This window comes from Erithacus rubecula (genome assembly GCF_903797595.1).
Source record: "Erithacus rubecula genome assembly, contig: scaffold_96_arrow_ctg1, whole genome shotgun sequence".
In the NCBI taxonomy this organism is placed as follows: domain Eukaryota; kingdom Metazoa; phylum Chordata; class Aves; order Passeriformes; family Muscicapidae; genus Erithacus; species Erithacus rubecula.
Genome location: NW_027635362.1, coordinates 713,648 through 775,222, shown reverse-complemented (window position 1 = coordinate 775,222; position 61,575 = coordinate 713,648). Strand labels below are relative to the sequence as shown.

At 54.6% G+C, this 61,575-nt stretch overlaps 5 protein-coding genes across 6 annotated transcripts in view; 1 reads left to right on the top strand and 4 right to left on the bottom strand.

The window, feature by feature from the left end:
- Positions 1-937: 937 nt before the first annotated feature.
- FRMPD1 (FERM and PDZ domain containing 1) lies at positions 938-22,560 on the bottom strand. Its single transcript, XM_079333355.1, has 17 exons — positions 22,439-22,560; positions 22,130-22,273; positions 21,462-21,566; positions 20,653-20,807; positions 18,934-19,036; positions 18,818-18,863; positions 17,806-17,913; positions 14,299-14,394; positions 12,580-12,705; positions 10,164-10,283; positions 9,067-9,197; positions 7,944-8,070; positions 7,656-7,751; positions 6,134-6,316; positions 5,672-5,819; positions 4,870-5,511; positions 938-3,564 (listed from the first exon to the last, which is right to left on the bottom strand). Exons 3-17 carry the CDS (start codon positions 21,560-21,562, stop codon positions 1,403-1,405), a joined length of 4,344 nt encoding a protein of 1,447 aa, XP_079189481.1. The 5' UTR covers positions 21,563-21,566; positions 22,130-22,273; positions 22,439-22,560; the 3' UTR covers positions 938-1,402.
- Positions 22,561-37,373: 14,813 nt separating this feature from the next.
- LOC306816901 (mitochondrial import receptor subunit TOM5 homolog) lies at positions 37,374-38,338 on the top strand. Its single transcript, XM_079333356.1, has 2 exons — positions 37,374-37,574; positions 38,251-38,338. The coding sequence occupies exons 1-2, from the start codon at positions 37,454-37,456 to the stop codon at positions 38,283-38,285; spliced, it is 156 nt and encodes a 51-aa protein (XP_079189482.1). The 5' UTR covers positions 37,374-37,453; the 3' UTR covers positions 38,286-38,338.
- Positions 38,339-42,083: 3,745 nt separating this feature from the next.
- On the bottom strand, positions 42,084-43,603 carry EMC4 (ER membrane protein complex subunit 4). Its single transcript, XM_079333357.1, has 5 exons — positions 43,466-43,603; positions 43,283-43,382; positions 42,818-42,971; positions 42,265-42,425; positions 42,084-42,163 (listed from the first exon to the last, which is right to left on the bottom strand). The coding sequence occupies exons 1-5, from the start codon at positions 43,537-43,539 to the stop codon at positions 42,128-42,130; spliced, it is 525 nt and encodes a 174-aa protein (XP_079189483.1). The 5' UTR covers positions 43,540-43,603; the 3' UTR covers positions 42,084-42,127.
- A 1,384-nt stretch (positions 43,604-44,987) lies between these two features.
- Positions 44,988-46,947, bottom strand: EXOSC5 (exosome component 5). Its single transcript, XM_079333358.1, has 6 exons — positions 46,790-46,947; positions 46,379-46,492; positions 45,603-45,724; positions 45,385-45,525; positions 45,229-45,318; positions 44,988-45,153 (listed from the first exon to the last, which is right to left on the bottom strand). The coding sequence occupies exons 1-6, from the start codon at positions 46,893-46,895 to the stop codon at positions 45,061-45,063; spliced, it is 666 nt and encodes a 221-aa protein (XP_079189484.1). The 5' UTR covers positions 46,896-46,947; the 3' UTR covers positions 44,988-45,060.
- A 4,995-nt stretch (positions 46,948-51,942) lies between these two features.
- Positions 51,943-61,575, bottom strand: part of RAD17 (RAD17 checkpoint clamp loader component) — a 13,819-nt gene continuing 4,186 nt past the window's right edge. Inside the window, exons 5-16 of one of the 2 annotated variants that reach the window (XM_079333335.1) lie at positions 61,227-61,363; positions 60,107-60,159; positions 59,896-60,021; positions 59,741-59,810; positions 59,017-59,128; positions 56,859-57,053; positions 56,343-56,428; positions 55,925-56,071; positions 55,353-55,499; positions 54,507-54,627; positions 53,593-53,650; positions 51,943-52,634 (exon numbers count right to left, since the gene is read on the bottom strand). In XM_079333335.1, coding sequence (XP_079189461.1) covers positions 52,445-52,634; positions 53,593-53,650; positions 54,507-54,627; positions 55,353-55,499; positions 55,925-56,071; positions 56,343-56,428; positions 56,859-57,053; positions 59,017-59,128; positions 59,741-59,810; positions 59,896-60,021; positions 60,107-60,159; positions 61,227-61,363 — 1,442 coding nt within the window. In that variant the 3' untranslated portion in view covers positions 51,943-52,444. Of the gene's footprint in view, positions 52,635-52,782; positions 52,839-53,592; positions 53,651-54,506; positions 54,628-55,352; positions 55,500-55,924; positions 56,072-56,342; positions 56,429-56,858; positions 57,054-59,016; positions 59,129-59,740; positions 59,811-59,895; positions 60,022-60,106; positions 60,160-61,226; positions 61,364-61,575 lie in introns of those variants that run through there. The other variant, XM_079333334.1, reaches the window with a different exon arrangement.

The following is a 61,575-nucleotide window of genomic DNA, read 5'->3' as shown; positions in this document are numbered from 1 at the left end:
GCTAATTGAATGCATCTAATACAAAATAAAAGGTTTAGATCCCCATTGTGTACCTACAGTTAGTTGTGAGTGGAACCTTGTCACACCTGACATACACAGGTCCCTGACCCCTGTGTCCCTGCTGGGAGGTACCTGAGCCTGGCTGTGCCCTGCTCAGAGCAGTGCCAGTGCCACAGCCACAGCAGGGAGTGTGTTTGGTGCAGCTGAGTCGATGCCTTACCTCAGCCATTGCTGCCAGAGGAGCCCTAAAACCTCATGGCCAGTGGCAGCAGGACCTGAAGGTCATCTGAGGTAAGTTTGGTTATGTGTTTTCATTCCTCCTTCACAGCAAGACCCTTCCACAGCCCTGGGGCGAGTGTCCAGGTGCATGTGGCACAGATCTGCAGGTGCAGTGGGGGCTGCTGTGGTTTAATCCAAGCTCAGGGGTGGCCCTGAGCTTAAGCTACACCAGTGGTGTCAGTGGTGGCCAGTGCCCCTTGCTGTGCCCTGGGGGCTCTTGGCAAGCTGGAGCTGATCCTCTTCAGTGTCCCAGAGCCAGGGACAGTGCTGTCCCCACAGTGCCTGGGGACAGGTGGGGCTCTCACTCCCCTCTGTGCCTCTCAGCTGCCCAGAGAAGCAGCAGCTCCTTGGGGAAAGGCAGCCAGCCCCAATATCCCCAGGCTGCTCCCCAGCCATGAGGGACTGGCCTCTGCCCCTCCATCCAAGGGGAGGCTCAGCCAAACCACTGCAGCTCACACCTGGCCAGGGTGAGCCCTGCTGGGAGGGGGACAGGGCTGGGGGAGCCCCCGACAGCCCCTGCACAGCTCTGACCGTGTGGGGGCTCACCCTGCTGGCACACACAGAGACATGAGCCGCCCCAGAGGGGGGTGGGAGCTGCCAGGGCCTGTTTGGGGTGTGGGAGGTGGCCAGGGCCAGCACGTGGCTGCAGACAAGAAGCAGCACTGCCCCTGCTGGGATGACCCTCTATGGCCAAGGAAAAGCAGCTGAACGTGGGATCACTATGTTCCCTCAGCCACAAAAGGTGGAGAAAGCCACCTGGGCTCCTCCTTTGGCCAGGGTGGGGTTTGGTGTCCCTTTAGTGCATGGCCTGCCTGGAGAGCAGGGTGAGGGACAGGCAGGCTGACGGGCTCCCACTCTTCCCCATGGGTGACCAAGGCAGCTGAGACAATCCCGTGAGACTGACACCTGCACAGCCTGGTAGCCCTGGGCAAACACACACACTGAAGGGCTGCAAGAGCACCTGGGGCACGGCTGCTCTTGGGGAGGGAGCCCAGCAGTGTGGGCACGTCCTCCCATGGCCAACCTGGGCTAAATGTCACCTGGGGGAGAGCCTGAGCTGGACAGAGGGCACACACCTGGCTTCTGTCCCCCCCAGCGCCCTGGTGTGCCCCCACCCTGCCTGTCACAGCCAGGGGGATGCCCTGAACTGCTGCAGCAGGCACAGGATGGCAGCTGCCAGGGCCGTGTGCTGGCGGGCGAGGAGCTTGGTGCCCAGCTCAGGGCACACCTGCCCGTGGAGCTGCTGGTGCACAGCCTGCACCAGCTGCTGGTAGGTGCCCACCACGTCCCCCAGCGCAGCCCCCAGCTCCTGCTGCCTCTGCCTGCACTGCCAGCAGTGTGTCACCTGGAAGCAGGTCACTGCCAGGTGAACCAGGCGGTCAAAGGTCGCTCTCAGTGCGCACTGCACCTCTGTGAGAGGCTGCTCCGTGCTCAGGAGCGCCTGGCAGCTGGACAGCAGGTCCTGGGAAGCCCAGCCCAGGGCACCCTTGCTCTCTGCACCTTGCTCCGCACACTGGTCCTGCAGGTGGGTGGCCTGGTTCCCACAGAGCTTCCCCACAACCTCCTGGAGCTGCACGGTGTAGGCCAGGAAGCGGGAGCAATCCGCAGGGCTCAGCCACGCCTGGTCCTTCAGCTGCCCCAGCTGAAGGATGTGGGGGTCCTGCCCGGGCTCCCCGGCCATGGGCACGGGGAGGCGGCTCCCAGGGCTCCTGGGCAGGCTGGAGCTGCTGGCTGGGGGGGTGGTGAGGGGCCCTGGCAGCTGGGGGGGGCTGGCCTCACTGTCCCCCTGGCCCTGGGGCTGGGGGAAGCAGCTGATGTAGGGCAGGCGGCAGCCGCAGCTGCCCGAGCCCCCAGGGGCTGGGGGGCAGCCCTGGGGCCCGGGGGGTGCAGGGCTCTGCTGCCCCTCCTCGGGGTGGAAGCACAGCAGGGAGGGCTCTGCAGCCCCGCAGGCTGCTGCTCCCTCCCCCGGGGCAGCTGGGGCTGAGGGGATGGAGACCCCCGTGCAGGGAGCCAGGCAGGAGTCCTTCCCCTGGTCCCTGGGAGGAGCAGCCTGTGCGGGCTGCGGCTGCTGCTGAGCCTCAGCTCCTGCCTCGCTGGCAGGATCTGCCCCCAGCCCCGAGCTGCTCGCCAGCTCCTGCCCCAAGCCTGCTCCAGCAGGGGCTGTTGGCATCCTCCTTCCAGCAGCACTGGCCCCCAGGCCCCTGCTGGTGGCCAGGCAGGCCAAAGGCTCAGGGGGGTCCTGCAGAATGTCCTGCAACAGGCTGTGTGACACGGGCTGTGTCCTCACCCCGAGCGAGAGCCAGGAGAGGCGGGTGAGGACCCCCGGGGCCCTGCTGCCCTCTGCCAGGAGCTGGGCAGCCTCTGGGAACCCCGAGTGGCCCTGCTGCACCTTCCTCAGGGTGTCCCCACTCAGCACCTGGGGGCTCCTGGCCCGGGGCATGGCGCCCTGGCTGCTGCTGGGGGCACAGTGCTGACCATCAGCACAGCGCTGACCATCAGGCTGGCTCTCACCACCAGCACTGCCCTGGCCACTGGCACAGCTCTGGCCACTGCTGCCCTCCTGACAGGGAGCCAGGTAAGGCTCCACACTCGCAGGGAGCAGCCCCTCCTGGGCAGGTGGCAGCAGCAGGAGCTCATCAGAGGGGCAGGCAGCAGCAGGGGGGACAGCACTGGGCTCGTGCTGGGTGGCCACCACCTGAGCCCCCTCCTCCTGAGCCCCCTGGGCCTGGCAGCCCCCGGTGGGTGCACAGCTCTGCTCGCTGGGACACCTGGGGTCTGTGTGCTCTGCAGAGCTTTCCTGGGCAGCCCCACTCTGCCCTCGGGGAAGGGGCTGCACGGGGGGCTGTTGAGGCTGGGGGCTGCTGTCCTCCTCCCCACGGTGGTCACCAGAATGGCAAACATCCAAAGTGGAGGGAAGCAGCTGTTCCATCGCTGGCTTTGTCCCCGTGGTGTCCATCAGGTCAGAGCAGGGCTCTGTGCCAGCAGTGTCCCTCTGTCCCTGGGTGGCCACAGCAATGGTGGCCATCTCCGTGTCCTTCCCTGTGTCCTCTGGGGAGGGCTGAGTGGGCAGCCAGGAGCAGCAGCGCCGTGGAGAGCCTGGGGGAGCCGCAGGGAAACTGACCTGCGAGGTGTAATCAGTTTCCAGGAAAGACCTCCTCTTCCTCAGGCTCTTGGTGCAGGCCAGCTCCTTCTCCTGCCTGTGCCTCTCCCCCAGGCTGTAGCACCTCAGCCTCTTGGGGATGCAGGAGGAGCTCTCTGAACCCTCCCAGGATGCAGTGTCATAGCCTGATGGCAAGGGAAAACATGGAAATCAGGAAGTAATCCCGGGCAGCAGAATACCCACATGCCTATACAGTGAGCCAAAAAGTTCCTGGCACAGGATTTGGAATCACAGCAGCAATGCCTGGCTCCTGAGGGCAAAAGGAAAGGTCTCTTGTGATCCAGTACCTCCCTGGGGGTGGATGTCAAGACATGGGCAGAGCCTGGTGAGTGGCTACTGAAGCCCAGGGTTAGTGACTCACCTGAAGGCAGGTGTGGCTGTAATTCCCCAGGTAAATCTGGGGACAGCATTGCCCACAGCTGCAGGCTTATCACCAAATAGAAATATGGTCAGAGGTTCCCAACTGGATGTTTAGATGATAACATTTTCCAGAGATGACAGTTTTCTGTCTGAACACAGTAGAGTGACTGCGCATTACTATAAAAGCCAAAACTGTTCTAATGGCATGAATGCAATTCTTAAGAGGTTCAGTTAATCCTGAAAGAGTTGATTACTTCAGAAACAATAATCCTTTTGTTTCTGAGGAAATACAATGGCCAGGGGCTGCCCAGCTCTGGGAATCCTTGAGCCAGCCTCTGACCTGGACAAAATCTTTGATCCTGGGGGTTCATGTAACAATGTTTTACAGATTTGGGGTCCCCCTAGCTGAGAGGAAGAGAGTAGAGATTCCAGAGTGCCACTCCTCTGAAAACTGACTTTTCCCAACACCCAGTGTTTGCACGTGGTTAGAAACCCTCCTGCAATGTCACTGTGATTGTGTGAGGAGTGGAGAATGGATGCTCAAAGGTGTGGAGGGGCTTGACAGCTGGCCTGTAAAAGCCAAACTGAGTCAGAAGAAACAGCAATTGATGAATTCTGAGTGTATCCATAGCAAGGAAGAAGGCAAGGCCATTAGCATGGAAACCGATTAGAAAAGATACATGAAGGATTTTTGCAGCTACACTACGTGCATAAGTAAAGGTGTACACGTGCCCTATTAACTTCCTGCAAAACTTTTGCAAACTATAATGATGCTAATTGCTTTGCACTAATGAATACAATAGGTTATTGTGATGCAATTAAGATCACATAAACTGGAGAACACGCAGAATAAAGAGGGAAGAGGATCCCATTGTTATCCCGCTCAAGTGTGTGTGTGTGTGTTACACCTGACCCTACGGTGACACAAAGGAGCTTCACAAGTCCTGCAGGGGCTGCTAAGGGCTGGAAGGTGAGACCCCAAGGGAGAAGGTGAGCCCCCCCAAGGAAGGTGAGCTGAGAGCAGAGGCAGCCCCCGGCAGGAATCCTGCAGCCCGCAGGTGTGCCCTTACCTGCCAGCGCGCCCGGAGGGCTGAGCCTGTCGGCAGCATCGTAGAACTCCTCCTCGGAGCTGGAGTCGCCGAAGCCCGGCGGCGGCCGCAGCACCAGCTGGCCGTGGCCCGGGCCCGGGGGGGACAGGCTGCGGCAGCCCGGGGACACTGCGGACAGCGCGGACACGGCGCCGGGCTGGGGCTCGCCCTGCCCCGCGGGGCTCGCCCCGGGCTCTGCCCCCGGCACCTGCAGCAGGCAGAAATAATCCCCGGCGCCGCCCGCCGCGCACAGCGGCACCGAGCCGCCCCCCGAGCTGCTCAGCTCCTGCACGGTGGGCGTGTAGAAGCGGAGCGGCTCCGGCCGGGAGGAAGAGCGCGCCTCCGGCTCATCCTCCTCCAGCGCATCCACGGAGTCGCTGGAGCCGCTCGTCTTGAAGCCGCGGCTCTCGGTGTTGGCCGAGTCGGACGCCTCCGAGGCGCTGTCGGTGGCGGCGTCCCGAGGGTCCCCGCGCCCCCGGGGGTCGCCGCCGCCGTGGCGGGGCTCTGCGCCGCTCGCCCCGGGGCTGCCGGGCTGGCCCGGCCGCTCCGCGCTGCTGCCGCGGCCGCGCTCCGAGCAGGACTCACAGGAATCCTCGGAGTCGCTGCAGGCTCGCGATTCGTACCCTGGGATCCAAAGGAACCTGTCAGCCCACCAGGAATGCTGGAAAAGCCCCCAGGATCAGCTCCAGCCTCGATCGCAGGCGGTGCCACCACACAGCCCCGGGCTATGCTCATCTACCCGCTCGCTCCCCACCCTTCTTCGGAAAAGGCTGTTTTTAAAAACCTTCTTCAGCTGAGACACGGTGCAGCTGCTGTTTTTTCTCTCCCCAGGTGAATATGGAGCTGTTTGCATCCACGAAGAGTCGGTAGTACCCAACGATGAGGCAGACGAGATCCTTGGCGCTGTTTGATTCCAGCAGCAGCGTGAGCACCTTTTTGTGGTTTATTTGTTGGAGGTGTGGGGGAGACAAGGGTAGAAAATATTAGAATAAACAAATACTGTTTGTACCACATTCTGCAAGAGCCGTCTTCACAAGGACAAGACACCCCCTCTGTCTGATTTCCAGGAGGCACAAAGAAGAGTAATTTATTTTTCTTGCCTTTTGAGCCTTTGGTGACTCTGGTGGAGGAAGAATCACTGTTCTCTCTATTAATTTTTTTGTTCTTCCTAGGAGCTTGCCCCAAGCCCTTTATCCTGGTGACACCCCAGCCGAGGGAGCAGCTGCTGGCTGCCCCGTGCCCTCACCTTGAGGTCCTGCAGGTAGATCTTGACGGTGCTGACGCGCTCGGACTCCTCGCTGAGCTCCACCCTGCTGATGCTGGGGAACTCGGCCAGGCTGCTGACGATGTTGAGCTTGCTGTTCACGATCTGGCTCACGCCGTGCTTGGCCCCCACCAGCAAGGCCACGTACGACTCCCTGTCCTGCAGCTGCAGAGTTTAACCTGCTCAAAGCCTGGGCAGGGACCCCCGGGCCCCCCACCCCGTGTGGGATCTCTGCACGGACTCTGCTGCAGGGATGCACCTGTGGCCACCTGGCAGCCCAGGGTGTCCCCACAGGGACCCGGTGAGACCTGCTGCTCAAACACCAATCGTAGAAAATCAGGATTTTAGTTACCTTGCTGAAAATAATTAAAAGTTAGAAGGGAGCAGTTATCTGAGACTTAAATAATTGATTGTCTGTCATTTCATGTTTGCTTAGCTGCACTTACAATGGGAAAAGACAAAACTAGTGAGCAGATCCAAAGGAACACAGACAATGCAACTAGAAACTCATTCATGGGAAAATCGGACTACACCCAGAAATCATTTATATTGTCATTGATAGAAAAGGTTGAGAGTTTAGGGTGAGGAAGACTCTCCTTACTTCCTCCTTTTAAGACCCCTCCCCATGAAAACGACCCCAGACTTAATTTCAGAAGTCAATCAATGCTGAATAGCTATTCCAGCTAATTACCATAGGAAGCGGGGGATGGGAGGGGCTGTTATTATGAATATGCATTAGTTTGAATCCTTTGCCAATAAATAGACTCTGTGATCACCTGTGATTTCACAGTATTAGAGGATCACCTCACGTTGCTGCCCAGCCCTGAATAAACACACACTTTGTAACTTTAAACTGTTAGAGAGTCTTTTGTCCATCACAGTTGAGTGTTGGACTTAGACCAATACTCTTATTTTGGTAAATCACTGCAGGGTAGAAACTTCACCAAGACATTTCTGGGGTTGAAGAAATGGCAGTGCTTTCTGTTAGGGTGAGACACTTAAAAATTTGATTAATGCAATATAATCTGGCAGACATTGTTCAATTGGCACATAGGTGTAAATTTAGCATTACTGTGACCCATGGGTGAGCCTTGCTCTGGTACAGACCCACCAGCATTGCCCAGCTCCCCGTGTGACACAGCTTGTGTTTTGCAGCTCTGCAGAGACCCAGGTGGGGACAGGCAGGAAAACCAACAACCCTTGTACAAATAGAAGAGGTTAAGTGTTTCCCGTATTTTTTTCAAGAGTTTGAAGCCTCCCCAGATTTCTCAAGTACTTTATAACACACAGAATAAAGACAGGGTTTATCTGAAGAGCAAAGGTCGCAGCTTTCAATTGGAAAAAAGTGCATAGCTATGGTGTAGGCAGTGTTGTGCACACTTCCATGGAACTATGCTGAGTTTCTCCAGCAGATCAACATCTACCACCCATGCCAGGACGGGGAGAAGCAGGGTGGGCAGCAGGAGTGCACGGCAGGAGCAATCACAAAGGAAGGAGCTCGTACCATCATGGTGGCGTTGAAGATCCTGCCGCTGTACATCTTCAGCTCTCCCAGGATCTGCAGGTAGCTGAGGCGCACCTGGGCTGCCCTGAGCGTGTGCTGCGTGGGCAGGAGGGGAAGCACGGCTCAGGAACGGCTACAGGCACACTCTGGGTGTCTGACACACCCAGCTCAGCCTGGGCAGGCAGCAGGGGAGCCCACTGGCCATCCCACATGGCACCCACAGCCAAGGGCAGAGGGGACAGTGCAGGGAGAAACCCCAGGGGACATACAGGAGGACGCTGCCACTACCTTCTGCCGAGGGTCCAGCAGCACCTGGTTCCTCTTCAGGTGGTAGCTGATGGCTTTCTTGATGTCCTTCCCTCTCATGTTTCGCAGCAAGGTGGGGGAGATGAAGTTCTCGATTCCCCAGTCCCTCCTGGCAGAAAGAGGGGAGGGAGCACAGGCAGGGCAGAGCCCCCAGGCAGCCCTGGGGGTTTTGGCACACCCAGAGCCCTCTCTGGCTCCAGTTTACTGCTGCCTGCCCCTGCCAGGCTGGGGAGCAGGGCAGAGTGCACTTTGGTGCAGAATGAACATTTTCATGAGGTTTCACAGGAGGGAACTCACAACCTTCATTAGCAGGACAGTCCCAATCTGCCCCCACCATCCAGAGGATAGGGGTTCTGTCCTTGCTTTGGTGACAGGGTTGTGACATTTCAGTTCAGTTTCCTGGACTCAGAAGTGGGCTATGTGTGCTGCTGGATTTTGCTCAGCCCGAGCATTCAACACCTGGTTGAGGTGAGAGCAGGGCAGCTGCCCCTCGCCCCCACTCCCTGCACACAGCTGGGCACATCTGGCTGCACACAATGCCTGGAAATTAACCTGGTTCACCACAGCAGTGCCTGGTAATTAGCAATGAACTCATCACCACTCCTGGGCAGGGGCTTCTCTAGGGCAGGTGCAGTCCAAGAGCACCAACATGCAGCAAGGCACACCTGCTCCTTCTGAAAGCATTGTTTGGTCCCTTCCCCACGGATCTCAGTGCTCCACAGGATCTCCCACTGCCCAAAGCAGGTGTTTCTGGCATTTCTCCATCTGGTGGATGGAGAGATGTACTGGCTGTGCAAAGCTGGTGGTTACACCCTCTCTCCCCAGGTACTGCAACCAGAACTGGCAGGAGCAGCTCGGGTCACCATCACTGTGTGAGAGCTCTGCAGCTTCAGGTCTTGGCCCTGTGACAGACCCTGGGGACGCACCCAGGTGCTCAGTGTGTGTGGCTCTCAGGTATCTCGGTGGGTCAAGGACAGAGGGCCCCCAGCCCTCCCTGCCCCGAAGGGAGGCTGCAGTGCCCTTGGACACGGGGCAAGCACAGCTCCTGCCCTTTGAGGTGTCCCTCCCGCGGGCTGCCACAGCAGAGCACAGTCGGGGCACTCACTCGATGTACTTGAGGGACACCTTGTTCGGCTGGGCGCAGGTCCTCTCCTGGATGTGCAGGGCAGCCAGGCGCAGCGCCACGCTGCACTTCATCTCCACGGCGAAGCGCTCCTGGAGCACGTCACTGCAGCTCTGCACAACAGCCCGGGGCAATTGCAATTCAAATCACCTCATTTTAAGCGCTCTGCATTTCACACCTCTGGGCGGGGGGAAACAAAGAAAAATCTCCCAAGGTAACAACCTTTGTTTTTTCTTCAAAATTAATGATTTCTATTTAGAGTTTCAGCGGTACTCCACTCCCATTCTACCTCGTACAAGCTCAGTCACAGCTGACCACATTGCTCACAGCCACCAGAGTGCCAGTCCATGCTGAAGAATCCCTTTCCTGACTCAGTTTCCTCACAAGCCATGCCAAGAAAACTTCACCTCCCTTCCTACCGGCTCCAAGATGCTCCAAAAATCTGTTCAGACATTGGGGACTCAAAGAATAGCTTGCATTTTGAGAATTGCTTTATGAATGCTTTTGATTGTTTTTGCCATTTTGTGTTCTTTAGTTACCTCAACAATTTTATTTTAAAATCCTTAAAAGAAGCCTTTTTAATTAATAAAGAAATGGGGAGCTGTGGAGACCCAGAAAGGCATTCCCAATAGGGGAACATGAAAGGCCTCTCCCACTGCCTTCCCTTGACATTCCTGCTCTGTTCCCTGGCCAGCCCCTCTCCCTGTCCCTCAGTCTCTGGTCACTCCCACCCTGATTCCCTGCTGGCCCTTTGCCCTGACCCCTCCCTTGTGCCACCCCCCTGTCCTCTGATAATTGGTCCCTGATGCTCTCCCCACCCTGCTCATCCCATGTGCTCAAACCTGGACCCTCACAAGCCCCTCTGCCTTTGTTCCCTGAACTCTGGAGCATGCACGAGCATGGCTGAAATAAACATCTCTGTAAAACCCCTGCAAAGGCCCTTCCTGCTCATTTATTTGCTATCACCCCATGCAAAACACACCCATGCAGCTGAGCCAGTCTGAGGCACGCTCTGATTTAAAGCAAAAATGAGAATGGGGCCAGAAGGGATTGCTAAGCATGGAATGCCCCAGTGTCACCTGCAGGTACAGATACTCAAAGGCCACTGGGTCTTCCTGCAGGAGGTCCAGGGGGTCCTTGGGCACAAAGCACACTCTGAAGAGGCAGCGATAGTCGTGAGAGTCCCTTTTCTGGACCACCTGAAAAGAGAGAGGCCATCACACCACAGACCCCCTCCACAAGTGCACAATGAGCTCTGCAAACACACAGGAATTGTTTAGCACCACTGGCAAGGGGATGGTGCAGATTGCCCTTAACAAACACAAGGAGACTTTGCTAGTGTTGATCATTTTATCTCTGAGTCTTCATCTGCTTTTCCTTCTCCCTGCAGTAGCTCAGAAGCCCTTTGAGAGCAACACTTCATTAAATACCCACTGATCCCATACACTTGCAGTGTGACCAGGACAGAGGCTTTGGGGCTGTGTGATAACAGCAGGGGAAGGGGCAGGCTGCTCTGCTCTGGAGTGCAGTCACAAGACACAGCAGCCCTAAACAGACCCCTGAATCATCACTGTAATGCCAATGGGATGTCAAGACTCTGGGTTATACATCAGCATATTTTATTCTGGGCAAATCCTGCCCAGCAGAAATCCTCTGACCTGTGTGCTCAGTGGTCTGACAGCATCAGCCACTGAGGAACGTGAGCTCAATGATCCCCGTGTGTGCCTCCCCATTCAGGATATTCACTGTGATTCCACAAACCCCTCTGCACTGGACTGCCAGCCAACAGACCCATCAGCACAACTCCTGCTGTCTCAGGAGCTGAGACTCTGAGCAGGCACCTGCTGACAGACCAGCAGTGTCAGAGCAGCAGGACCACACCAGCTCTCTTGTTTACAGGACACACAGCACTGACCCACAGTGCAGCCCAGGTGGCCCCTGCCTGGCTGAGTGCTCTGATTGCCCAGCTGTGCTGGGTTGCTGTGCCCAGCAGTGTGTGTTTATTGTGTCCCATCTGCTGACCCGGCTGGGGCAGTGCCCCTGATCTCCTGGCACACATTCTCTGCTCATGGGCCATCTTTAAACCAGCTGGGCAATCATCTTTATCTTCCCACAGCCCATCCTCCCTCCAGCAGATATCTCCTGTTCATGGCCACTGAGTCCCAGGGCATGGCTGAGAAAATTCCATCATCCCACTGGGAGATGCTCCAGCCAGGGCAGGAGCCAAGCCTTTCCTACCCAGAGAAAAACTGACATTTGGGACACCAAGGCACCTTCTTTCCACTGCATTCCAGAGGAAAACCAGACCCTTGCACATCATCCCTGGAGCTTCAGAGGAAACTGCCCCTTCTCCAGGAGCACTGCTCCAGCTGAGCCACATCTGCCCCTGCAGGAGGATGCAGCACCATGGAATGGGACTGTGCCACCACCCTGACTGACTGAGGGTGTCAGCTTGGATTCTGGCTCTGGCAGGGCTGGGATTGTTCTGTGTAATGCTGCATTGCTATTGGAATTGTCCTAGTGCAGAACTGTTATTCCTAATTCCCATATCTATTTGCCTGAGAGCCCCTTAATTTCAAAATTATAATAATGATTTGGAGGAAGAGGGTTTACATTCTCCATTTAAAGAGAAGCTTCTGCCTTTATTGGCAGACACCTGTCCTTAAATCAGGACACCAGGGAATGGCAAGTAGCAAGGTCAGGCACAGGTGCCTTAGAGGTGTTTAAAGGCTCAGGCAGGGGCTCACATCATGGGCTGATGTGGCATGGGGCACAAAGGATGGGCACCCACGACTGCTCCCCATGGCCCAGGCAACACCAGCCCATGGGTGCTGCTCTGTGTGTGGGCACTCAGGATGCTCCCAAAGTGCCCCTTTCCCAGGGATGTGGGGGAGAGGAATGTCGGATTTGTCTTTACAAACAAGCTGTGGGTCTGCTGGTAGATAAGGTTAGCACAGGGAGATAAAAGAAACAAAGGGAAGGATTCCACTCATTGATGAATGGAAAAGGATATTTGCCTTTACAAACAAACTGTAGGTTTGCTGATAAATGAAATTGGATATTGGAAGATGAAAGAAGCAATGGGGAAGAACCATGGATTCTCTAAGAATTAAAATTAAAGGGAGGGTTGTACATGTGAGGGGAATCTCAGGTGTCAGGTGTTTGGGCAGTCTGTGCCTCTCAAGTGCCTCAGCAATGGGGAAAGAGAGAGGGAAATTGGGATAAAAGGAGGCTGAGTCCTCCAAAAATCTGAGAGATCCCAGGGGGATGCCTCATGGCCTCTGCATTTATTGGAATAAAGAAAAAGGATTCCTCTATCTTTTTTGGACATAAACCTCTGGTGTTTGTGGGTTAATTTTCCTGACACGGGTGAACACCATGGCACAAGTGGATGGCATCACCCAGCTCACCCCTCTGGTGACTCCTGCATGTTTTGGCTCCTCTGCCCTCACTCTGCCCCTGGGGGCAGTGGGACCCCCGGGGGGCTCTGCTCACCTGTGCAATGAGCTCCTCCTCGTGCAGCAGGTGGATCTTGGCCAGGTTGTACTGCTCCTCCAGCACCAGGGCGAAGTGGGCGATGCTGCGGATGGACAGCTTCTCCTGCAGGGTCAGCACGATGTCCTGCAGGGCACAGGGTCACACAGAGCTCAGACACCCACCCCGGGGCCCTGCAGCCTGCCACACAGAGCACAGCCCAGCAGGACAGGGTGGGGAAGCTGCAGCTCTGCAAGCCCCAAGGTGTCACAGGCATCAAATCCATAGCCTGGAGCTGTCTGTCCTCAGCTGCTCACACTCAAATTCTGCACTTTTCACTGGATGGTCTTGGGCACTTCCTGCCACTCTTAACCCGTGTGTTTGCTGTGTTTGTTATTCTGGCTTTCTAGAACTGTGTAACCCTTTGCATCCATCCCTGAAGTGTCCAAGGCCAGGCTGGACAGGACTGAAGCAGGTGAGAGGCATCCCTGGCAATGGTATCTGAGATCCCTCCCAACCCAAACCAGTCTGTGATGCTGGGATTTGTGAAGAAACTAAAAAGAACTGCTGAAAAACACTTCTCTCCAGTAAACAAGAATTTGAGACCATAATTGCAAAAATCTTACCAAATCTGACTGAAACTGGTGTTCAACTTTCTTTAGAGAATTCTGTCAGTATTCTAACTGCTACAGAAGTAACAAGGTTTACTTTTGGCAAAAAGAAAATATCACCTCGGGCTTGATGCACAAATTGAAACAGAAGCCCTTGGGCTCACTCAAGCCTCTGGAGATGAACATAAATGTTTGACTCACCTCAGTTTTAAGCCAGGATGTCTCAAGACACAGAGGTGTTTCTGCAAACACCTAACTTGGGAAGCATTTTACTCTTTTAGGTGTTTCTGGAGAGCCCTCTTTGAGAGCTGCTCTCAAAAACTGGGAAAATTTTTCCATGCCAGAGCTGAAGAACTCAAGTCAAAGAGAAAGAGCTAATCCACCCTTTAGAAATTAAACCCTTGGGGACAGGCATTCAAACATCTCTTTACAACTCACCTTTCCTGTCCTTTCCACCTCCTTGCTTTATTTCACTATTTTCTTTTTCTAAACCTCTCATATCAAACAGCTTGCAGACACTTGCCTGAGAGACCACAATGGTTTTGTGAGGTTGGAATGAGCTAGACAAACTCATCCTTTTCTGAGTAAAGTTTTCACTGCATGATAAATGAAGTCTCTCTGTGTTTTCCCTTAATACACTTTGAGCCTGATAGCCAGAATGTCTGTCCATCTGAATCTCTCCCACAGCATCTGCACCCCCCTGTCCTTTAACCAATTTATGACCTCCAACCACTGGCCAAATCTTACTAAAAGTCCAACCTAAACACTGAGCAGCTACAACGACCAGGCCAGGAGAACTGGAGGTGTGTAAGGTTCTGTCCAAGCACAGCAGCCCAGGGAAGGGCTGGATCAAAGGCTCTGCAGAGCAGCACTGTGTTTTCAGGGCAATAACAGGAACCTGTCTGTGATGGCCTCAGCAGAAGTGACCTGAGACACGTCACTCTTGGTTTAGGAGGATCATTCTCTGGGACACTGCTGTTTCATCCTTAGCAGTGCAAAAATGAGGCTGGAACTCAGGAAACCCAGCGTGCCAGCACCAGCCAGCAATGCCAGCAGCTGCTCTGCCCACACCTTTGCTGATGTTTTGGACTTTGCTGGTGTTTGGAAACAGCCTGCCAAGCATCCTTACCTTCACAGTGGTGCTGCTCTCAAACCTGAACGCCTTTGTCTGTCCATTCTCCAGGTACACCTTGAGAACATTGGGCATGAACAGGAGGGAGCTCCCCTGTGGAATGAGAGCAGCAGCTGCACCCTGGGGCATTCAGCCTGCAGGCACCAGCTGCTCTGCCTGCAGCACATCCTGGCATCCAGGAAAATCCTTCTCTGCCTTGGCAACCCTCTTGCATGGCACCAAGCTCAACTCCTGATGATGCTCCTGGCAGGGAATGGCAGGAGAGCACAGCAAGTGCCTTTACTGTAACCCTCTGGGCAGCACAGCAGCTCCTATATAAGACTTTTTATTGGGGAGAATTGTTTCTTTTAACTATTTGCTCTTTGCCAGGCTTTGCTTTACTATTGCCCCTGCATTTGTCATTGCTTGTCTGTGTACTGTTGAGACCAATGTGCTCTGTGATAAGATGTGCTTTGTAATAAATCACCTTTTTAACTATTAGCTGCTTTGCTTATTTAAGATAACCTGATGAAGTAGGAGCAGGAGCTCTGGAGCTGGTGCCTGTAGAGCACTGGAGGTCCAAAGAACCTCCACAGCAAGATGAGGACAGCCCCAGTGAGCACACCTCTGCTGGGTGCTCAGCAGGGTCTGGGGGCCTGGGCTGTGTCCTGCTGGGGCAGCTGGTCACCCTCGAGCCCCTCACCTCAGCCCTGCTGAGGGGAATGCCTGTCCCTGGGCCCCACTGCTCCTCAGGCTGCTCAGAGCTGAGCAGCTTTGCTGCTCCGCTCCCACAGCTCCTATTCAGCCTGTCTTTCCATGTTCTTGGGTCAGCACTCTACCCATCACTTAAAGGCCTCATCTGCTTGTGGAGAGAGTCTCAGGGTCAACAGTGGTGTTTTAAGGTGATCTCTGCTGTGTTCCAGTTACTGCCCCACGTTACAGATCCCACAGCCTGGGTCCCTCTGGACAGAGAGCCCACACACCCTGCAGGCACTGCCAGAGCAAACACAAACCCATTGTGAATCCCCTCCTCGTCCCCTCGCACCCATCTCGTGGTCCAAGCTGCCTACAGCCACCACTGAGAAAACAAGAGAACACTGCTGCTCTCTTCTCCAGCCCAGCTCTTGGGCTCTAAGCAGCCCAAGCACGTTTTTGGCAGGAGCTGGGTCCTCCACCAGCTCCAGAAGAGTGATGGTGTTTTACAGCAGCTGCCCATCTCCCCTGGCAGCTCCCACAGCCACACTCACCCTGCGAGGGGGCCCTGCCCCGCCAGCACACAGCAGAGCTTAACACCTGCACGAATCACCGGCCCCAGTGACCCACTCAGAACAGCCGCGGAGCTTCCTCCCTCCTGCCAGGGCTGACAGAGCTGCTGCGGATTAACCCTGGAGCTTCAGCAGCCCTGCCTTCCTGCCCTTCAGGGCAGGGCTGGTTCAGCCCAGCGCCCCCAGGGACCCGCGCCTCGCATATCGCTGGGGGCTGCAGAAACGCATCCCAGCCTGCGGAAAGCGGAGGCAGGACGGCAGCGGGGCTCATGAACAATTCATGCTCCCGACCTGCCGGCTCGGGTTTCAGCTGCAGAGCGCAGCGCTGGGATCCTGCCCGTCGCCACAAGGATCACTTAGCCGCGCTCCATTAGGATGACAAGAGCAGTATATTTACTGAAACTGGAGGCTGCACGGTTTTCAGGGCCATAATACCCATTTTGGCTGCCTTAGTACGTCAGCCCGTGGAAAGGAGAGCAGCCCTAAAGCACTCAGGGCTGCTGCGGTGCATAGTGCTTTTCCAGAAAGAAATCATAAATATGCAACAAATTTATTTACTCTTCCTTTGTGCTAATGCTTTGCTGCTCAAAACAGGTTACGTGTCCAGATGGTGAAAAGGGAACCTAACACCAGTGGCACCCCAGCACCCGAATTAATTTCTCCTGCTGTCACTACATGAATAGCAATCTCAACACTGATTGTGTTCCTCCTCTGCACTGGCAGAGCTGTGATTACCTCAGCACACGGCTGACAAAGGCTTTAGGGAGGCACAGAGTGCAGCTTTCCCTCCACAAGTGCCTTCTTTAGGCTCTCAGAAGAGGTCATTTCCCAGTCCTGCTGAGCCCTGGGATCAGCCAGGGGCTGGCACAGACCTCAGGGGCTGTGACACCGTGCCCAGCTCCTGGAGCCGCCGGGCAGACACTTGAGCCAGCCCCCAGCTGCAAGAAAAGCTGAGCCTGTTGGTGATTTCGTGCCTGCCTGTGCTTCAGGGCCAGTCCTGCCCAAATCTCTGCCTGGGGGCACATCCCCAGTGCCCTGAGTGTCACATCTGCCAGCAGCAGGAGGGGTCTCTGCCTGGATGCTGCCCCAGAGAGGACAGCAGGACCCCAGACAGCTGTGTCCCCCACACCTGGGCATGTGAACTCAACCCTGCAAGGCACACCTGCCAACAGCCTGCCAGGAAGGGAAGGCTCCCAGGGTCCAGAGAGACACTGACAAACGTCTGGAGGCACAGCTGGCCTGCCCTGCAGGGAGGAGGAGAGGCTTCTCCAGGTGCATTCACACCGTGAACACCCTGTGGGCAGGTGACACCAGGGCACCTCTGGCTGCTCCTCTGCCCATGTGCAGGGGAAAGAGAGGAACCACCTGCCCTGGGAGGGCTCTGGGCTGCATCAGGAGAGTTCCAGCAGCAACAGGCAACAAAACACAGGAAGGGAAAAGGAAAGGGGCTCAGTTTGTCACTGCTGCAAAGCAGAAAGCTTTGGTCAGACCTGGACAACTGAACAGCACTAATGAGCAGGATGCCAGAGAGGGGCATTCTGACCACAAAGGTTTTTGATTCTGAAAGACAAAAAGGTCGATGCTAATACTCCCAGTTGACACCAGTTCACCCCAGTGAGCTGAGAAAATTACCCAGAAAGAAAAGGAGACATTCACAGCGTTCAGCCTTTGGCAGGACACCAGTGTCTCCCCTCTGCCACAGGCAGAGCTGTGTGCACCCAGCCCAGCTGCAGCAGCACCAGGAACCCCGATGGGTTTGCAGCACCTCCAGCAAGCTCTGACCAGCTCACCTGGCAGAGGCCAGGTACAGGGGCAGCTCTGGTGCTCTGTGCAAACCCTCTGCAGGGTTTGGGGGTCCAAGCCACCCTGAGAACACTGCCACACCTCACAGCAAAGCAAAGGGACCGGTGACAAATGCTCTGAAGGAGGTGTGACCCACAGGTACTCCAGCAGCACACGAGCCTGGCGCACACACCAGCGTTCACCTCTGCACTCCGAGCTTGTCACGGCCACACCTCGGCTGGATTAGCCCTTCCCGAGATGACAGCAGCGCTGAAGGAAGGCTCTGAGGTCAGCCGGGCAGCGCCGCTGGGTATTTTCCATCAGCCCGAATGAGCACATCAAAGACAAAGCCCTGCAGAGGTGCCGGTGCCTCCCGGCTGCCCCGATGGCCTCGGGCAGCGCTGCCCGCACCGTGCCCAGGGCAGAGGGGCTCGGCAGCCCGGACCCAGCCCCGCTCCCTCCCTCCGCGATCCCGCACCTGCGAGTGCCCGTTCAGCAGCACCTCCTCCGCAAAACGCACTTTGACGGGGTTCGTTTTCAGCCTCGCCCTCTTCTCCTCCGTGAGGAACGATGACTTGGGGCCGCCCTGGAACGACAGCGGGGATGGGTGGGGGCAGCAGCCGCGGGGGGAGCGAGCAGAGCCGCGGGCAGGGCAGGGGCGCAGCTCACCCCCGTGCTGGGGCTGCTCTCATCGAGAGCAGTTCTGGGGAGCCTCTCCGCCCCCAGCCTTCCACAGGCCCCTCGGACCTGCCTGGGCAGCTGCTGAACCAGCGCGGCTGCTCAGCCAGCGGGTGTGGCATGTGCCACACACCGTCCCCGTGTCACCAGGAGCCGGCTGCTGCTCAGGTGCGTGCCAGCCATGCAAGGCAGCCAGACCCGCACAACAGCTGGGCATGTGCCCACAGCTGGCTCCAGGGGGCTGAACTCAGCCCGGCACACGTGGAGAGCCGGGCAGCTATGGACAGGCACGGGGCAGCCCCTTCCCGCTCCTGGGCTTCCCAAAACCATTCCAAAAACAGCCCAGGGGCACAGCCCCACAGGGTGACCGCACTCACTGCTGTCCCACAGCTCGCTCCCACCATGGCAGGGCGCTCAGGAGCTCGGCACACACGCCACACAGGAATTCCCTGTAAAGTCTGATGCTCCCTGAGAACAGCAGCAGAATCCCCCAGTGTCCCCCTCCCCAGCTTCCAGGCAGAGCCAATCCTTCACCCGTCAAATTGCTCGTGTCTCCTGCCGCAGCCCCGTCCTGCCCTGAGGACACAGGGTAGGGACAGCGAACGGGATTTTGGAGGAGCCCCCAGGCACATCCAGACCTTCCAGAGCCCACCAGGGTGCGTGGAGCAGAGTGTCCCCGCAGCCCATGCAGGGGCTGTGAGGAGCCGCTGCCCACCCTTCCCCAGCCCCCTCCAAGGGTGTGTGTGACAGCAGAGGACGCTCAGGGGACCCTCGCGGCTTTGGCCAGCCCAGCCAGCCCGGGTGCCACTCACAGAGCTGCAGCGCAGGACGGTCAGGACCAGCTCGTCTCCAGCGTCCCTGCGGAGGGGACAGGCGGTGAGCCGGGGCCGGCCCCCCGGTGTCCCCGTGTCCCCTGTGCCCTGCGCACCTGATGATGCTGGCTGCCCGCTCCACGGACGCGCCGTCCACCGTGCTGGAGTTGATGGCCAGCAGCTGGTCGCCGGGCTGCAGCTTGCCGTCGGCCGTGCTCCCTGCGGGGCGGCACAGGGTCAGCCATGCCCCCTCCCACCCTGCAAACCCCTCCGGCACGCCCAGTCCGCCCCTAACGCAGCGCTGCCCGGGCCACGCTAACTCACGTCCCGGGTGCCACAGCTGCGCTGGGGATGCCCAGGGACACCCACTGTGAGCTCCTCTGTTGGGAAGGATCAATCAGGAAAACCTTATAAATGTCAGTGCTTAGCAAAAGATTTTGAGAATATGGAAACCATAAGCGAGATTGAAAGGAAAGCCATCTTAGTTACTAAATAACTAAAGACAATAGGATGGCTGGCTGACAGTAATCCCTCTTGATAGAACAATGGTCCAAAGGTCAGAGAAGACCCTGCTAGCTTGGCAGAAAGGGCTCCAAAGAGTAGTTTTTAGGGTTTAAAGTATAACACATTATGGTAATGTAAGGATTCTTACAGGCTGTATGTAAAAGCCATAGGATTTGTATCTTGGATTGGATTGGCTAGTGGAAATTAGAATGTTCAACACAGAAGATTTATTGTATTGTAAACAGGAAAAATCACACACTTACTTCCCTCTTTTACCACTCTTACTTTTTAGAACTCTTCCTACCTCCCACTCTCTGCCCTGCTCCAAGTTGTGGCTGGCAGCTCCCAGCAGAGCTCTTTTCACCCACACCCTATGCAATAAACTGCAAACTTCAAAACCAGACTATAGAGAGCACCTGAGTTTGTCCTGACCACCGTCCCCCACCAGCTCCTACAATCCTCTTCCCTCCCAGCACTGCTCCCCTCAACACCCACACGAGCATGGCAAAATAAAAGTGGTTGAGGGGTGCTGGGTGCTGACCCTGTGTCCTGATCCTCCACCTGTGCCTCCCTCTGCCCCATGGAAAACCCTCCAGCACATCCTGTCCCCTTGTCACAGCCCAGCCCACAACCCACTGGGACCCCATCCTGGGCTCCCCTCAGCAAAGGGCAGGGTCAGAAGGGCAGCTCTCTTTGTGCCTCAGCTTTAGTGAAGTGTTGATGCTTTCTGATCAGGAGAAAAGAGAGGCACAGCAGAAAAAAAACCCCCACTGCTTACACCCCACAACTCTCAGATAATTTCACCTGGGAAGGGGCATAAACAGAAGTGGGAAGGGGCAGAGGGTACAGGCCCTGGCCCAGAGCCCCAGCTGAGGGCTGCCACACTCACACCAAAGGTGAGAACCACGTGTTTTTTTGCATCCATTTAAAAAAAGAAAATATAAATAAGAAACAGAATCACAGTTTTTGAGTTGCAACCTCTCCCTCCTATGGCCAGAGAAGCTGATTTCCTGGATTTCAGCAGCAAACCTCTCTGAGTTACAGGGACTATTCAGCAACAGATCACCACGACCACAGCGGAATGAGATGAAATTCTCTGAGATAAGATTAAATTCTTCCTCTGCATTGCAGATAAAACACCAGGAAAGGCTTCACTTTGAGCAGCTCTGTGAAGAGCCCATGGGGACAGTGACACCGGGAGATGTCCTGTCCCTCTGTGTGCCCAGTCCCCGCGGCTGCGGGCAGGGCTGACACAGCAGCAGCAGCTCAGGAGCCACAGCCCCTGCCAGCAGCTGTCCCCCAGCACGCTGGCTGGCAGGCAGAGCACACACCTGCAGTGACAGAGGCAATGGTGAGGGGCAGCCCTGGGCAGATCTCGAAGCCGTAGTGCTGCAGCAGCAGGTCCTTGTACACGGTGACGGTCACCTTGGCCCGGCTGGGCTGCGCCCCGCTGTCCCCAGCGCTGTCCATGGCAGGCTCGCTGCTCCTGGGGGCACAGGGGCCCATTACACAGGACACAACACAGAGTTTGTGCAAAGGGATCCCCGCACTTCCCTGCTCCCCAGGGGCTGCACTGTGCCCCTAGGCTGGCGCTGCCTGGGTCACTGCAGGAGGCTGAGGACATCAGGCTGGGCGTGATCACAGATTCCCAGCCATGCCAGCCCAGTGGTCAGCCACAAGGAGAGGCCCAGGTGTGCCCCACCTCCATCCAGCAGCACCTTGACCCAGCGAGGCAGCGAGAGCAGCTCTCGGCCACGGATGTCCACTCTGTGTCCACTCTGTGGTCACCCCACCCATGTCAACTCTCAGACCTCAGGGAAGGAAAGCAGCCGTGGACCTGGATCCCTGCTAAATGCAACCTAGTCTTTGTGGGCCCACAAAGAGAAGCGTGACCCCACCTTCAAGAAGAGCAAGTTTCACATGGAGCAATGCTGCATTTCTTCCTCACAAAACCACAGCAGAGCAAGGCAGGAGCCTCTGCCCCTGGAAGCCAGGGGGGTTGCTTTTCCTTTTCTGTGTGCATATCTCCCAGGAACAACGGAAAGAGTGAGTAAGGAGTGCGGGCTGTGCCAGCCCTGCTCACTGGGAGCAGCCTCGTGCCTCTGATCAAAGGTGCTCCCTCCACAAAAACCACACTCACCTGGCCGTGCTGTCCCGACAGCGATGAAGCCACTTTGCTACCATTTGCTCTATTCTACATGATTTTCGTGTATGGATTAAGCTAGTCTCCAAATCTCCCATTTACCTGGAAGCAACAAAAGCAGCGTGGCAGTGGCTGAGGAATTCTGGACAGAATTCAGGGTCACCAACAGTAATTCACAGCCCATTAGTAATGCAAAGAGATCTGCTGGCACCTCATGAAGAGCTCTAGCAGAGGGTTGTGACCGGTTGTGACACTCATGGAACTACCCTGCCCACCCAGCCTCCCCTGCTCGGTGCTTTTGGTCACCTGTGTCGCCCTTCCACGGCAGACAGTGACACCTGCATTCCTTTTTCCATGGATTTCATGGGTCTCTGGCCTTCTTTTGGAGGCTGGATCAGCCCCCCACCCTCAAACTGAGCCTGCAGTCAAACCAGATAATTGGTTTGACACTTGTAATTACCAACATCAGTGGTAATTGCACAGCCTGACAGTGTGCCTGGCAAGGCAACCGTGCACCACTGCCAACACTCTGAGCTCTAGCCCTGGGAAGAACTGTGGGCTGTGACAAAACCTAACACAAAATGAGTCCAATTATGCCTGCATCTGCCCAAAGTCGTGAAGAATATCAGCTCTTTGTATTTCAACCCCAAAACTGTTATATTCACCTTTCACAGTGTGCCTTCTGACCAGCCTAGGAGCTGCACACGTTCTGACCTCCTCCCTCCTGGTTTCTGCTGGAAGTTCTGTGCCTCAGGGTCATGCTCTGTCATGCTGGGACAGCAGGCTGCTGGTCCATGGCAGAAGTGGTGCTGTAACAGAAATAGCAGTAAGTTAACCTAGGAACAGCAGAGATGGCTGGAAACTCACAGAAATGAGGCACAGAAATTTTGTCTCAACCAAAACTGGACCTGTTTCACCCAGCACCTTTTCCCCCAGCTCACATTTTCTAACCAAGAAAGAAGAGCAAGACTCACAGCTGCTGGTGAGGTCCTCACAGGGAGCCACTCCAGCCTGTTGTGCTCCCTGCCTGTTCAGCCAGGGGCAGAAAATGGAGGAAATTCAGCCCTTCAGCAGTTCTGGCACTGGTCACTCTCTGGGCTTTCTTCCTAATACAACACAATTCAGCTTGCTCCTTCAGCTCCTACATCCGCTCCTGGGAACCACCTCTGACCCACGAATGGGGACCTGCTGCTCCAGCTGTGCTCCCAGGCACCGGGGCTGATCAGAGCTTTCACTCCCTGCACGCAGCCCACGGCTGCTCCGGGCCAGGGGAAGGTGCTGCCTGCAGGGGCTGCTGCTGGTGTGCCCTGGGCAGCTCTCAGGTGCTTCCTCCCCACCTGCACCTGCAGCTCCACCCCTCACCCCCTCCCTTCACTGCTCTGCAGAAAGGACAGGCTTTTCCCTCTGGGCTCCACAAAACAGAGTTCCCACAGGAAGTCTCCTAACCTGTAGGATAAGGAGGAAAATTCTGAAGAACAACACGAACATTTGAAACTCCCAGATGGAATAGTAAGGAAAGCAAACATGTTGTCCTTTCAGGAGTCTGGAGTGTTTGGGGCAAACAGCAGGTGTCCTAGAGGAGGCAGCTCGGCAGGTATTTCCCTCAAACAATGCAGGAGCAGCCTCTCCCCTGAGCAGGGTCACCAGGGTCCCTCCCTGGCACACACAGCCAGCTCTCCCCACCCTGGCATGTCCCCCCCCTGCTCCCACCTGCCTTCCTGCAGCTGTCTGAGCCAAGCCCCTCAGCACCTCACTATGCAGCTTGAGCTGGTACACAGAGATCCTTCTGTTGGCCAGCTGTGACTCCAGAGGGATTTGCACTGCCAGCTGACCCTTCTGGAGAGCCACAGCTCAGTGTCTGGAAGGAAACACAGCTGGGTGGCTCTGGATCTTCAGACCTGATCACACCAGAATGTGCAGACACCTGGCAGCAGTGTCACAGCACAGATCTGACCAGCAAGGAAAAAAACCAAACCCACTTTCAAGGCGAGTGCTTCAGTATTTCATGGAAAGAATTAATTCATCAAATTGAAATTTTTGGATAGCCAAAAGTTTTTTTTATGGTAATTTTGCTATTACATTTTGTTTTAAGGTATTAGCTCGCAGCAGAGCATGGAGCAGGAGCAGCAGTGGGGACCAGCAGCTCTCCTGCACCCACTGGCACAGAAATGCCTGATGAGGTGTTGCCATGAGCTGCTGTAAAGCTCTGGATGCTGCCCACTGTCACCTCACTCACAGGGGCTCCTGGAAGCAACTCTGCAAGTACTTCTGGTAATGGACAGCCCTCAGGAGTGAGCTGGATGGGTCTGGCTGAGGGAGGAATGGATCAAGAGCAGCCCTAGAGAAGGACTCGTGGGTGCTGGTGGGTGACAAGTGGAGGACCCCAAAAATAACCACAGGTGGGGAACATCCCTGCTACAAGGAGAGCTGACAGAGCTGGAGTTGTTCAGCCTGGAGAAAGGGTTTTGTGGAGATCTTAGAACCCCTTCCAGTGCCTAAAGGGAACCTACCAGAAAGATGGGGACAGATTTTTAGCAAGGCTTGTAATGATAGGACAAGGGATGATGGGTTTAAAGCAAAGGAGGCCAGACTGATAATACATATAAGCAAAAAACCAATATACAATGAGGGTGGGCTGTGGCTGCCCCTGTATCCCTGGCAGTGCCCAAGCCAGGCTGGACACTGGGGACACCCTGGGACAGTGGGAGGGGTCCCTGCCATGGCAGGGGATTGTAAAGGTCCCTGCCATCCCAAGCCATGCTGTGGTTCCAGGATTGCACCTCTGGTGTCTCTGTGACCCATCCTGACAGTATGCAGCTCCCAGCTGAGGCAGGGCTGGTCCCTGCCCAGGCCCCCCCAGCTCAGCAGGGAGGGTCTGCTCCTGCCCAGAGGGTCAGCACATCCCCATCCTCCCAGGCAGGGAGCAGAAAGTTGAGCCCTTTCTTGACAAACGTGGCTCTGAGCTGCACCAGAAGCCTCTTCTGGCACGACTGAGCGTCTCTGCAGCAAAGCTTTTGAAGGTCAGCCAGGTCTGGTGAGACATGAGGACAGAGCAGTAACTCACCTGTTTTCCACAGAGCTTCTAAAGATGTTCTTGGAGATTCAGCCAGGGAGACAGCTGAGCCCAAGAACCAGGGGTAAAGCTCCCATGGCACTCTGTGCTCACACCACACTGGCTGTGCATGTACAAGGAACAGAATTCTTGCAAAAAGAAAAACTAGAAAAAGAAAATAGAAAAAAAAAAAAAAACAAACCCCAGCAGTATGGCCATCCTGTCTGATAAGCTGTGATATCTGCCTGGTTTAGAGGAGATGAGCTGCACTCCTGGGGGCTTGCCCAGACTGAGGGCCAGCCCAAAGTGCCATGCACACATTGCTGCTGCTGCACGAGGGTCACAGGCACAGCTGGGGACTCTGCTGCCCAAGGAGGGTCCAGAGCACAGTCCTGGACCATACCAGCACCTGTGTGTGCTGCACACCCAGCACAGCAGCACACAGGGAACACTCCTGCAGCACTGTGTGACACTGCCAGATTTATTATTATTTATTTATTTATTATCATTAATGGGATTGAGCTCCCTGCAGACCAGTTTATCCCCCCACCCTCAGGTCAGCGGTCATCTCATCACTTCCAGGGCCACAGCAGAACTACTTCTGCACCTCAGGGAGGCCAAGCTGCTCTCTGGCCTTCCCTGGTTCACAAAGAGAGCCTGTGCTGTGCCAGAAACCTGTGATGTCAATAATTTCTATGTAATACCAGGCAAAGAATACCCACGAGCACCACAGCCTCCCCTCAAAGAAATTTTTAAAAAGCACTGTTTCTCTTTAATACTATTTGAGACCCAGATTTCGCCCTGTAAGCAGATGTTACCTGGAAAAAAAACCAAACCAAAAAACTCAAAAGAAGAAAACAAACCCCACAAGTAAAAAAAAAAAAAAAAATATATATATATATAAAATAAAATAACTCCCACAACGACAACCACCCCCATGCTCCATACAGCTGCTGTAAATCAAGAACCCTCAGCAAGAGAATTTGGCCCTTGTCAGTGCAGGGGAGGCAGGAGAGATTCTGCACCTGCATGTCCCCACTCTCCTCTCCCAGCTGACAGCAGTGAGGTTTTACACAGACACACTCTGGCTCCCAAGGAGCAGAATTAGTTTTAAAATATGAGTTTCTGGGTATGCAAAGACTTCAGGCGCCAAACAAAAATGGTTTCAGCAAAGGCCACACACCCTGGACTGGCTGGAGCACAAGGGGAGAAGCAAGAATAGCTTTGTGCATGGTGCATTACACACAAACTGAAGGAAATTATAAACAGAACGTCCAAGGTGGAAAGGAGGAAAATCAATACTTCCCTCCTGAATAGCTTTCACTCCTAAAAATAGACTGGTGTGGAAGTGTGTGAAGACTTTCCTCCCTCCAGCTCCATCTCCCTGGACAAGAGCTGCCAGCACAGAAGGAATGATTCCTTCTGCTCCCCTGACTTACAGCCCTTTTTCACAGAGGAGGAAAGAGCTGCACGTGGATGGATCCTCCTCCCCATCCCCTGCACACACAACGCCAGAGTCAGGCAGCTCACCCTCTGAGAAGCAGTGCCATGTCACTGGGAAATTGCACAACAGGGGAAAAAATACCAAAAGAAAACCACCCCTCCCTATTAAAAAAAATAAAAATAAAAAAAAAAGGTCTGTGCTTCTGTGCAGAACTCCACATATTGTCACTGATCTCTGTGTCCTGCTGCAGGTCTGGAACCAACCAAAGTGCCACAGTGCCTTAGTTGCCAGAGTGCAAACGAGTGGAGTTCAGCACTCTGGAGTATTCCCATGGCATTCCTGGGGCTCTCCACAGAGGAAAAACTCAAGTTCATGGCAGGGACCACAGCAGGTTCCTCCACACCTGGCAGCTGAGGTGATCCTGACATGTACTGGGAAGGAACTGTGGCATGGCCTTTTGGCAAATGTCAGGAAAAGAAGAACAAGACAAAAGGAAAATGCCTGCACTTAAGAAATATTGATTCAGGAATGTCGTGCCACATACAGAGCCACATCAGAAGGGCCCAGAGCTTCTCTCCAGCTCTACAAAGTCAGGCTCTCCTCAAAGAGAACCCAGAGCACTGAACAGCATTAAGCAACTGTTTGACAGCAGATAGCTCAGCAAGAATTCAGAGGGTAATTCACTAAACCTGACATGAGAGAAACCCATGATAAATAAATTACACAGCAATACACATGGAAACCTGTGCCATCTACATGCTCCTGGGTTGAACAGGGGAGGCAGAGAGGTCACAGGCTGGGCAGAGGGTTTGCCATGTCCTCACTATCACTCACACTGCCCTTGTCTTGGCCTTCCCACTCAGACTGGCCCCAGAGGTTTCTCATCTGTCTGGCCAGGTCAATTCACAGATGGGGAAAAATGAAGCAAGTGCCTCTCTAGCCAATGTCAGCTGGAATTGAAGCAGGGAGAATTAAATGCTGCCATACAGACTTCCAGAATTCTTTTCTTCCTCAGGTTGGATTTCTCTCAGGTTGTACAACAAACATCTTCTTGCCGCAGAGAAACCCACTGGGAGCAAGAACAGAATCACAGAAAGGGATAAAGTGAAGGAAATGGTTCACCGAGGGCTTCCTATCCCACACGATTGTCATTTCCGTCTCTAAACCTGCAGAGTCTCCTGGGCCAGCAAAACTGCAGCTCTGGAACGAGAGCTCCACGCCTAATGGAGATCTAATGTTTCCCATTTCACAGCCCCTTCAGACTACTCACACTTATCTCACACATCCCACCAGCAGCTTTAGCTTCACCCAAACCTGGAAGCCTGGAAGGAGAGAGTTCAGGAATCCTGCCAGGACTGGAGCAAACACACCTGCAACAAGGAGCCACCAGAAGCTGAGAGACTGTCAGTAAAGACGCGCGGCGCTTGGGAGGCGCGGGTCAGCAAACACGGCAGGAGCAGGAGCCGTGAGAGCGCACACAAACGGAGCAAGTGGCACAAACCTCAAACACCCGCCCGGGAGCACGCACTGCCCCTTCTGCCCCGGGCTCCGAGCCCCACCTGCCCCGCGGGCACCTCCGGGGGCCGGGATGCTCACACCATGCCCCTGCCATCCACACGTTGAACTCACTCTGCCTCCTGCTCCCCCCAGCTCAGGAGAAACTCCTCTCACCTTATTTTCCCCGTTCTGCTTAAGAAGCCAGAATCACTGGGTGTGAATTCAACAGCTGAGAGCTGCGGGGAGGTTTTTCGTTCGCTTGTTTTGTTGTTAGGAGGAGTGGGGCGCACGTGTGTGGCTTCCTCGCACCGACAAGGAAACCAGCCCATGGCGTTTGGGGCAAGATCGAGCAGAAACCGCTAAATCATCACCCCAAGGCGCAGAGAGCGGGACGGAGCCCGCGGCCCCGAACCGGTGCGAGCGGAACCGGCGGCGGCACCGGCACCTCCCGCAGCCGGGACCGGCGGCGAGTCCCGGCGGGACCGGACAGAACCGGACTCGACCCGCCTGGAGACGCCCCGCGCCCATCCCGAGCGATCCCCGTTACCTGCGGCCGGGAGAGCAGCGCTGCCGCGCCGGCGGGGCACGGGCGGCACCCCAATGACAACCCGCGGGGCCCGCCCCAGCCCGCCCCCGGGAACCGCCCCCGGGAACCGCCCCTGCATCCCGCCCCCGGGAACCGCCCCCGCATCCCGCATCCTGCCCCGGCATCCCGCATCCCGCCCCCGGGAACCGCCCCCGCATCCCGCATCCTGCCCCGGCATCCCGCATCCCGCCCCCGGGAACCGCCCCCCGCATCCCGCCCCCGGGAACCGCCCCCGCATCCCGCATCCTGCCCCGGCATCCCGCATCCCGCCCCCGGGAACCGCCCCCGCATCCCGCCCCCGGGAACCGCCCCCGCATCCCGCCCCCCGCCCCCGCATCCCGCATCCCGCATCCCGCATCCCGCCCCCCGCCCCCGCATCCCGTCCCCCGCATCCCGCATCCCGCATTCCGCATCCCATATCCCGCATCCCATATCCCGCATTCCGCATCCCGCGCCCCGCATCCCGCCCCCGGGAACCTGCCCCGCATCCCGCCCCCGCATCCCGCATCCCGCATCCCGCCCCCCGCCCCCGCATCCCGCATCCCGCATCCCGCCCCCCGCCCCCGGGTGGGCTCGGCCCCGAGCCCCGCTCCCCGCACGGCCGGCTGTCCGCGGGCACGGACGGGCACGCCGCACAGGAGCGGGGCTGGTGCGGGCAGGGCAGGACAGACAGACAGACCTGACAGTCAGACCCCGCTGCCGGCCGAGCATCCCCAGCGCAGTGCTGACCCGGTGCCCTCGGCCCTTTCACCCCTGACCCCTCCATGTCCCCGCGTTCGCTCTCCCCAAGGCCCTTTGGTGCCCCAATTTCCCTGCATTCCGTTCCTCCCTGAGCTTCCTGCAAGGAGCTCTGTGCAATCCTGAGCCCTGTGCCCCACGGTTTGCCCACCCGTGGGGATGACCCAAGGGTGTGCAGGGGCTGACAATCTGTCTATTGACAGATGTCACCCTGGAACAGGAGGCTGAGTCTCCCGGGGACAGCTGCGGACGGGACTCCTTGCTCTGAGTCCCTAATTTGTGTGTCCCAGCCGGCTCTGTGCGCTCCCGGGCAGGCGGCAGCGGGCAAGACAGGGCGTTTTTTGGGTTTCCTTCCCCCTGTGCCTCCCCAAGCCCGCGGGCTCGGTCCCCGGGGCGGGCGGTGCCAAGGACACGGAGAGCCGGACACAGCCCGGCGCTGCGGACACGGAGCCCACATCCCCAGCGTCAGCAGCTCTTGCTCGGCGCCCCGGCGCTGCCCTTGCAGCGAAGGTGCCCTGCTGGGAGCTGCCCTGCCCTGCGGCCGCCGCAGCGCCGCATTTAGCACAGCACCCGCCCGCCCAGAGCCATCGATCGGCTCCGCTCCGCGCCGCCCCTCGCCCCTCCGCTCCCTCGCAGCGTCCTGAGCCTGCCCTGCTCTCTCTGCCCCTTTTCCAGGAACTGTTCCTCTCCCAAAACAGCTCGCCCACAGAAAATAGGGTTATTTTCCTCTTCTGCTGACGTGAGAACTAAGTTTGGCACTTTTCACAAACACTGCTACCCCTGTGGTCGCTGAAATTGACAAAAAAATGAGGTTGGGGCCTGACATCTGAAATTAATGTAACATTGAACAGTGTTCAGAAAAAGGCTTTGCATCAGTTGCTGATTCATGCAGCTTCCCTGGGCAACGTGCATCACATCTCCCTTCCCACGTGGGTGATGTTTCCAAAGCAATCCACACAGGAAGCTAATGCTTAATTAAAAAAGAAATAAAGCCCTGGTTGTTTATCCCAGGGGTGAATACTGGTACCCACTGGCAAGACACATCTGAAGCCCGTGCTGACCTATGAAACCTGAGATTTGGGCCTGGGTGGGGTGGGGCTGAGCACATGGTTTTATTCCCCATGAGTAGGTACAGTTCCAGAAGTGTGGGGAACAATAACTCCAAAAGTTACAGGACATTTTGTCTCCAAACAGCATTCATCACCACTCACGTTTGGATCCTGTCACAGCTGACCTGTGAAAGCCTTGTGTCCTGGGAAACATTTCAGAACTCCTTGGAAAGTTACAGCTTGTGGCTGCTGACATGCCAAGCCATGTCCATGAGGGAGGAAGCATTTGGGAGCTCTCCCATCCGTGAGCTGAGCCTGGGGACCCACCCAGATCCACGTCCTGTGATCCAGATGGCACCTCTGGAATGACATGGATTAAGGACCTGGAAAACTCTGAAGAAGTACAGCCAAGATCTTGTGAAGGAGGAAACCCCTTCACATGTCATAGCAGAACTTTCAAAGGGTCAGGCAGCCCCTCTGGGGGCTCCTCATGCAGGTGTGTCAGGGCTCCCTGGTGTGTTCAGGTGCCTCTGTGCTCAGGGTTTTGCTTGCAGGGGCCCTTCAGGAGCAGCTCCAGCTCCAGGCACTCTGCCTGCACTTCCCCAGGTGAGGCTGCAGACAGGGAACACCTTCACCATCCTCCACTCTGCCACATGCCTGAATGATTCTGGTTCTCCTCACCATGAAGATCAGCACACAGAACCTGTTGAAGACACCAGAAGTCACATTCAACCTTCTGCTGGTGCAGAAGATGCTGTGGCTATAGGTCACAGTTTTTGTGAGATCACATTTCCCCTTGTCTCTGTCCCTCTCTGTCCTGGATCACAGGTAAAGGCGTGACAAGTCTGAAATATTTCCCACAAGGCTTTGACATTGCTTTACTACACCTTTCCCTTCGAAGTTCTGGGGCTGATTTCCCCACAGCAGTGGGTGCAGCTCCACAGGTGGCAGGGCCAGGTGCACCTCTCCCAAGAGAAGAGGAAATAGGAGGAAGAGAAACTTTGCCTTGGAGTACCAGATGTGCTGAGGAGCCCTGCACCCTTATGATGACAAGTACCAAGTCCCAGACCACCAGGACCGTGTGGCAAAACCTACCTGGGGGGCTGAGAATACCCCTGGGATGCCCCAGCTGAGAACTTAGGGGTGAATTCAAACTACCTGGCCTCAGCTGAGCTGGATGGGGCACATTCCAGTGTGGCTGGTCCAATGACACGACTTCTACACCTGTCCCTCTCAGGCCAGAAAGGGCAGCAGGCACAGGTTTCTGGCACTGCTGTGTCTGTGTGAGAACCCAGGGTGCCTGTGCTGGTGTGTGTGGCCAGGTTTGGGGAGCAGGGGGGCTGCAGGCTGGCTTCTGTGAGAAGCTGCTGGAAGCTTCCTCTGTGTCCTGTGGAGCCTCTGGCTCCAAGGCAGAGCCACCACTGAGCCTAGGCTGAGCCCTCCAGTGGCAATGGCACCTTTGGGACAACAGAGTTAAGAACAATTTAATTCACAGGAACTATTGAAGCCAGAGAAGAGAGGTGTGAGAACATGTGAGACACAGCCCTGCAGATCCTCCATCAGTGCAGGAGGAGGGGAGGTCCCCCAGGTGCTGGAGCTGGGATTTGCTGGCAGCCTGTGGAAGTGCAGAGGAGGGCACAGACACACCTGCAGTCCTGGAGGATCCCACACCGGAGCACAGGGATGCCCAGAGGAGGCTGTGACCCTGATGAGTCTGTTCTGCCCACAACAGGATTTGCTGAGCAATCCCTGCCTGACCTTATCTCAACCCAGGAGGCTGTGGTTGTACTGTTATATTCCTTCTCTCTTGCCCAGCCAAGGAGGGCAGCAGCAGAGTGGCTCTGGGGACACACAGCACCCAGCCCCTGTGTGCAGGACCCCTGTGAGCTGAGGCTCTCTGGCCATCCCTGCTCAGCCTGGCTGCCCCTCCTGGGCTGGGTCCCCCATCCAGGGCAGTCCAGCAGCCTGGCAGGGGCAGTGGAGGAGGCAGAACCACTGTGACAGCCCCTCCATGCTACCCTGGGCAGCTGTGCCAGCCTCACCCAGCCGTGGGGAGCAGCTGCCACAGGGACAGTGGCCTGGGAGGGGCACTGGGGGAGCAGGTGAGCTGCTGGCAGGGGTGTGATCCTGGGGGAGCAGACTCGCCCTGCTGCCTGGACCCGGTGCAGGCAGAGGGGTCAAGGTGGGCTCCAGCCCCTGGGAGGGACAGGGCAGCAGGGCTGTCTGGGGATGGCTCTGAGGATAAAGGAGCCCCCTCCCCATGACCAGCCCGTGGTTTCCCGTGGCACACAGTGTCTGGATGTGTGGAGGGGCTGAGGGCAGAGCTGGAGCAGTGCTGTCAGTGAGCCCTGTCCTGCTGCCCCTTCTCCGCTGCCAGCCCAGGGACTGTGCTGTGCCCCACACCATCCTGGGAAGCTGGAGGCACCTGCGGGCTGGAGGAGCTGTCCCTGCTCCGGTGTGATGGGCTGGAGCCCTGGGAATGCAGGAGGACGAGCTGCACCTCGCTGTCAGACAGGGAGGAAGCTCTCTGTGGGCACAGAGCCAGCTGCTGCCATTAGTGCTGTACCCATATCGATTGTGGCAGCAGCACCACGGCTCCAGCATCACCTGCTCTGCCTCTCTGTGCTGCTGCTGCTGCCCAGGCCTCTGCAAAGCCTCTGCTCTGCACCGCTGACACACAGCCCTGTCCAGCTCAGGGGGGCAGGTCCCTGGTGCTTCGCCAGTCTCAGCAGTGGGTGCTGAGGGGCCAGGCCAGGCTGATGCTGCCTTTCCCAGGAGGAAGGCATGCTCTCCTTCCAGCCATCCCCAGGATGCAGGAGAACCTGCAGAAACACCACAGGACAGTGCCTGAAGGGCCACTCCACAGACTGCTTTTATCAAGGAGAATCAGCCCACTGTGCTGAGTTCCTTGCTCCTAGAAAAACAACTGAGGTCTCAAAAGTAATTATCAGGGTAGTTTAAACTTCTTTCTTGCTATCTGCACCAGCTGTGTCTTAGTTCCAAGACTACATGAGAGCAAGGGAACCCAGTGGGGACAGAAGCCCAGATTTCAGCTGCAGTGTCTGGGCCCTGCCAGATTGCCAGGCAGCTCTGCCCAGCCATCCCCTCTCCTCTGCATCCCACCCAGCATGCAGCCCTGCCACTGTCACCTGCCGGCTCCACCCCTTGCCTAGTGGAGCTTGTTTCCACCTGGATCCCACAGTTTTCCAGAAAGACACCCGGCAGCAATGGCAAGAAGGAGCCAGAACCAAAGCAGCCTGCTGGCTTTGCCCTTGGGGTGTGGAGACAGGCAGACTGTGCCTGTCCCCCACACATTAAACACTCCTTGACTCACGTGGACCTCCCCGGCACGTGGGGTGAGCTTGTGAGGCAGGTCTGCAAACCAATGGAAACCCATGTTCTGTGTCACCTTGTCAATCTGCTCTCAGCTGGAAAATGGTGAACCTGTTCCTAAATGATGTCAGGAAGGGACAGGGAGCTGCCAAAGTGCTCACACAAGAGATGCACCCACAGTGCCCTGCTGGGTGTTTGGCCCATTCCCCTGGGTGTCTGTGCTGGGTTGCTGTGCCCAGCAATGTGTGTTTATTGTGTCCCATCTGCTGAAACCAGCTGGGGCAGTGCCCCTGATCTCCTGGCACACATTCTCTGCTCATGGGCCATCTTTAAACCAGCTGGGCAATCATCTTGATCTTCCCACAGCCCATCCTCCCTCCAGCAGATATCTCCTGTTCATGGCCACTGAGTCCCAGGGCATGGCTGAGAAAATTCCATCATCCCACTGGGAGATGCTCCAGCCAGGGCAGGAGCCAAGCCTTTCCTACCCAGAGAAAACTGACATTTGGACACCAAGGCACCTTCTTTCCACTGGATTCCAGAGGAAAACCAGACCCTTGCACATCATCCCTGGAGCTTCAGAGGAAACTGCACCTTCTCCAGGAGCACTGCTCCAGCTGAGCCACATCTGCCCCTGCAGGAGGATGCAGCACCATGGAATGGGACTGTGCCACCACCCTGACTGACTGAGGGTGTCAGCTTGGATTCTGGCTCTGGCAGGGCTGGGATTGTTCTGTGTAATACTGCATTGCTATTGGAATTGTCCTAGTGCAGAACTGTTATTCCTATTCCCATCTCTTTGACTGAGAGTGCCTTAATTTCAAAATTACAATAGTAATTTGGAGGGAGGGGGTTTACACTCTCCATTTCAAAGAGAAGTCTCTGCCTTTACTGGCAGACACCTTAAACCAGGACAGAGCCCTCAGGGCTGCCAGGGACAGCAGTGCTCTGTGCTCCCCTCCTGTCCCCAGGGCCAGCAGGTGTGATGTGCATCATGGTGCCCCTGAAGAGCTGCTTGCACACCTGCTGGGCTCATACAATAGTTATTCTTCCAAACCCACTGTCGTATGTAACCACACAATGCTCATTCTGTGGGATCACGTCAAACATTAACCAATAGAGACGGGAGAGTCACCAGCCCAGCTACACCAGTTCAGATCCATATTTGGAAAATAACACCAAAGTGTTTCATGTGCTCAGCTGTAACTCTGGGGTCTGTGACCACCAAGAGACCCCAGAAGAGTCCACAAGGAAAGGGAAGGGAACATAAGCTAATGATTTTGGGGAAATCACTATCCTATATATGGTTATTCCAGGAAAATAAATGACTATGTCAGTAAAATACAGAAACCAAACAGGAGTTTCTCCTGTGCTCAACATGCACAGTATTTCAGAGATGTCCCCTCATGTAGCTAGGCAAATAAAGAATGGCAGGTTCTTAATGCTCCATTGTTGTTAGGGATTTGATCAACTGATCTTGGTGCCACCACGGCCAAACCAGCTGTTTAATGCACACAGGGCTGCTTGGCAGCGTGTGATCACAGCACTGCCTCAACATTTGCAGATCTCTGCAATCCCTTTTCACATTCCTTGACCCTTCTTCCAATCCCTGTACTTCCTTTGTCTGCTCAGTCTCCCCTCAGAGGAACAGCCAGCCTGTAACTGTTTTCTCCCCAGTGCTATCATGTGGGGGTTTTTTAAGATCTGTGTCTAATTTGGTATTTCTGACAGCTTTACCTTGGTACTATCTGGGCATTTTGTGCTACAGCTGGCAGAGCTGCTGAGAAGCTCCGGCCTTTCTCCTGAAGGCCAGGAATTACTTACCTCAAGAATGTTTCAGCCTTAGGAAAATAATTATTTCTGCTTTCTAAAATATGGAAATAAAATGTTGTTTGCAATTAGCAATGTGGCCCTTAATAAAAGGACTTGCTGCACTTCTTCATCTTGCTTTGGTATTCCAGCACTAGAAGCATTTTGGGCACAGCTATTTTCAGATGGTTGAATCCTTCTCCTTACAAAACCTAAGTGTTTTGCGCATTTTTGCCGCTTTGTTTCAGACCCCCGGGTAAAAGGATGGCTTCTTCTGGAGAGCTATACACCTACCTTTATCTTCTCAGGCACAGGTGGTGCCAGGCTCTGAGCAGAGGCCTCAAGGCAGCGCCCAGTCAGCAGGTGACAGTCCTTCTGCAGCTCCAGGGAATGGAGGGCAATATTCTCCTGTGATTTTGGGACTGAAGACAGGGTGTGCACTGCCCAAGCCTTGGAGCTTGCAGGCTTGGGGGAATTCTGGAAACTTGCCACAAACATTTCAAGCACTGTTCAGGACAAAATTCAAAGCCAAGGCTTCTCTGCCCTGCCAGTCCCCTCACACCTGAAGTGTCTGGCCCCTCCAGTGGGAGCATCTCCCACTGGGAATGTTTCTCATCCCTCCATCTCACAAGGGATGAGCAGAATGGGGCAGTTCCAGTGGACCAGCAACTCCCCAGTCCCCATCCTGGCAGAGCCTCACCTATCCTGCTCCTTAGCAGCAGCTGTGTCCCCTGCTTGCTCCAGTTCCTGCTCAGAGTGTTCCACTCTGCTTTGCCCAGATTTGCTCACATTCCTTCCTCTCCTCCTGAGCAACAGCCCCTCTCCCACTTTTCCAACAGAAATGGAGGCTGGGAGGAACAGCAGGCACAAAATGCACGAGGAGACTCCTTGGTCTTCTGCCAAAGTGGCCCTGGACCCTGCCAGTCTGTTCCTGCTGGCAAGCACCACCTGTCAGAGCAAATAATGAGGTTTCCTGGAGCTGGCAGAGCCACGAGCAGGTGTCAGCAGGGCACCTGGGCAGCTGTGTTTTCTGTCAGGACTCTGCTGGAAAGCTGTTGGGAGGGCAGTGCTACCCCTGCTGTGCTGGGACAGGCAGGCAGCAGCAGCGGGGTTGAACATGCTGTGAGTGGTGGCTGTGCTGTGCTTTGGGAACGCTGCTCCTCACCACCTGGCTGAGGAGCCAGGAGAGCTCAGCAGCGCTGCAGTCACTGGCACAGTGGGAGCAGCTGCCCTGTGATGGCCTTTGCCTGGGCTCACAGGCAGCTCAGTGACAGAAATCCCTTTTTCTCCTTGGCTGCTGCTCACCTGCCCCTCGCAGCACCCCTGGAGCTGTGTGCACCTGGGGCAGCATTCCTTGTGCTCCGAGTGCTGCACAGCTGGGGGGTGTCACTGCTCCCCTGGGAAGGGAAGGGGGCTGTTTGGCACCTGAGCTTTGGGCACTTTGGGCCTCAGCAGGGGAGACTGAACTCCCGAAACCGAGCAGCCAGCGAGCTGCCAGCGTGCCCAGGCCTTGGGACTGAGGGGCGTGTTTGCTACAGTTACCCAGCTCTGCCATTAGTTATTGCTCTCCCTGCTGCTGGGTAGCCGTTCCCTCGCTGCTCTGCCCCCGGGGAGTGCTGAGTGCTCGCTGGCTGCTCCATTTCAGGCTGTGACAAGTGATAAAAGACTCCTGTTAATCACAAAAGTATTGGGGTTTGTGTAAACCAGAACACTCAGGTCTGAAATGAAGCATGGCACTACAGAAAGGAACACGTATGATTAAAGCATTTTGCTGTAAATCCCCTGCTATGAATATTGTGCTGTATCTCCTGCCAGCTTGCAGCACGAGGCTTTCACACAGCCCAACACATCCTGCACAATCAGGTTTCTGCCTCTGTGTGACCAACTGCAGCCCGTCCCTGAGACCAGACTGCCTGACTTGTGTCACTATCTACCCAGAGCAGACGGTATCTGTGGGACTGCACAAACTGTCTGCAGACTCTCATTGTCCAGCCATCCCCAAAACAATAACAATTATTGATGACTGCAAGGAAACCCTGCTCTAAAAGGGAGCTGCAAACCAAAGTCTGGTGGAGCAGTGACCCCTCTTCTCCCCAGCGCTGCTTGCCCTGTCTATATAAAATAAAGCTATCTAAATTTTGCTGGATATCGAGACTTTTGTTCCTCATTTATAACAAGGGGTTAAATGTCCTTTTCTGAGGCCCAAAGCCCCAACGCCAGAGGGGACGCCGCTCAGCCCTGCCCGTGCCGCGGAGGGCTCCCCACACGCTGCGGATGGAGCTGTCGCTGTCCGTGCCGCTGTCCCTGACCCGGTTCCGCTCCCGGTTCCTCTCCCCTCACGCCCGGGCGGAAGCGGCGCCGTCCCCGTGCTCAGCGCGCATGCGCCCGCATCGGTCACGTGACAAGCGCGCATCCGGTCGCGCGTTTCCGCCGCGCGTGGCCACCAGCGGCGCCGGGGCCGTGACCGAGAGCGAGTGCGGGATGTTCCGCATCGAGGGGCTGGGGCCCAAGATGGACCCGGAGGAGCTCCGGCGGAAGATGCGCCGCGACGTCCTCTCCTCCGTCCGCAACTTCCTCATCTACGTCGCCCTGCTGCGGATCAGTGAGTGAGCGGCATGTGCCGCCCCTCGGTGCCGCGCCGGAGCCGCCGGGGCACGGCGGGCACGGCGGGGCGGTGACGCGGCCGGGACTGGGGTGTCTGATGTTATAAATGCGGAACAAAATTTAGATAGCTTTATTTTATATAGACAGGGCAAGCAGCGCTGGGGAGCAGAGGGGTCACTGCTCCACCAGACTTTGGTTTGCAGCTCCCTTTTAGAGCAGGGTTTCCTTGCAGTCATCAATAATTGCTATTGTTTTGGGGATGGCTGGACAATGAGAGTCTGCAGACAGTTTGTGCAGTCCCACAGATACCGTCTGCTCTGGGTAGATAGTGACACAAGTCAGGCAGTCTGGTCTCAGGGACGGGCTGCAGTTGGTCACACAGAGGCAGAAACCTGATTGTGCAGGATGTGTTGGGCTGTGTGAAAGCCTCGTGCTGCAAGCTGGCAGGAGATACAGCACAATATTCATAGCAGGGGATTTACGGCAAAATGCTTTAATCATACGTGTTCCTTTCTGTAGTGCCATGCTTCATTTCAGACCTGAGTGTTCTGGTTTACACAAACCCCAATACTTTTGTGGCTAACAGAATCTTTTATCAGTTACCACCCTGAGCTGCTGCACAGTCTCCCAGCCGTGTCGCCCTGGGCTCAACTCTGCCTTGTTTTGTCTCTCAGCTCCCTTCGTGCTGAAGAAGCTGGACAGTATATGACCCCTGTGGCTGAGTGGATCACTGTGGATGGAGCTGCAGCTGCTCTCCCCGGTGCTGGCCTCACCTGGTGCCAGAGCTGGACAGACTCCCCAGTCTCCTCAGCATGTGCAGCCGGGCTGGCAGCGTGGGCAGCACCCGGGGCCCTGCAGGAGATCCTGGCCCTGCACTGCTCCTCGTGACAGAACGTTCCCTGTGCTGTGAACAAAGCCCCTGCCCATGTGCTGCCCACCCCACCCCCTGTCCCCGTGCGACCCCTGGTCTGCCCTGCACCCAGCTCACAAACAGTTTGATTTGAAATAAACGGGAGAGCAGCTGTGTCTGTGCGCCCTGGTCACGGTTTGTATTTGATAATCAGTGACATGCAGTGGGCTGGCATGATGTCCCTGGGTGCTGCCTTGAACTCACCACTCCTGGCAGGGAGGGTGGGATGTGTTTCCCACAGGGAGCCAGAACACAGAGCAATGCCAGGGTGCTGCATTTTAAGGCTGTAGGAGTGCTGAGAAGGATAATACCACACCAGGGCAGCTCTGGGTGCCTCCCAGCTCTGCCTGGCCCAGGAACACCAGGATCTGTCCTTGGCTCACAGGGTGGGGCCTCAGCCCCGGGGCAGGGGGGCCTGGAAGTGCAGCTCACCTTTGGGAACAGGGTGTTAATTTGGGAGCAAATGCTGCATCCATTGAAACTACCTATCCACATGTGGCTCTGGATCCCCCTGGGAAATGAAATCCAGGCCATTCCTGAGCCAGCTGGCCTGGTGGCTGCAGGGAGGAAGATGCTTTTCCTCATCTTGTCTCAGAAGGGGAATTTTCCTTCTGTTCTGGCTCAGGGATATCCATGCCAGGTCCTGGTCCTGGGGACACTGCTGACAGCAGGGCCAGGGCTCTGAAGGTCTGGCTGTGGTGTGTGGGTACACACTGACTTTGGGGAAAGGAAGTAAAACGATACAGAGGTGTTCCCAGGTCTAGCACAAGCCCACATCCTTGTGAGATCCATGTAGGATCCCCAAGCACTCCCCAGAGCAGCTGGGGGTGCTCTCACAAATGATCCAGCCACCCCAGTTCTGAGCACCTGCCAGCAGGGAGGCTCTACATGATTTCACAGCACTAGCCAGGCATCTCTTCACAAACTGCCCCTTTGTAACCCACATTTGTGTCTTCTTGCCTTACAGGGCGCTGGTGTTGCTAACAATGGTCCCTTCCTGGGCAGGCTGTGTCACTCCCAGGGACTCTGTCACCTTCTGTGGCTGCCCCACTGCTGTGCCAGGATGATCAGTGGTGTCTGAGCTCCCACAGGAGCTTTGGGGAATGGGGCAGCCTCGGGGAAGGAGACCCTCCCACTGGCATTGGTGTGCAGTGTCCCTGGAGACACAGCTGGAGCAGCCAGCCATCACAGCTGGGAGGACAGGGAAAGCTGCCAGGAATCATCAGAGCTGTGGCTCATGGACTCCAGGTGGCCAAGAAGGCCAGTGGCCCCTGGGCTGTGTAGGGACAGTGTCCAGCAGGGCAGGGCAGGACTGTCCCTGAGCTGGCACTGCTGGGCTCCATCCCCAGGCTGTGTCCAGCTCAGCTCAGGCAGGAGCCCCAGGGGCTGCAGCGTCCAGGGAAGGGAATGGGGCTGGGAAGGGGCTGCAGAATTCCTGAGGGAGCTGGGAAGGGGCTGCAGAATTCCTGAGGGAGCTGGGAAGGGGCTGCAGAATTCCTGAGGGGGCTGGGAAGGGGCTGCAGAATTCCTGAGGGAGCTGGGAAGGGGCTGCAGAATTCCTGAGGGGGCTGGGAAGGGGCTGCAGAATTCCTGAGGGGGCTGGGAAGGGGCTGCAGAATCCCTGAGGGGGCTGGGAAGGGGCTGCAGAATCTCTGAGGGGGCTGGGAAGGGGCTGCAGAATTCCTGAGGGGGCTGGGAAGGGGCTCAGCCTGGGGAAAAGGAGGCTCAGGGGGAAATTCTGGCTCTGCACAACCCCCTGACAATGCTGCCAGATGAAGAATTGATTGCACCTGGTGGGTTAATACAATGACCATTTAGCAAAATCGTTAGACTATGCAAGTGCACAATCAAAGTGCAATAAACATTAACCAAGGAAAGGATTAAGAAACTACACTCCATTGATTGAAAGGCTCACAAATTAATGAGTTAAGCCACCTATGTGGACATGGGTTCACTGAGTGGTCAGACCCAACTGTGGGGTCACATCAGGGGCCACCAAAGACACGCCTGGGCCAGGAGAATGCAAGTGCTGGTGAGAGGGAACGTGTGTTAATGACTCCAGGGAAATAGATACCACACATGTGCTTGTTCTGGGAAAACCTGTGAGCGTGCATGTAAAACACAGCCTGGAACAGGAGCCTTTCCTGTGGTCAGCTGGCACAAAATACCAGAGACAGCCCCCCATGCCCCAGCAGGATGGGGAATGGCTGCTGCTTCCTGCTGCACTGCTCTTAGGGAGGCTTATTTTTACTGACAGGAGGGGACAGCCAGGGGATTTGGGATCTGCTCCCAACAGGGAACAGGCACAGGAGGAGAGGGAACAGCTCAGGCTGGGCAGGGCAGCTCAGGGTGGAATTTCAGCAGGAATTTCCCCATGGAAAGGGAGCTCAGGGTGGAATTTCAGCAGGAATTTCCCCATGGAAAGGGAGCTCAGGGTGGAATTTCAGCAGGAATTTCCCCATGGAAAGGGAGCTCAGGGTGGAATTTCAGCAGGAATTTCCCCATGGAAAGGGAGCTCCCTGGGGGTGGCACTCAGGGTTCTGGGCTGGGGACACAGTGGGGATCAGGCACAGCTGTCCATGGGCTGGGGGACTTTTCCCAAGTGGATGAGTCTGTGTGAGGCCATTGGGAAAGGTGTGGGGGCCTCACACGGGAGGTGTGGCCGTGGGAAATGCTGTGCTTGGGGTCTCTGTGCCCAGGGAGACCCCAGGACATGCCACAGCCAGCTCAGCTGAGGGAGCTGTGACATCCATCATGTTCCCACTGACTGCCCCAGGAGGAGGCCCTGCCCCATCCCAAACCCCAGTGCAGCTGGGGTGGTGTGAAAGGCACTGGGAGCTGTGGATACACTGGGATTGGGCTCTGGAGTCCTGGGTCACACTCAGAGTCCTCCAGAGGGCACGAGGCTGTACTGGGAGGCACTGGTCCATACTGGAGAGCAGAGGTTTGGCTCTACTGGAAGCAACAGTGGAAGAAATTACTGAAAAAGGGAAGAGTATGAAAGAACAAGGGAAGAGTGCACAAATGAGGCACAAATGGGCAAGAAATTGTGAGAAAAACAATCAGAAGGGGAAACTACCAAACTAAAATGGTGAAATGTGGCAGAAACCAGCAATGTGTTCACACCCTGCACCATCCCAGTGTGGGCCCAGTGCTCCCAGTACAATACTGGCCTTCACCACAGCTCTTGTGGCACAATCCCAGTATGTGCCCAGTGCACCATGAGCACTCCCAGTACAATGCCAGTGAGCCACAGCTCCTCCAGCAGGATCCCAATATGGCACCAGTGCTCTCAGTGTGACCTACAGTCAAATCAGGATCCTCATATGACCCCCAGAGTTCCCAGTATGAGCCCAGGGCTTCAGTACAGAGCCAGCCTCAGGCTGCAGCTCCCCACAAGTATATTCCCAGTGTTCCCAGTATGCCCCCAGTGTGGCTCTGAGTGTAGCTCCAGTGCATGCCCCACTGCAGGTCCCAAGGCTCCCAGTGCACTCCCAGTGGTTCCAGTGCAGCCCAATAAACATTTTTTGGTCCACCCCAACCCAGTGCTGCCTTGGGCTGAGTCCCCAAAGCCTGAGAATCCCCCCAGAAACGATGTCACCATCCTGCCAAAGCCTTTATTGGTGGGTGGGTGCAGGGGGTCACAAGATCAGGCCCCCCCCAGTGAATTCCATCCGCTGCCAAGAGAGGGGAGAGAGCAGGGAGTGAGTGGGGGGACCCGGGTGTGTGACACCCCAGAACCCCAGCTCTGTGGGGTGCCCCAGGACCCCGGGCTCACCTGAGGGGGGGTGACAAAGGCCAGCCAGTCGGAGGGGCGGGTGGGCAGCAGCCCCATGGCCTGGCACTTGTAGAGGGCCAGTGCCAGCCCCAGCCCGTTGCCCACCAGGAACACCAGACCCTGCAGTGCCCGCCGGCTTGAGCTCTCCAGGGCCTTCAGTGCTGGGGGGACAGAGGGCATCAGGGCCCTGCCAGTGACCCCCGAGCTGGCACAGGGGCTGTGAGAGGTGAGAGCACCACGGGGACAGTGCTGTGCAGAGGGGAATGATGTGGAGATGGCTGTGGGGCTGGAGGAGACATCTGGGTGTCCATGGGAGACCTGGGGGACTGTGGGGACACCCGGGGGCCTGTGGGATCACCTGGGCGGGGATGAGGGGGGGGTTGTGAGAACACCTAAGGGACTGTGGGGACACCCGGGGGGGCTGTGGGATCACCCGGGGGGGGGGGGGGGGGCTGGGGGGCTGTCTGGAGTCCCAGGGAGCTGTGGGAGTTCATGAGGATCCTGGGGCTGTGGGACACCCAGGGGACTGTCCCTGCCCGGGGGCTGCACTCACTGGCAGACAGGGACATGAGGGCCTGCAGCGGGCGCCAGCCCATCATGCAGACCATCATGGCCGGGAAGATGGAGATGGTGTTGCCGGCCATGTACATGATGAACAGGTTCATGGGGATCTGCTTCAGCGGCGCCAGAGCCACGTCCCAGCAGCGCTGCAACAACAGGGAGCCAGGTGTGGGGCGTGGGGACCCGGCATTCGGGGGAAACCCGGGCGGGGACCACCCCTCCTGTGTGCCCGGGGCAGGGGGAGCAGCGCGGGGACCCGGAGCAAGGACCACCCCCACGGGGAGCCGGGTGCGGGGGCACCCGGGCGCCTGAGGAAGGGTCCAGACCCTGCAGCTGTCCGGGCCAGGGACACCCCGGGACGCGGGATCTGGGGGTACCGGGGCCGGGACCACCCCCCGGGCAATGCAGAGCTGTCCGTGCCGCGCGGGGCCGCAGCGCACCCCCCGCCCCCTCACACCTTCTCCATGAGGATCTTGTCGCTCTCGTGGACGCCGCCCTCCCCCAGCTGCCGGTCAGCGAAGCCGAGCGGGCCGCGGCCCTCGGCGGCTCCGCGGGGCCTGGGGACAGCGCGGCGGGTGAGCGCGGAGCTCTCGGTGCCCCGGCCCCCCGTGCCCCGTCCCCCCGTTCCCCCGCGCCTCACCGTCCCCCCGGCGCCGCCCCCAAGTCCAACGACCACTTGAACCGCCTGCTGCGGAGCGCCGCCGCCGCCGCCATGTCCGCGCCGCGTCACGTGGGGTGTACGTGCGCGGTCACGTGGGGCACGTAAAGACCCCGCCCCCCGGTTCCGCTTGTCCCGCCTTCCTCCCACAACATCCCGGCCCCGCTTCTCTGGAGGTAATGAGGATTTTCTTAGTGCGGGAGGCATAGTTCCTGTGGGCCTTGTTTTTTTCTTTAACTAGTTTTTTAAAAAATTTTATTTGTTAGGGGTTGCCCCCGCTGTTACGACTCCATTTCACGTCTTTCACAACCTCCCCATTGCACCCTTAATTGTCCCCCCACCACGGAGCCCACAAGCCCATCGAGCCCCGCCATCCCGGTCCATATCCCCCGCTGCAGCCTCCCTTCGGAGCCGTTATTGCCCCCCAAGCCCCCCGTTAGCTCCCCCGCTCCCGCACTGCCCCTCCTCAGATTCCCCATCCTCCCCCCCGCACAACCACCGCGCATGCGCAGCGAGACGCAGCACCGCCCCACGCAGAGCGTGGCCCACCCAATACCGCCTTCCTATTGGTCGCGGAGCCGCAAGCCCCGCCCATGGAGGCATGCAGTACGTCACGGCGGGGCGCCGGAACCACTTCACCCGCTGCGCCGCCATCTTGGATGTGCTAGCAAATATGAGCCGCCATCTTGGGTGTACCGGCACGCGTGTGGCACCCCGGGGGCCGCCATGTTTGGTGCACCAGTAGAACACTAATCTTAGAATATCAGGATTTTAGTTACCTTGCTGAAAATAATTAAAAATTCGAAGGCAGTAGTTATCTGAAACTTAAATAATTGATTGTCTGTCATTTTATGTTTGCTTAGCTGCACTTAAAATGCGAATAGACAAAACTAGTGAGCAGATCCAAAGGAACACAGACAATGCAACCAGAAACCCATTGTTTGGAACTCATTTGTATTGTCATTGATAGAAAAGGTCAGGAGTTTAGGGTGAGGAAGACTCCCCTTACTTCCTCCTTTTAAGACCACCCCCCATGAAAACGACCCCAGACTTAATTTCAGAAGTCAATCAATGCTGAATAGCTATTCCAGCTAATTACCATAGGAAGCGGGGCATGGGAGGGGCTGTTATTATGAATATGCATTTGTTTGAATTCTTTGCCAATAAACAGACTCTGTGATCACCTGTGATTTCACAGGTGAAATCTCACGTTGCTGCCCAGCGCTGAATAAACACACACTTTGTAACTTTAAACTGTTAGAGAGTCTTTTGTCCGTCACAGTTGAGTGTTGGTATTAGACCAATACTCTAATTTTGGTGAATCACTGCACGTGTGTGTCACCCCAGCATGGTGGGTGTCCCACCAGCACCACGCCCCAGCCGTGTCCATGTCCCCACCCTGCAGCTCCCCGAGCCAGCAGATTCCAGGACACTGCGCCCAGGCCTGTCCCTCTGTGCCCCTCTCAGGAGGCCCCACAGCACTGGATGGAGTCAGGAGGCAGAGTGGAGGGTGAAACAGTCCTTTACTGAGCGCAGGGGGTGCAGGGCAGTCCAGCTGCCCGCAGGGAGTGCCCAGCTCAGGACTTGGAGTAGCGGCGGCGCACAGAGTCGCGGTAGAACTGGAAGATGGTGTCGGCAGCGCGCTGGGCTGCGGCCAGGCACTGCTGCATCTGCACGAGAAGGGTCCTGTGAGGCCCCCTGTGAGGGAATCCCACACCCCAAACCCCTCCTGGGGAGTCGCTCACCTCCTCCACGGAGCAGCTGCCCTTGGTGGTGGCCATCAGCACCTTCCTGTCACTGCTGGCGATGGCGAAGGTGAGGATGGCACGGGATTCCTGCGGGGACAGGGGTCAGGGGGGCCCGGAGGGCACGCCCAGAGCTGCTCACCCCCCAGGGCTCACCTGCTCCTGGCGGGCCGTGGGGTCCAGCAGGATGGTGCCGTCGGGCTGCAGGGCGCAGGTGACCCCGCAGAAGAGGGCGGCGAGCGGCAGCCCCGCGTCCAGCAGCGCCATGCAGGCGGCGTTCAGGCAGCAGGACAGCAGCTGGGGCGTGTCAAGGGACCCAACAGCCCCCAGCCCTGCCCCGGACCACCCACAGACCCCCACAAAGGGAAGGATACAGAGCCAGCGTCGCTGAGCACCTGCAGCACCAGGGAGATGGCGGTGCGCGGGTGCAGCACGCCCAGCACCACGGCCTCGCACGTCTGCCGCAGCAGCTGCTCCCTGCTGCGCTCCAGCACGCCTGCACAACGACCAGAGCCGCTCAGCTCCCTCAGGAACCCCTCTGCCCTCTGAGCTTTGGCCACTTTGGGCCCCAGCAGAGATTGAACCCCCGAAACCGAGCGAGCTGCCAGCGTGCCCAGGCCTTGGGAGCACAGATCCTGCTCGGGGGAACTGCCTCGGCCAGGGCCAGGGCTGGCCGGGCTGCACTGCCCTGGGGGGGCAGAGGGAGTCCCTGGCACTGGACACGGGCAGGGCAGGGCTGGGGGGCCACAGGGACATCGGGCACAACTCCTCAGGGCAGCTCAGCAACCGCGCTGGGATGGGCTGGGAGCAGTGACTGCAGCAGGGCAGAGCCTGGCACCGACCCTGCAACAGTGACCCACAGCAGAGACAGGCTAAGCAGGGCATTCCCCGGGGGCAGAGCAGCGAGGGAACGGCTACCCAGCAGCAGCGAGAACAATAGCTAATGACAGAGCTGGGTAACTGTAGCAAATGAACATCAATGCCTTTGTTTGCTACATGTATACATAATGGAGTTGAGTTGCACTGGATTTGTACATTTTCCACCCAGCAAAATGTAAATAAAGACTTATAAATAAACCAAATCCCTCGAATTTTGCACTCTGGGGAAAAGAACCCTTTTGGGGACAGGGCCAGAGCAGTGGGTCCCCACCTGGCAGCCCCACCTTGGGGCGCAGCAGCACCTCCAGCGCCGCCCGGTCCGGCAGCTCCTTGCTGATCTTGGCCTCCGCCGGGCCGTACAGCCCCGCCAGCACCGAGGTGTCGCCTGGGGACAGAGAGGAGAGGTCACGGTGAGGAGACCGGGAACCCTGCGGAACCCGGCAAGGGGAGAAGGGGAGCTCCGGGAAGCAGAGAATGGGAGACCTGGGACGGGCAGCATCACAGACCCAGCGGGAATGGCTGGGAAGGAATGAGGAGCCCCGGGAAGCGGAGCCTGGGAAGGAGTCTCGGGAGGGGGGGCTGGGAAAAGGAGCACCAGTAAGGAAAGAAGGGGAGCCCGGGGGAGCGGGGCCTCACGGGACGGGATGGGAAGAGCAGCCCCGGGGATGGGAGCCCCACAGACCCTGCAGGAAGGCAGCCGAGCCGTCGGGCCGCGAGAGCAGCCCCAACTCGCAGGAGAAGGGCCGCAGCCGGCACTGCCCGCCGCCCGTCTCCAGCTCCACCGCCATCACCGCCGCCTCTCCGCTCCCGCCGCCAACGCCGCTTCCGCTTCCGGGCCGCGCGGCAGCCAATCAGCGCCGGGTGAGGCGACAGCCAATCAGCGCCCGGAGTCGCGACAGCCAATCAGCGCCCGGAGTCGCGACAGCCAATCAGCGCCCGGAGTCGCGACTGGTCCGCCGCCCTCAGGACACGGGCCCGGAATCGCGGCTGAGGGAGGGACAGCGAGGGGACAGCGGGACAATGGGAGAGGTTCCACTGATTGATGAATGGGAAAAGATATTTGCCTTTACAAACAAACTGTAGGTTTGCTGATAAATGAAATTGGGTATTGGAAGATGAAAGAAGCAATGGGGAAGAACCATGGATTCTATAAGAATTAAAGTTAAAGGGAGGGTTGTACATGAGGGGAATCTCAGGTGTCAGGTGTTTGGGCAGTCTGTGCCTCTCAGGTGTCTCAGCAATGGGGAAAGAGAGAGGGAAATTGGGATAAAAGGAGGCTGAGTCCTCCAAAAATCTGGGAGATCCCAGGGGAATGTCCCATGGCCTCTGCCTTTATTGGAATAAAGCAAAAGCACTCCTCTGTCTCCTTTCTGCACATAAACCTCTGGTGTTTGTGGGTTAATTTTCCTGACAGTGTCCATCCATCCCAGCACGTGGGAGCTGCCCAGGCACCTGCAAGCCCCACCCGAGCAGGGGCTGCCGCTCTGTGGGAGCGACCTGGGGACAGCATCTTTGGCCCTTTGGCTTTTCTGCCCTCCCGAGAGCTGCTGGACAACTCCCAGCTGCCTGCTCGGAAAGGACTGATGATTTCCCATCACAAAAACTGAGAGATGTCAACAACGGGTTGACTGAAGGGTTCTGAAAGGAGATGGCCAAACAGGAGACTGCAATCTTTCTCTGCACACACTCTGGAGTCACTCCCCCACGGCTTCACGCAGGATCTCCCGGGCTGCAGCGGTGGCCACCATGGAAAGGCGCCCACGAGAAGGGACAGCGAGACTGTGCCAAGGAAACAGCGTTTTATTTCCTCCTTGGTTTCCTCCTGATCATCCAAGAGTTCCGCGTTTTGCCGGCCCTCCTCCTCTGACCGCGGCGGGTCGCCCGGGGCCGGCGGCTCCTGCCCCGTCGGGGCGCGGACGGGCCCGGGGCCGCCGCGCTCTCCTGCGGCGCGGCCCGGAGCTGGTGCTGCTGCTGCTCCGTCGAGACCCACGCTTGCTGCTGCTCCAGCCAGGCCCGGGGCTGGTCCTGCTCCGGCGGGGCGGGCTCTGGCTCGCCGGGGCTCTGGCCCCGCTGCTCGGGGGCGGCCTGGGCGCGCCGCTGCAGCCAGGCGTCCCTGCAGCGCACGGCCACGAGGATCAGCCCGTGGATCAGCGGCGCCGTGTACTCGCCCAGGTAGCCCTGCAGCATGTGCGTCAGCCCCTCGCGGTCCGGGCCGCAGATGCACAGCGTGGACAGCGCGATGCTCTCCACCTGCCGCGCCTCCCACCACTGCGGGCCGTAGATGGCGTCCAGGCTCTGCCGCAGCCACGGCCGCACCGGCTCCAGCAGCTGCTCGCGGCCGTGCAGCAGCTCCGCCCACAGCTCGGCCGGGAAGCGCTCGGCGGGCTCGGGGCGCGGCGGCGCGGGCGGCGGCGCGGGCGGCGGCCGCGGGTACACCAGGTGGAACAGAGCCCTGCGCGCCCAGCTGAGCGGCTGCGGCGCCTGCCCGCCCGGCGTCAGGACGCACTGCAGGAAATCGCTGCTGCCCGGGGGCGAGAAGCGGGCGCTCAGCACGGGGCTGTCGCACTGCGGGCACGTGGCGCTGCTGGCCGAGTGGCGCAGCAGGCAGCCCAGGCAGAACTGGTGGCCGCAGGGCACGGCGGCCGTGTCGCTGTGCGCCGTGTGGCACACGGGGCAGTTCCACTCGGTCTGCGTGGCTTTGCTGTCGCCCGGCGGGGCCGCGGGCAGGGACAGGGACAGGGACAGGGACAGCAGGCTCCCCATTGCTGGCGCTGCAGGTGGTGCGGGGCTCGCAGATCTCCAAGGGCTCTTCCAGCCTTGGTGACTCTGTGGCTCTGCAGCGCTTCCGAAGCGCTGCAGAATGGAGAGAGGCCGCGGCCACGGGCTGTCCGGGGCGTGGAGGGGAGGCAGAAAGGCGCAGACCCCTCGAGAACACCCTCCCTGCTCCCCGAGCCCCGCAGGCACGCTGTGAGGAACGCGGAGCTCACCTCCAGTGCTGCCTGCAGCGCCGGCCGCCCGCACCGGCAGCGCTCCAGGAGCGGCAGGACTCCCGGTGGCAGCCCCAGCCCCGACACGGCTCCAGGCCTCGCAGCCTCACTCGGCAGCAGCGCAGGCTGGAGCCACGCTGGCACAGCCAGCGCCCAAATACAGCCAGGGAGGTGACATCACAGCAGGACAATGGCCCCCACAGGCCTCAGGGAACAAGGAAAATACTGCTTCTTGTGTTCAGCCTTTGTGTTTCCATGCTGCTCTCAGCCAGCTGCAGCCGTGTCTGTGTGTCTTGTCCCTAATCCTGCCCGAGGTGCCCTGTGAGGGACTGCCAGCCCCGAGCCCACCCCAGTCACAGCTTCACATGGAGACAGGGCTGGGTGGTTCCAGCATGATCCATGGCGCTCCCAAGGGCACCCAGAGCAGATTCAGCTCTCCAATCACACTGGGAAAGCACACACCCCCTTCCTTCTGCGGATCCTCCAAAATCACAGAATGGAAAAGACCTTTGGGAGCATCAGGTGTGCCCCATGAGCTGCCAGCTCCTCACCAGCTGACCCCAGGCACTCAGTGCCACATCCAGCCTGTTTCCAATCCCCTGCAGGGACAGTGACTCCTCCTCCTCCTCCTCCCTGGGCAGCCCAGCCCAGTCCAGTCACTTTCTGTGAAGAATTTTTCCTGATGTCCAACCTGACCTTGCCCTGCACAGCTTGGGGCCGTGTCCCTGGTTCTGTCAGTGGTTCCAGGGCACAGCCTGACCCCACCTGGCTGCACCCTCCTGTCAGGGGCTGCAGAGAGTGCTGAGGTCTCCCCTGAGTCTCCTTTTCTGCAGGATAAACATCTGCAGCTCCCCCAGCTGATCCTCACAGCACTTGTGTTCCAGACCAGCCTTGCTGCCCTCCTCTGGACATGCCCCAACCCTTCAATGTCCATCCCAAACTGGGGTGCCCAGAACTGGGCAGAGCACTGAAGGTGTGACCAGTGCTGAGTACAGGGGAAGAATCAGTGCCTGCTGCTGCTGGCCACACCATTCCTGATCCAGGCCAGCTGTTGGCTTTCCTGGCCCCCTGGCCACGCTGCTGGCACATGTTGCTGCTGACCAGCACCCCCAGGTCCCTTTCACCACTGCCTGAAGCCCAGTTTTCTTTCCCCACTCATCTCATGACTGGGACAGTGCTGAGGGAGCCAAATTGGCAGGGGGCTGCTCAGACACTGGTTCTTGTGCTGCCAGCCCCAACCTCAACCTCACCTGGCATGGTGTTAAGTGGGCACTGGATTTTACAGAATTCACAAAATGACTAGGTTGGAAGAGACCTTCAAGTCCAACTCATGTCCTAACATCTCAACTAGACTATGGCACCAAGTGCCACATGGAGTCTTTTTTTAAACATACCCAGGAGTGGTGACTCCACCACCTTCCAGGCAGATAATTCCAGTGATTTATCACTTTCTTGTGAAAAACTTTTTCCTAAAATCCAACCTGTATCTGCCCTGGTGCAGCTTGAGACTGTGTCCTCTGGTTCTGTCAGTGCTGCCTGGTGAGAGAGATCCTGAGCACAGCCACCTTTAGGGAGCTATAGAGAGTGATCAGGTCACCCCTGAGTCTCCTTTTCTCCAGGCTGAACAGCCCCAGCTCCCTCAGCCATTCCTCACAGGGTTTGTGCTCCAGGCCCCTCACCAGCCCTGTTCCTCCTCTGGACACACTCAAGTGTCTCAATGTCCTTCCTAAAGTGAGGGGCCAGAACTGGACACAGCACTCAAGGTGTGGCCTCAGCAGTGCTGAGTACAGGGGAAGAATGAGCTCCCTGCTCCTGCTGGCCACACTATTCATGATACAAGCCAGAATGCTGCTGGCCTTCTTGGCCACCAGGGCACACTGCTGGCTCCTGTTCAGCTGTCCACAGTGCCCCCAAGCTCCTTTCTGCCTGGGCACTGTCCAGCCTGGAGCACTGCAGGGGGTTACTGTGGCCAAAATGCAGGACTCAACACTTGGGCTTGTTAAACTTCATGGGGCAGCACTAGCACTGCCAAACATTGAGGCTCTAAACAGAATAATGGGGGTTTTGTTTGTGTGCTCAGGTGGTGTTTTCATGTGACAGAGGTTTTGCACAACAGCTCTGCAAGCTGCAGCTTGTAATGCCAGGATGAATTGGCCCTGTGAGCACTGAATTCTGCCCTAACAAGGAAAAGGCCAACACAGCAGCTGCATTTACCTGCTGCTACTGTAAAGAAAGCTGAAAAGATACAAGGGAGGGTGGGGGTGTGCTTGCAAGACAAAAATCAGTATTTCGTGCCTTGTTGCTTTTGCTGGAGGCACCCCAGGTCCAGCCCATCCAAAGCACCCTGGGATGGAGAAAAGGATTAATGGTCACAAAGACATTCTGATTTGCTCTAATGAGTATAGCTGAAACAGAATTTTAAACTTAGAAATTTCCCCCTTCAAACTTAAGCAATAGCTGTAGATGAAAAGACTACACCTGTCCCTTGAGAGAGGACAGATCCAGACTCTTTAATAGCACTAATCCAAGGTCAGGGTGGATAAACATGTGTTTTCCTTCACTAAACTGGCTGCAAGCAATACAGAAATGCAAATGTGCATCACACAGAGCTGTTTGACTTGTTTTCCTCCCTGCTGTGTAACCACAGCACTCCATCAGGTGTCAGTTACCAAACACAGGATCAGTGTTTCCCCCAGCACAACTGCCAGCCAAGGAGAAAAACTTCACATTATACTTTCAACATCCTACAAAGTATAAAACTTCTGCTTAATTGCTGCCTTCTCCCATCTAAAAGGTATGAAAATATCTTTCCAAGAGGAATTCAAAATAATCCATGATACAACATTAGTTCCACTTATAAAGACATGAAGATCTTATTTATGCCTTCTGTAAGTCAAGAGTACAAAACACTATTAATACAGTAGTTTTTTAACATCACCAGTATGGGACATAAGATTTTCATGTGTAAATTTCAGCCTCTTCTTTTCAGAAGGACTGAACTTCCAAAGAGCAGGTTTTTTACAAGTGTAAATTTGAATAAACCCTTCAAACGCTGACAACTTACGGAATGCGTCCTCAGGAAAACACACTGCACAATTGCCAAATATATTAAAATGTGTAAACATAAAAATAATTTAAGACAGAGACTGCTAGTCCGTAGTCTCTTTCCAACTGATTTCAGTCCTTTATTTCTCTCTTGTGGCCGCCCCGAGGCGGTTCCATGGCTCGGGAAACGGCTGGTGCCTCAGCGCCGGGCTGAGGCTGGCCCTGCAGAGGCAGGAGGAGCTGCCAGGACGCTCCCGGCCGTGCTGGGCAGGGCTCGCTGTCCCTGCGGCGGCCGCGCCCCGCTCTCAGTCGCTGTCGAACTCCTCGATGGTCAGCTCCTCCTCCCGCAGCACGGCCTGAGCCGCGACGGGCTGGGGCTGGCTGCCGGGCAGGTCGCTGCCGCTGGACTGGCTGCAGGGCAGCGCCTCGCCATCGTCCCCGTGCAGCAGCTCGGGCAGCCCGGGCTCCTTGTCGCCCAGCGCCTCCAGCCGCAGCCTGCGGGGCAGCAGAGCGGTGGCGGCGGGCTCACACAGCCCCCGCAGCACCGCCCCCAACACCCATTCCTCCCGACTGCTGCACGCGTGCAAAGGACGGCAGTGCTTTCAGCAGGAGCCATCCCTCCGACCACATATTGTGACACCCCACCGACTGACTAATGCAGATACAAAATGTCACTATGCACTGGCATGCTGCAGGAAAACTCAAAAGGATGAGCAGTTACAATTAACCGCCTAGTGGTGCAGACCAGGGGGATCACCAAGAAATACACCCCTTAGGAACACTCTCCTTCCTCCCTGACTAACAACCAAAATGTCTTTTCGTACAATAACTGGGGAACAGGGTGGTTATTGGAAATACAGCTTGGAAATCCACAGTTTAACTCAGCAGCAGCACCAGGGAAAAGCAGATGCTTTGTCAGATGCCTCATAACAAACTATGTCTTGGTTAGGAGATGACAGTTTGCCTCAGTGTGCTGTGAGCTTGATTCTTTGCTAGAAACACGCCAATTAATAAAACACCTTTTAAACTCCAGAGGCACCACAGCTGTACAGTGTAAGTGAGGCTCTGCTGGGGTAAATGAGGGCTCACGAGTCAGAACAGAACTGCTCATGCCATGTCACCCCTGTGGCTGCACATCCAGCCTGTGAGGAGGCCACTGCAGCCTCACAGGAATAGCCCTGGGTTTTCAGCAATCACTAGATATAGCCTGACAAAAAAACCCCAAAAACGTGCATTCTGAACCAAGGTTTACTCTAAGTAGCCTTACAGGCAAAGCTTCTACAAGATTAAACCAGTGCAGCTATCCAATTTTAGATTAAATAGCTGATTAAATAATTGCTTAAAAATATTTGTCTTGGAATGTCACATCACAGACTTACTTAATGAAAGGGTTCTTCCCTTTCACATATGACACAGTCTCACTTTTCTAACTGCAGGCTGAAGTTCAGCTTACCTCCCAAAATGTCTTTTCAGTGGCAGCCTCCCCACGTCTTGGATAAAAGCAATCTGAGCTAAGAACAAAGAACCACCACTATCATATTAGGTCATAACAAACAGGCAGTTGAACATACAGGAAAATAAGCAATAAAAAGTTGAGTATTCCTTTACATATTTAAAGTATTTTACATAGCAAAACACTATGCATGTAACTGGTTGTTTTCCACACTGTCACAGTTTACCACAACACATTTATAGATGGCCTACGGACAAAATTCAAATCCCTGACATTCATCATGCATTTATCATGTACAGCTACTATTCCACAACCTATAAAATTCACTTATCCTGATACCAAGGCCTTAGTTAAGACATGATACTTTTTATTAGTAACAATTAAAAACAGCATAAGTGACCTAGATCTCTAAACACTAATTTTTGCATCAGGTACCACGCAAAGTACATTTTGCTGCATGAATGGTTTGCTAATGGATTATCTCAGATTTAACTTCTTTTTTAATGCACTTCAAACTTGAATTTTGCTTCCTTCATCTGTGAAAGGCTTTTTGAGGCATTTCAAGTCTGCTGCTATTACTGGAAGGGGATCAGCAAGCAATGAAGATCTAGTCAATATTGCCTACTAGGTTTCCTAAACCCTTCTTATCAAATCCTCCAGCAAGTATAAAATAAAAGCCCTAAGCCTTGAGAGCACCTCAATCACTGAAGTTTGACCAACCCACCGGGGCAGCTTTAATTTTGGCTGTGGTACTAGAAGCATCTTTGCATATTACCTACGTAACATTTACCAGGAGAATGTTTTATACAGAGGCAAAAGTATAAACAGTATTGACCTTCTGGCTGATGAAATTTGTCAGTATGTTTCAGTTGTAAAAAGAACATAAGATCAGGAGTTACCTCGACCCATCTTACCTTGGTTTCTCATTGGGTTTGCTAACATAGCAAGATAAGGCAGCAGCTCTGTCTGAAGGCACTCAGGTGGTAAACAGAAGCTTGAAAACAGAGATTTTGCAGCAAGGCAGTTTTCTTGATACTGTAAGAGTTGGGAAGTGGGGAGGGAACCACAAGAAAAAAAAAAAAAAAAAAAAAAGGTAAACCATTATGAATGTAGATGTTTTGTACCATATAACACAGACTTTCTTCCTGCCTGCCACAGGGAGCTACTGAAAAATAAGACCAGATACACAAAAGGTAAGCAGTTAACACATCAACCATAAAAATGGTAGAATCTCTCACCTTTGCCTTTTAATTGGCATTAAAATTAAAATAAACCAAACCTATTCCTTGATTACAGAATTCCCAGCCCACCTAGGCCAATGCTTTTTGCCAACATAACAGTTCAAATGTAAAAAAATGTCAAGACCTGCTGTGTCATCTGTTATTTCTGATAAACAGCAGAAATTTCTTACACTTATACAACAGTTCAGTGTGCTTCAAACTGCACAAAACCAAAGTCAATTATATAAATACTTAACAGTATTCCAACTCCAATTGTCTCTCTATTCATTTAGAATTAAGACTCTCCCAGGAACATGCCAGCTTGGACACACACATCAGACTTTGTCTGGGGCCTGCAATTTGTTTTTACATTAAAAGAGTGATGCAAACTGCTCTTCCAGCAAGTGCTTTATAGAACTAGATTATCTCAAAATAGGGTGTTTAACAAGTTTAGCAGTGTGATTGAATTTCACCCGTACTACTCAACAGTCACATCTCAGGAGAAAAGACAATAAAGAAGAAATAAAATCAAGGATTTACCTTTTTATGGATGAAAAACCACTGGGGTTTGTGCAAGGGTCGGAACCCCATGCCCCCCTGCTGGTGGGCAGAGGCTCTGGATGTGTTGGAGTGGATCACCCCCCGGGTAGCCACGGAGGCACTGTAGCTCTCCATCACAAGCCGTGTCTGAGACAGAGACAGGGCTGTGTGTGAGCCCCAGGCAGCTCATCTGCACTGAAACACACTCAGCAGCTGCACTGGCACAACATGCACACCAGTTTCATGTCCAGATTGCTGCAAAACTTGTATTACAAGCAGTTGAGAAAGAAGAAACAGCTGGATTCCTTCTCAGCACAGACATATTCTACTCAAAACTACTTTGTAGAGTATCCTACAAACAACACAACCCACTACAATAAAATGCTGACAAAACTGGACAAAACTTTGGCTCTGCATCTCTTCTGCCACTGATGTACTTTGGAATTAATTTACAATTCATGTCACTCACACCCCAAGTTTGCAGCAAACTTTCCAAAAAGCGGCAAAAAGTCAAGAGGCTCAACATCAAAGTACTCAAAAAAAGTGTGTTCCTATAAAGAGATGACACTTACACTCCAGTTACTACAAAGGACATCAGCAGTGCTCAAGTAATCACTGGCTCTCACCACATCATCTATATCAGAAAAAAAGTCCACGTAGTTCTGGTGAAGGTAGAGATTGAACATGCTTCCAGACATATGTGATTTTTCCACAATATCCTGTTAGGAAGAAGAAAAGTTTGGATTTTACAGGTGGGTAAGGAGAAGGATCCTGTGTACAAAAAGCTGTGACACATCTAGGTCAGGGAGCTGGAACACAAGGCCTGTCAGCAATGCCCAGACACAAAAGGAGCTGGTTTGCCCCTGTGCTCCCTTCCAGATGAGTGATTCTCTAACTCAGGCTGAATGCAAACCAGCTGAGACCAGTGAGGATTTGCACCAATCACCCAGGAGCTGCTGCAGCTGTGGAGCCAGTGCAGGATGGACTCACCTCGGGCTGGATGAGCAAGGTGTCCCGGTGGTGCTCGGACAGGTGAGCAGGCAGCTGAGGGCACTCTGCTTCTGACACTGCTTCTCCTGGAAAGAATTAGCACAGGCTTTAGTCTTCAGAAATGTTCTTAGCAACTCTCAGCCCCACCAGCAGCTAAATTATAGCATTTTCCACTCCCAGAAAGCTCTGGGACAGCCACAGGTACTTAATTATAACAGTCAAAATCACACAGTCATCAACACACAATTAGTTGCAATAAACTTCACATAACAAATCTAATCAAATTATTTTTGTATTCCCTCACCTCACTGCTTCTCAGTTAGTTTGGGAGCCAGTATTGTGAATGACTACCAAAATGTGCAAGCCAGTGGCCTTAGGGACCCTGATTTAGCTGATTTTATATTGCTGTTACTGGCCAAACATGCAGACAGAGGCCATCTGAACCCTTACTTCAGCTAGTAGCAGCTGACATGCTTTGCCCACTTTGAAACAGAGAGTAAGTGAAAGTTTTCTTACTTTTGCAATAAATAATTTTCCCCAGAGCATGGAAAAGGAAAATGGATGCATCCTTGCCACCAATAGCTTGTATCTCCTGGTATTCCGAGGTATCACATTTACTTTTCTTTCTCACTTTGGATACTCCTGCTTCCTCACATTTTATTGTGGAGCTCTTCTTCTTCTTTGACCAAAATTCTTTCTCCAATGAGCAGTCTATCAATAAAATAAAAAATAAAATCAAGACAGAGTACATGATTCTGCAGAAGTTTTCTGTTATGCTGCTACTGCTGATGTTCTGTGTGAACAAACAGCACTAATGAAAGGAACAGAGCAGGCTATATAAACAGGAGCACAATGAGAAAACTTATTTATTAGAAACACAACCCAGTCAGCCAAAATAGCATCCTTCATTAGCTCCATTCCACTCCTGTCCCTTAAGCCACAGCTGAGGTACCAAGTACTGTCCTGAACAATAAATACTGTCTTTGAAAAAGGCATTCAGGTTTATCCCTTCTAGCTCTGGTGCATTCCACACTTGACTACGTTTAGAATTTCATGTTTATAAAGCACAAGTACAAATGTATGTAAATTATATTTCAATTACATCCTCTTTACTTTAAATTTTGTCTTTACTGGCACTAGCTGTACAACAACCTTCCAAACATAAAGTGGCAAGAGAAAACTTTTCATTTAGTGATTCTTCCAACTGCCTACTATCTTCCACAAAGTTTTGAGCTTCATGAAATAAACCTCTTATTGTACTATAAGTTAAAAAAACTTGAAAGTTTTCACCCTCAATTTCATTTTGTGGCATTTGAATGTTTCTTACTGAGCTAAAATAAATTTTCCTTCTGTTATTTATTTTTCTTTTCTCCCAGAATTACCACGGATCCATTCCATCCATTAACAGTGCTACAAAGTGAAAGCATCAATTGTGCTTACATGGACACACACAGGAAGAAACATATCTTAGGTACATAAAAACAAAAGCTGCATGCTCAGGAGACCAGCAAGGAGATGGGGCCAATCATTCACCTCATTGAAACACCTGCACAGCTAAAGGTGTTCTGTTCAAACACCTTCTCAGTGCTAGAGAAAATGTGAGAGGGGAACGTTCAGTGTGCTGTCACTTCCCTCTGTTTTCTCCCCACTTCCAACTCTCATGGTTTTACATTTCTCCACTAATTAAATTACTAATTCATTAATATTTAATCAATTTAATTAATAACTAATTAAAAATTACACACGCTGGTTATTTTAATATTATTTTGATTTTCTGGAGGATGTGTCCAGCATGCTCTTCTCAGTTATCACCAATCTAATATTCACTCATACTAATGGCATAATCTCCACATTGACAGCAATCCTCTGTTTTTCTGATTCACACAGAACAATCCAAGCTTGGTTCTCCTGAAGGCATCACCAGAATAACTGACCTTCAAAGTATGCAAGTTAAACGTAGAAACTTCACTTCCTGCCTTGTGTAATATAACTAACACTGCCCAGCTAATTTCAATATATCCTAAAACTCAAAGTACTACACTCTGTCTTAAAAAATGGACTTGAAACTACCTTAAATTTTGTACTCCATGAGCACATTTTCTATTTGCAAAGCAAATGGCAGGGAAAAATAAAAGTGACAGAAACAATACCATTACTAGCTCTACCACATATAGCAGAAGAAAACTGATGAGCCTGTTTCCTTTGATTCAATGATTAACATTTAACTTAATTTCACAGTCCTAAGAATGAACAACACATGCCATTTTAAAAATGCAACTCATATGCACTCGTTCCTTAAAAATTATGACTTGTAAATGTTCCTGAAGTAAGCAGTTTGGGAAATGCAAAAACCAAGCAATGAAAGCATCCCCTTCAAACTAAGGCTGCATGGTAGAAACTCTGAACAGCAAACACAAATAGCAAAGATCCCAGGAGGAAAGGAGGGCATTTCATCAAATGACATCAGCACATGCACACATGCCATGGTTTAACCCCAGCCTGCACCAGCTGAGCCCACTCACGCCCACACACACCCTGTGTTTATTTCTGCTCCACAGAAGCGTGTCAAGAATGTTTTTGCAACTCACCCACCTGTGCTACAACTGTGAACAGAACATGTTTTCACCAGAAATGGCCAAAATATCACCTCACTTAACAAAAACTTAATTTTTACCTTTCATAGAGGAAAACTGAAGGCTGTTTATTGCACTTCTTATGTCACCTGAACAACCTCTGCAAAGCAACTCCAGAGAAGCTCTGTCAAGGGTGTAATTCTTCTCTCTGCTCTACAAGGAAAAACAGCATTTAAAGAATGGAAGAGCAGGAAAAGGAGTATTTGAACATGGTTCTGGGAACTCACCTCTCACACACACCATGAACAGGCACATGAGTATCCACCCTGTGCTCAAACTACAGAATACTGTGAACTTTAAAAAATTTAATACATTTAGCACATTGTCACCATTTATATAAGAATAGTAAAGAGAAAAATGCACCAACTCCTTGCAAGGTGACACATGATATGATATTTGCTTGTAATCAAAACAGTTCAGGAAAAATATGGGATTTATGACCACGACCTCTTCTGGCCCTGCTGGATACACAAAAAATTATATCTCTTCCTACTATTTGCTTCATTTTTATAGTTACTGTAATAACCAGAGCAATTTCCTGAAGCAATTTTGCAAATTTGGACTGCAGATTAAGGGAAACTAATCTTCAAAACAAAGTATCTGTCCAGCTTGTATCTTGTTTTCTGTGCCCTCTCTCCGGGGGCATTTTATTTTTCTTTGGGGAGATGTGGGGCTCTGCTACCAAAGATCAAATACATTAACAAAAATAACATATTTGTGAATGGTACCTGCACTGTACAGAAGTTATGAGCTCTGCTAACTTACCATACTGGCTTCTGCTGTAGCTATTCGATTGAGAACTTTCATCATATTTGTTGGTGCAATGGGCTTGAAACTGTTGAATTCCATTAAAAAAAAAAAAATTAGTTTCTAGGCTCACAGTTATTTGAGCCATATTTTATTGAGATAGAAGGTCTTACCTAATACTGGATATACACAACTCCTCTACAATTTCTGGGGGGAACAGTGACCTCTGGTTGCTGTCTCCACTGAAGTTATCTGAGATTATGAAGACCAGGGGGCACCTGCTCGTACGAACGAAACTCCTGCATTGCAAAACACCAAAATGTGATGAACAGCAAACTCCAGCTCTGCAAACTGCTAAAAACCAACAGCTTATTTGCCACTGACCTGAGTATTTCATGCAGGCTGCCAGGATCTCGGTAGAATTGGTTAGGAATGTCCTGTCCAAAACAAAGAGCTGCAGTGATTACACTCAGATGTAAATATTCCACAGACTGACTGTCATGGCATCCTGCATTGCCACACATTTGTTCCTGGTTTGCTTGGTGTCAGCTACATTTAAGCACAGCTAACACTGGAGACAGCCAGAGCAGCAGCAGGGGAAATTAATCCAAAGGACTGTATGTCTCACCAGGGAAAACAACAATCTACAAATAATTGTTTTATTGCTGCCTCATTTTCCTAAGACACAGCCTTGGGTGATCACACTGCCTTGAAAAAGAGTTTTACCTGGAGGACAAACACTCCAGGAAGCAGATCCCTTAAGGAAGAGGGCAGGACAGCTATGCCAGGTGTGACAGGAACTGAAGAAGGTGACTTTTTAAAGACAAGAGTCATGAGACTGTTTCCTAAATTCTACAGCACACTACATTACCCTGCCAGAATTTCTGTCTGTTTTGGTCTTAAAAGTTTACAGAAAAATTTTAGAAATTGGTAGTCAGGTTATCTTAGGAAAAGTATTGAAAAAGTTCACAAATCAATCGCTTTTAAATCACACTTTCACACAAGTACAAATAAAGCCTTGTCCTGTACCTGACCACAAACCCTCCATCTGTGTAAAACCAGGGAGAAAGGGCTAAATTCCAACTGTTCCTGTGTGTTCATTCTCATGTGTCCCCTACACTCTCCTACATTTTTAAAGAACAGGAACAGTGGCGAGTTTTCCACTCTTCCTGTTTATACACATATACATTTCTATAAACTTAATAATTAAGAAACATGGATATGACTTCTCAATATTGTTTGCTCTACTTTTTGATACTCTGTTATAAATTTCTGTGCCCAAATCAGACTCCCACTTCTGCCTGACTACTTGCTTCTGTGTCATACCTAGCTACAGGTAGGATGTGGCTCCAGACTGCTGCTGACACAGAAGGAATGAGGATCTCATCTGCACTAAAGCAGACTAACTTTGGGAAACACCAATCCAACATCTAGCTAGCCAGCATGTCAGAATTACAACAAAAGGTACTGTTTTAAACACAATATTTCACAGGTTTTCACTTACTTCAATAAGAATAAGCTTTTTATCACTTTCTGAGGACTCCCCAAGCATCTGAAGTTTGTTATATTTATTTGCTCTTAATAGAAAATCTTGAAAGAGAGCTGCTTGGGCCTGACTCGGAAACGTATGAAAATCTGAGTCTGAAAAAGAAAACTAATTAAAAAAATATATTCTATATTATACCAAGTAAAATATAAAACCCCACAGAAACTAAAACCCACCCATGCTATTTTCTGACAGCAGCACTGAACAAGCCCTTGGGAAACATGTGGCAAACACATGAGAATTTTTAAAGGGATGTAATTGAACTGAGGACCCAAATACACCCGTTTTCGTTTATTTGGTTCAACTT

What these genes read in the sequence shown, in the direction of transcription:
- EXOSC5 (XM_079333358.1), bottom strand. Translation starts at nt 46,895, where the DNA reads ATGGCGGTGGAGCTGGAGACGGGCGGCGGGCAGTGCCGGCTGCGGCCC. An exon ending in CCACGGCCCGCCAGGAGCAG is followed by an intron (nt 45,319 to 45,384) that starts GTGAGCCCTGGG and finishes CTGTCCCCGCAG; the next exon opens with GAATCCCGTGCCATCCTCAC. An exon ending in GCAGCTGCTCCGTGGAGGAG is followed by an intron (nt 45,154 to 45,228) that starts GTGAGCGACTCC and finishes CTTCTCGTGCAG; the next exon opens with ATGCAGCAGTGCCTGGCCGC.
- FRMPD1 (XM_079333355.1), bottom strand. Translation starts at nt 21,562, where the DNA reads ATGGGAGATTTGGAGACTAGCTTAATCCATACACGAAAATCATGTAGA. An exon ending in TGTCGGGACAGCACGGCCAG is followed by an intron (nt 20,808 to 21,461) that starts GTGAGTGTGGTT and finishes CTGTGCCCCCAG; the next exon opens with GAGCAGCGAGCCTGCCATGG. An exon ending in CCGTGTCTCAGCTGAAGAAG is followed by an intron (nt 5,512 to 5,671) that starts GTTTTTAAAAAC and finishes TTTGGATCCCAG; the next exon opens with GGTACGAATCGCGAGCCTGC.
- LOC306816901 (XM_079333356.1), top strand. Translation starts at nt 37,454, where the DNA reads ATGTTCCGCATCGAGGGGCTGGGGCCCAAGATGGACCCGGAGGAGCTC. An exon ending in CGTCGCCCTGCTGCGGATCA is followed by an intron (nt 37,575 to 38,250) that starts GTGAGTGAGCGG and finishes TTTGTCTCTCAG; the next exon opens with CTCCCTTCGTGCTGAAGAAG.
- EMC4 (XM_079333357.1), bottom strand. Translation starts at nt 43,539, where the DNA reads ATGGCGGCGGCGGCGGCGCTCCGCAGCAGGCGGTTCAAGTGGTCGTTG. An exon ending in ACAAGATCCTCATGGAGAAG is followed by an intron (nt 42,972 to 43,282) that starts GTGTGAGGGGGC and finishes CTGTTGTTGCAG; the next exon opens with CGCTGCTGGGACGTGGCTCT. An exon ending in CCTTTGTCACCCCCCCTCAG is followed by an intron (nt 42,164 to 42,264) that starts GTGAGCCCGGGG and finishes CTCTCTTGGCAG; the next exon opens with CGGATGGAATTCACTGGGGG.